The sequence below is a fragment of the Vulpes lagopus genome, chromosome 15 (genome assembly GCF_018345385.1).
Source record: "Vulpes lagopus strain Blue_001 chromosome 15, ASM1834538v1, whole genome shotgun sequence".
NCBI classification, from domain to species: Eukaryota; Metazoa; Chordata; class Mammalia; order Carnivora; family Canidae; genus Vulpes; species Vulpes lagopus.
In genome coordinates this window covers 22102359-22174447 of record NC_054838.1, presented here as the reverse complement: position 1 = coordinate 22174447, position 72089 = coordinate 22102359, and the positions used below count along the sequence as shown (strand labels likewise).

The window sequence follows — 72089 nt, the reverse complement described above, 5'->3', positions numbered from 1 at the left end:
TCCTACAATAACTGTCAAGTAGATGAAGCAGAAGGGAATAGAGATCCAGCCGTGGAGATCTTCCAGACCTTGGAAGCCCGTTAGGAAGAAAGTGGCTTTTTGGAGGCTGCTATTATAAGAGATGGTCATGGCTTTACAATCTTGTATTCACCAACCTGCAATATAAAATGGGATTCCTTGAGAGTGACAGAACTGAATTCTCACTTACCTAAGTGTCCTGAGAACAGTGAGAGAGGAAGGGTCTGCAGATGAAATGAGAAAGAACTGGGGGACTTAACCTATTAGCCTTTCCTGGAGAGTTCTAGGATGGGGACTTTTACAGGAGATTTCTGTAGTCTATGGATGCCATATGATTTAGTCTTATAGTGGTGTGTCTGCCAGTGTTGGGCTCTCTGCAGTTTAATGAGGTCACCTCAGATGGCACCTTTTTCTCATACTCCTTTCTGAGAAAAATTTCCAATTGAATCACTAAACACTCAGAATCTGTATCACATATATACCATTTTGCATAATTGTGTACTAGGATCAAGTGCATATCATATGTATTAAAATGTATGTTTAATATGGCTGGGGATTGTGCTTTATTCCACAATGCCTAGCCTGCAGGGGAATGCAGAGGAAACCTTGAGTAAATGTCTGTTGAACTCAACTTGAACTTGTAACTTGTGACTGGAGTGATGCCTTTCTTGAATCTACATAAAAACCTTTGGTGACTGAGGATGCAAATTGTGTTGTGCAAATATGAAGTGTAGAACTGAGAAATATCTGAGAAGAAGCAGGATCTTAGAAAACAAATAATTCTAGGAAAGGGCACACAGGGGCTTAGTTCTGAGAGATATCAGAAGAGATGTGAGTTTCTAACATCAGGGTAGTTAAGCTGGGACTAGATGTAGAGATGAGGATGCAGAGGAAGTATGCACCAGATCTGAAACAGAAATAACAAAGAGGAGAAACCTAAAATGGTCAGGAAAATCCTCTAATCTTGAGCTTACAATGAGGAACTAAATCTTAAGTCTCTCAGCATAAGCTATGCCTTTGGGGTTTGGATCAATATAACACACAGGTATAGTCTGTGTCTATAATACTTGAACTGGGCTCTGTTTAACTTCTGCCTTTCAAACTTTTATTCAGTTACATTTATTGCAAGACATACTATAATGGGGTCTATGTATATTAATATAGTGTGACTAATATGTTGTTTATCACATGCATTAAAAGCTTAAAATAGCTAAAAGAGACCAAGAATGGGGAATCAGAGAAACAGGATGAAATTAATAGTGTATTATATCACCAAAGTCATGTTACCACTGTGACTACAAAAAAGGATAGTAGGTTGAGGGTTTCTAAAAAGGCATTGTGCTTATGATGATGAGGGCATCGTCAATTGTGTAGAGAATATTTCAATAGATTGGAGAAAGATTAAGGGCTTAAATTATCAGTAGGTGAGAAGGAATAAGTAAAAAGTGTATATTGTTTGTAGTTTCCTTCTAAGAGAAAATCTTAGATGAGTGAAGAGACCAGGATATTTTAAGAAGGAAAGATGGGGAGTTCAGGGTACTTTTTCAAAAGGCTGCTTTTTTTTCTCAGGAAGGTAGAGGGACATTAAAGAGTAAGGATAAAGACAAAACAAATTCAATATCTAAGTTTTGGCCATGCATATGTTAATCAAAACGAGTAATAAGATAATAGTGCAATAATTAATGTAATAATAAAACCCCTCTTATTTTGTGATTCCAAAGTTAGTTCAGGGAAGGAATGAGAATGAAGGAGAGAAGTAGAGACCAGAAGGAGACAAGCTATGAAAGAAAAGGAACTATCACAGCATTTGCAGAGGAAGCTGTGGGCAGCACAGGCAAAAAATGTATTTTGGCTCTGACGTCGAGACAGACAATGGCAAAAGAATTTTTAAAAAGGAATGATAAGAAGGGAAATTTCCCATCAGTTAAGGGGAGAAGCAAATGGGTTTAAATATATGTGTAGCTTTTCAGCCTGGAAGACTCACAGTGAAGCTGGTTTCCATCCATCTTATGTTGAGCCGTTTCAGAGTTCATGAAAGAGAAGAAATGTTTGGAGATGATCTGTGTCACTCCTGTATTTCCAGACAGGGAAGGATCATTCTGCTGCTTAGTGAGAAGTTGTATCCATCGTATCTCTCTGCTATTATTTTGTCTTCCAATTACTTGCATATTATATTTTGGGGATGAGTAAGAGGCAGGGGTGCCATATATGGGAGGGAAAGCGATCAAAGCAAACCATAACTAGTGGTGGAGAGATGAAATTGCTGTATAACTGACTAGACACTGCAACTCTGGTACAAATTTGGAACTTAATAAAGTTTACTCAATAAATGCATAAGTGAACAAGTGGTTGGAAAAAATATGAGATGCATATTAGGGATTAAACAGAATAATTTTTACTGCAGTAACTACATTTTCTTCTCCAAGGCACTCATTTCCAGATTAATGGATCAGAGAAGTGTTGGCAGATTCCTCCACTAGAATATATCATACATCCTTAATCCTCCCTTCAATTCTAAGTTATTGGGGTTCCAAGGATGTCGTCCTAAGGTCTATGGCAGAAAAGAGGAGAGATGGGTTAAGCAGTGGTTTCAGTAACACTGTGACCTACTCTGACTCATTCCTCATATAATTGCAAACAAAAGGGTTCAAGATTATCAGCATGTGTGTTGGTGAGCATCTGCAGATTCTTCTTGCAATTCACACAAGAATGTACCAACAGCTGGAGAGACAAGTCAGAACTCAGGATGAGAGCTAGCACAGTTACAAGAGTAGTCTCTAAAATACAGGGTCTTTTTGAAGAGGCCATCAGCTGCTCCCTTGGGACCTGAGACTGAGAATTCCCTGAAGAGTTCTTAAGGTGCTTAGCTGAGGATGGAGCCCATGAGAGGCTGAGAAACCCCAATCCTGTATGTGAGCAAGGGATATTTTCAAGATGTTAGGATGCTTTTAGTTCTAGATTTCATTTTCTGAAACTAGATAAGAAAGATCTAGCTAGGCTTGGAGTGCAGAATTACAAGAGAGAGGGCATTTTGATTCAGATTCAGATAAAAGATAAGGATGATTCCAGCCTAATCTCTGATAGTTTCTAAACACATGACCATGCCACCTGGGAAAAATTAATCTTCCAGAAAAAATATTTCCTTCCCTTCCCTTTTTTTTTTTCAGACTCTGGTACTATCAAGTATGTTTTAGAGTCATTTGCTACTGTAATTTGGTTGAGTTTAGGGCGAAGAAAGGTCCACGTTGACCTTCAGTCATAAACTAGAGTTTCTTAATTACTACTGACCATTGCTTGTGTATTCTGTCCAGTACATTTGTAGTTTGTGTCATAATTCAGAAACCTGTGCTCCAAATACCAGTTTAATACCTTAAATAGTTCATCAACCTATTTTAACTACCAATATATATATTGAGAGGTCTTCCAGAATTGATTTTAACAATTGGAGGAAATGATTCCTGTTTCAGTTTTAGTAGGTTATATCTTTCTAGGAATGTATCCATTTCTTCTAGGTTTTCCAGTTTGTTTAATACATTTTGGATTCATTTGCTAGTATTTTTATCACGTGAGGGTTTTTATTATTCTATGAAGCCAGCATTACCTTGATAGCAAAACCAGATAAAGACACCACAAAAAAAGAGAAGTACAGGCCAATATCTCTCATGAACATAGATGCAAAAAATCCTAACAAAATACTTTCTGTTTAGAAACCCCTACAAAAACGTGGCAAACCAAGTCCAACAATACATTTAAAAATTCATTCACCACAATCAAGGGGGATTTATTCCTGGGTTCTCAGTATTCACAATCAATGAACATGGTACATTTCATCAGTAAGAGAAAGGTTAAGAAACATATGATCATTTTAAGAGATGGAGAAAATGCATTTGACAAAGTACAACATCCATTCATGACAAAAGCCCTCAACATAGTAGGTTTAGAGGGAACATACCTCATTATAAAGGCATAAATGAAAAACAATAGCAAGCATCCAAAGCAGGAAGAAACAGAAAATTTAAATAGACTGATTACCAACAATGAATGTACATCAATAATAATAATTTAAAAAAAAAAACTCCCAACAAACTAAAGTCCAGGACCAGATGGCTTCACTGACAAATTCTACCAAGTATTTAAAGGAGAGTTAATATCTAGTCTTCTCAAACTATTCCAAAAAGTTGAAGAAAAAGGAAAACTTCCAAATTCAATCTATGAAGTCAGCATTACCTTGATACCAAAACCAGATAAACACACCACACACACAAAAAAAGAGAACTACAGGCCAATATCTTTTTTTTTTAATTAATTTTTATTGGTGTTCAATTTACCAACATACAGAAAAACACCAGGTGCTCATCCCGTCCAGCAATTGCACTGTTGGGGATTTACCCCAAAGATTCAGATGCAATGAAACGTCGGGACACCTGCACCCCGATGTTTCTATCAGCAATGGCCACAATAGCCAAACTGTGGAAGGAGCCTCGGTGTCCATCGAAAGATGAATGGATAAAGAAGATGTGGTTTATGTATACAGGCCAATATCTTTGATGAACATGGATGCAAAAATCCTCAACAAAATCCTACCAAACAGAATCCAAAATACATTTAAAAAAAAATCATTCACTAGGATCAAGTGGGATTTATTTCTAGGTTGCAAGAATGATTAAATATTCACAAATCAATGTGATACATCACAGTAAGAGAAAAGGTAAAAGCCATGTGATCATTTCAATAGATGTAGAAAAAGCATTTGACAAAGTACAACATTCATTCATTATAAAAACCCTCAATAAAGAAGTTTATATAGAACATAGCTCATCGTAATAAAGGCTGTATGTGAAAAACCCACAGCTAACATCATACTCAATAGGGAAAAACTGAGATCTTTTCCCCTACGATCAGGAACAAGACGAGGATGTCCACTCTTACCATTTTTATTCAACATAGTACTGGAAGTCCTAGCCACAGCAGCTAGATAGCCAAAAACAAACAAACAAACAAACAAACAAACAAATAAATAAATAAATAAAATAAAGGCATCTGAATCAGTAAGGAAGAAGTAAAACTTTCACTCTTTGCAGATCATATGATACTCTATACAGGACTTAGTCCATTTAATTTCAAAGTAATTATTAGTAGATATGTATTTATTGACATTTTATTACTTGTTTTATGGCTGTTTCTGAAGTTTTTTCTGACCCTTTCTTGTGTTTCTCTATCATTTTCTGGTTTTCTACAGTGATATATTTTGATTTCTCTTTATTCTTTGCATATCTATTAGCGGTTTTCAGTTTGTGGCTTCCAATATATTTGTATATATAACCTCTTCTGCATACAGCAGTCTATACAAGTTGATCATTTAATTTTGAACCCATTCTTTCCTGCCCTCCTCCCCATGTTTTACATATATGGTGTCATATTTTACATCCTTTCATTTTGAAGGTACTTAACTAACTTTTTACAAAATATCTACTTTCATACTTTCACTTTTAGTTTTTCCTTTCCTCTGAAATAATCCCCACTAATGTTTCTTGCAGGGTTGGTTTATTGGTCATGAATTCTTTTAGTTTTTGTTAATCTTGGAAACCTATTTCTCTTCCTATTCCAAATGATAGAATTGCTGAATAGAATATTCTTAGCCGCAGATTTTTCCCATTTATAACTTTGATTATATCATGCCACTCTCTTCTTGCTTGCAAGGTTTCTGTTGAGAGATCCACTGATAGCCTTATGATGTTTCTCTTGGATGTAACTGTCTTTTTTTGTCTTGCTGCCTTATTTTTTTTTTCTTATCACTATAGTTTGCCATTTTAATTACAATTTTAAATATGTCTTGGTGTGGATCAGCTTTTTTTTAAGATTTTATTTATTTATTCATGAGAGATACAGAGAGAGAGAGATGCAGAGACATAGGCAGAGAGAGAAGCAGTCTCCATGCAGGAAGCCCAATGTGGGACTTGATTCTAGGACTCCAGGATCACACCTTGGGATGAAGTCAGGTGCTCAACCTCTGAGCCACCCAGGCATCCCTGGGTCTGCTTTTGTTGAATTTGTTGGGGGTTCTCTGTTCCTCCTGGATATCCATTTCCTCTCTAAGATTAAGGAAGTTTTTTAAAAAAATGTAAAGACTTAATCAAGATAAAAAACTTCTGCACAGCAAAATAAACAGTCAACAAATCTAATAGACAGCCTACAGAATGGGAGAAGATATTTGCAAATGACCTTTCAGATAAAGGGCTACTATCGAAGATCTATAAAGAACTTATTAAACTCAACAGCAAAGAAGCAAACAATCCAATCATGAAATGGGCAAAAGACATGAACAGAAATTTCACCAAGGAGACATACACCTGGCCAACAAACACATGAGAAAATGCTCCATATCACTAGACGTCAGGAAAAAACAAATCAAAGCCACAATGAGATACCACCTCACACCAGTGAGAATGGGGAAAATTAACAAGACAGGAAACAACAAATGTTGGAGAGGATGTGGAGAAAGGGGAACCCTCTTGCACTGTTGGTGGGATTGTGAACTGGTACAGCCATTCTGGAAAACTATGTGGAGGTTCCTCAAAGAGTTAAAAATAGAGCTACCCTACGACCCAGTAATTGCACTGCTGGGGATTTGCCCCAAAGATACAGATGCAGTGAAAGACTGAGACACCTGCACCCCAATGTTATAGCAACAATGTCCACAGTAGCCCAACTGTGGAAGGAGCCTCGGTGTCCATAGAAAGATGAATGGATAAAGAAGATGTGGTCTATGTATACAATGGAATATGACTCAGCCATTAGAAACGACAAATACCCACCATTTGCTTCGATGTGGATGGAACTGAAGAGTATTACGCTGAGTGAAGTAAGTCAATTGGAGTAAGACAATCATTATATGGTTTCACTCATACAGGGAATATAAAAAATAGTGAAAGGGATTATAGGGAAAAGGAGAGAAAATGAGTGGGAAAAATCAGAGAGGGTGACAAAACATGAGAGACTCCTAACTCTGGGAAATGAACAAGGGGTAGTGGAAGGAGAGGTGAGTGGGGGATGGGGTCACTGGGTGATGGGCATGAGGGGGAGCACTGGACGGGATGAGCACTGGGTGTTATACTATATGTTAGCAAATCAAACTCCAATAAAAATATACATAAAAATATTTTATTTATTTATTTATTGGAAAGATTGAGAGAGAGAGAGAGAGAGAGAGAGAGAGATTGAGAGACATAGGCAGAGAGAGAAGCAGGCTCACTGTAGAAGCCTGATGCAGGACTTGATCCCAGGACCCTGGGTTCATGACCTGAGCCAAAGACAGATGTTCAACCACTGAGCCACCCAGGCTCCAAGATTAAGGAAGTTTTTAGCTATTATTTTTTTCAAATAAAATTTTCTGCCACTTTTTTTCTCTCTTCTGAGATCCTTATAATATGAATGTCATTATGTTTGATGTAGTCATTGAATCCCCTACATCTATTGTCATTTTGTGTAACTTTTTTTTCCTCTTTTGATCAGCTTGATTACTTTCTATTATTCTGTTTCTTAAGTCATTAATCCATTCCTCTACTTCTTCCAATCTGTGTTCATTACTTTAAGTATGTTTCTCATTTTGTTTATAGAACCTTTTATCTCTGCTATGTAATTCTTTATTTCTGTGTTAAGAGTCTCACGCATGTGTTCCACTCTTTACTCAAGTCCGGTGAGTATCTTCATGATTATTACTTTAAATCTCTATTAGGCATGTTATTTATATCTGTTTCACTTGGCTCTCTGGCCATAGCCTTTTTCTGTTCTTTCATTTGGGACAAATTTCTCTGTCTTCTCATTTTGTCTAATTTCTTTGTTCCTGTTTTTGTGTTTCTGTGTTAGGAAAGTCAGATACATCTCCTACTCTTGAGAGTAATGACTTTCTTTCTTTTTTTTGAGAGAGAGAGAGTGTGCTTGTGTTACAAGTAGAGGGAGCAGGGGACAAGGAGAGAGAGAGAAGAGAGAGAGAATCTTAAGCAGGTTCCATGCTCAGCACAGAGCCCTATGTGGGGCTTGATCTCACAACCCTGAGACCATGACCTAAGCTGATATCAAGAGTCAGATACTTAATGGACTGAGTCACCCAGGTTCCCCTTGAGGGTAATGACCTTATGGAGAAAAGGTGCTGTAGTGCTCTGCAGTGTATTGTCCCCTGTTTCCCAGGTCCTGGTACTTGAAACGTATTAGAGAACATTTTCTTATCACATCAACCATTTTTGCATAAGCATGTAGTAAAGTGACTGAAACAAAGTAGGTATTTAACCAACAGCTTTTGAATAAGATAATGGCACATAATTAAATATGTGTGCCTTTACTGAGTATTCTAAGATGCAGTTATAATGAGAATCCTGCACTATTTCTTTGATGAAAAACTTTTCAAATGGCTAGAAATGGCAAAAGGGAAACAGAACATCTCAACTGAAATTGAAGAATTTCAGGGAAAAAACCCAACTGGTTGATGAATTGTTGTGCACAAATAGAGTGTTTATAAGAGAGGTGAAAAGATAGAAAAAGAGAACACTGCAAAGAAACTAAATATGTACAAGAAATTGAGCCATTTATTTCTGAGTCTCCTGCCATTGATGAATTTAATATTTACAGAACCCACATAATTCTGGAAATGTCCTTAGACAAAATTGCCAGGAATAACTTATTTAAATAATACTATATTTTATGTATTCTAAGATGATATTCTTCACATTTTAAGATCTCTGAAATTGCAATGCCATTTACAATCAGTAAATGTCTGTGATTTGATGCAACTGGGCACTTGCTTCTGCATATCAGAATTGAAGTCTAGAAAGAAGTAAGCTTCCAAGTTACTGGAGGTCTTAATTTATAAGGTCATCTTTGTGGAAAACATGCTAAAAATAGGGTCCTAATAATACTAAGATGTTTAGGCTATACAGGCAAGTAGTCATCTATTTTGAAAATTACACTAATATGCTCATGTAACTCCAATAACACAGATGCCTGATTCTCAGTCATCATACATCTAGGAAATAATAGGCTCTTTTTTGCTCTTTTAAATTTATACAGTGTACCATCCCTTGCAATGTTTTCCCCAAATCTCTCATAATTGGCCAATATCCAACAGAAAAAACAAAAACAACAAAAAATAAAACATCATAATTTTTTAAAATCTTTAAACTATTGTCCCCTGGTAAGGTTCATATGCATTCCATGTCTTTGCAGTCTCTTATTGTAAAGGAAGAGTATTTTTAGCATCTTAAAAGTGAATTCTTTTACTTTTTCCAGAAGTTTTCTCAGTTTTCCACTGAGTGGAAAAGTGCCTTTCTGAAGCACTTCCCTGACAGCAGATTATCCCCAAATGCCTTGGGTAACCATAGGGTTAACCATTTCTTGTTTGACAGTTACATTTAGACAAGGGTTTCTAATCTTTGACACTATGATATTTGGGCTGGATAGTTATTTTTGGTAGGCAACTGAATCGTGCATTGTAGAGTGCATCTGTAGAATGGGTTGGTAGCATCCTTAATCTTTACCCAGGAGATGTTGATAACACACCTCATCTCCCAGGCTGCAACAACCAAAAATGTTTCCAGATATTGCTAAACATCTCCTGGTGGACAAGTTGTTCCTAGTTGAGAGCCATTGTTTTAGAAGGCCCAGAGTTAGGCTTTCCTTCCTCCAGGAACATATGGAAATAATCATGGTGACCATAAAGTCCTCCCACCATCACTGTATATTTTTGTAGCTTCACCTTGCTTCTGTCTTATTATATTAAGGAGGTCAGAAACAACATGAAACAGATTCTCTTTGAGAGTGCTGAGTATGACATGACTATATAATAAATTATGAGTATTTAATAGCTTCAAATCTATTTTATTATCCCTCCTCTTATTAACAGACACTGTCAAAGGCTTCACTTTGTGCCTATCTTCACACTGGGAAGCTATGAGCTTCCATTTCTTAACAATTAATAAAGTATGTCAACACGTGCTTTGTTGTGCTATAGACTTTAATGCCCATGGTTACATCTGTGAGGTTATGAAAGTTATGTACCTCAGACACAGAAGCACTTAGTTATCTGATCTGATGATAGAATTGTGGAAACAGGCAATGCTGAATATGAAAGCTAAAATGTAGCCAAATAGTACTATCCTGGGGTATAAAAGATAAGGTGTGAATTTCAGCTTTTGATGTCCTGTGTGCATGGAATTCAGTAAGACAATCTCTCAGAGCCTCAATCTCTTCAACTGAAAAAATAGGAAGAATGATCTATAAAATTGGGTATTGTGAGAATCAAAATAGAAATATGCCTGAAAATGCTTAGAAGTATAGGTTGCATATATTAACATTTCAAATGCAATACTTTTTTTGAAAGTTTTCCATTAATTGTGAGACACTATCACCTTACCGGCTGATTATTTTTAAGCTTTGTCACTGCTGGAAGTTATCTCATGATTTACTTGAGGATAAAAGTGCAGGAGATTAAAACTGATGTGGTTAGTGGAGAGGACCTGGGTCAATGAATAGGGATAAAAAAATGTAAGAAACTTATTCTAGATCCACAAAGTTTTTAGGTCACATTAGGAGGAGATTTGGACTCTTAGTCACCCATCAAACCCAAGACAAATAATTCCTCACTAATCCCATATTATTTTTTCCTACTTTCAAAATCTTTGAGTAGTTATGCCTACTTTTGAAATAAACAACTTAAGAAAGTCATATCCCATCTAAATGGAGTATTTTTGAACTCTTCAACAAACAGTTCCATTTATAAAACATGGCCTCATTTCCACATGCACTTGTGAACAGTTATTTATTGGAGATCTATTCTGTGCCAAAATTATCCTAAATATTAGGCACAGAGACACAAATAAAATAGATATGGTCTCTATCCCATTGATGGCACACTCGGTTTAGAAAATAGAAATGGAAAAAAAAAACTTAAGCTTTATTTACATAGTTTATATAATTGAAAATCATAATAATAAGTATCCTGAGAATAAATAAGCAATAAAATGTGTTTTTTTTTAAGAAAGTCATACTTTGAACTGAGATTTCAGGTAATCAATTATGAAATTATGTTGAAACTTTAAAAGGTGAATAGTAAAGACTTAAATGAAATTGAGGACAAGAACATCTAAGAATAAAGATCAAATGTAAAAACTTAAAAAAAAAAAGAACTATTTGTAAATTCAAGAATTGTTCAGAAGGACACTGTGGCTGTCATTTATCTGCGAATGTTGGAGAGATAGAGAGGGCCAAGGACATGTGTAGATTTTTAGTATGTATTTATAACATTAATTCTAATCCCAAAGAAGTTAGAGTACATTTTTAAAAGAAACAGTACAAAAAAAAATAAAAAAAAATAAAAGAAACAGTACATCGTTCAATTTTCCTTTTAAAAAGAGAACTTTCATTTATATAGAACATCAGTGAGAAAGCAGCAAAAGTAAACATTTGGAAACACAGAGTTATTGCAATGATTCACTAAAGAAACATTGGTGACATACCAGGGGATTAAATAGGAGATAAAATGAGGAGATGAATTATAATATAATTTGGATCTAGAATAAAATAATTTAGTGTAGATAGATTGAATATGATGATGAGAAATAAATTTCTGGTAGAAAGTAGATTACCATATCACTATCTTGATTAGAATGCATTGCTTTTATCACAGATGACATCATAAGGCATCTATTTTCTTTCTTTCTTTTTTTTTTTTTTTTTACTGGGATGGAGACCTCAGAAAATATACTTCTTGTTTCTTGTTTGATGTTCTTGTTAAGTATCCAGTTTAAATCTTATGATAGTAACAAGAAATTGTATTATTTATTTGTGGCAAATACTAGGTTTTCTCAACTCACCTTTAAACTCTTATCAAAGACATTCCCCAAATATGTTTTCTACAATATATGACTATTACATCTGCTTCTGGCATAATTTTGCTAAAACTCTCACTCTTATTTGCCTGGTTTTCACACAGTACACAATGGGATTCATCATTGGAGGCACAAGTAAAAGAACATTTGCCATGAGAACATTGAAGAGAGGTGAGACATGTCTGACAAAGCGGTGGACAATGGCAAGGTTGATGATGGGCAGGTAGAAGATGATCACTGCACAGATGTGTGAAGCACAAGTATTGAGGGCTTTGAACTGCTCATTTAGGGATGCAATTCCCAGCACAGTCTTGAGGATCAGGATGTAAGATATAGCAATGAGCATAAAGTCTACCATAAGACAAAGTGCTCCAAAAAAGCCATAGATGACATCAATTCGGTTGTCAGAGCAGGCCAACTTCATGACATCCTGGTGAAGACAGTAGGAATGGGATAATTGGCTCTTACTGCAATATTTCAAACTTCTCAAAGTGAAGGGGAAGGGCAGCACTAGAAGGACACTCTTAAGGGATAATACTATTCCTATTTTGGCAACTCTGACAGGAGTCAGAATGGAGCTGTATCTCAGAGGGCTGTGGATGGCTAGGAAGTGGTCGAATGACATGATCAGAAGCACTGAGGATTCCACTGCTGTGAATCCATGGATGAAGAATTCCTGGGCAAAGCAGGCATTGGCAGAAATTTCAGGGGCATTGAATAAGAAGATCCTTCCCATAGTGGGTAGAGAAGAGAGAGACAAGCCCATGTCAGACATTGCCAACATGGAAAGGAAGTAGTACATGGGTTCATGCAAGGAGGGCTTGTCTTGATGACAAAAAGAATGGTGCAGTTTCCCAAAATAGCAAAAAGATACATGCTGCAGATGGGGATAGAGATCCAAATGTGTGCATATTCCAGCCCTGGCATCCCAACCAAGAAGAAGGTGGTGATTTCAACATTTGATGTATTAATAATAGACATGATGCATTTAGAGGGCTCTACACAATGAAACAGATATTCTTGAGTTGATAAATATGGATATCTGGAAATCTGGTAGAAAAAAATGCAGTTGTTGAAATTTTGGCTCTTTGTTAGCTCTTTTTCAGCAGAACAAAGTATTTACATGGCTATCATATAGTGAGAAGTGGATGTCAATTTAGACTAAAATCTACTTACATAATAAATACAAAACATTTCCTTGGCCATGTTTTTCCTATAGAGAAACTAGAAATATATTTTGCATTCATGTTTGAATATAATTTCATTTTCTCTGTGAAATATTAATGGAATTCTCTAGTATTTTTTGCTTTAATATCCTAGATAAGATGTTGGGTAGAATATATGACTTCTAGAATGACACTACGAAGGAAGGCAAAGGAGTCTCAGAACTCAATTTCTTCCTACCTCTTCAAATTCCCACAGGTGTATGATTTTGCAAACTACCCTTAGTTCTATGCCCTGCCAAATGAAAAGTGTTGGTTATTTAAATATCCTTTAAAAAATTCCCATTATTTTCAAATCCTGTCAATATTTGTAAGGACAGTCACCGCAGAGATGAAGTCTCATGCTCTCCTGGCCTGGAATTTGTGACCACTTGTGTGGTGTTGAGACTAATAATAATGAAGTAATCAGTATCACAATTTAGGATAATCTGAATTCTGTTGAAGACTGAGTCCCTAAAAGGTAAATAATCCATTTGCAAGTCTCTGAAAGGAAAAGTTTTCCTAGAGATGTGGCCTTTGAAGGCTTCTGCCCACCCAAATGAAGTTGTATGTGGTTGATTGCCAAGGAAGAGAATGAGAGCTATGTGGACACTCACCATAGAGTGGACATTTTGGAGAGTACTTCTGAGAGTACTTGAAGGATCCCAGAAGTGAATGACAAGTATGTCACCAAAGGTGCCTCCTTATATACAAAGGCTTGTCTCAATATCCCAAGGGGGCATTGAACCCTGGGGGTGGGGGAAGTGCAGCCAGGATTAATCTGTTCTGAGAATAAAAATAAACATGTGCAGATGCAGTAAATCCACAGAAATGGTTAATACCAAAGAAATAAAATAGGTATCTAGGCTTTGAATTAAGGACCATTTTGGTTGGAGAGAGTTCCTTAATAACCAGAGGTGGTAAAGACATGGTAAAACCTGTGCTAAGTCTCTGACACTTCTGTTGGGTATTTGGCTCAGATATTACTCCTCTGCTCTGTCAAAACAGAGTCAAAACAGAAATGCTGTGAGTTGAATCTGTGCATTCAAGGAGACAATGAAGGGCAAACACCCTATGATACACATTTTTAGCTTAGGCTTAACTCCTGAAGCCTGGATCCATCCTTCCAGGTACTTACTCCTAGACATCAGGAGCCCTTAACTGATTTGATTGATTAAAATTAATTTGTTCCAATAGACTTCATTTTCTCCTTTCCAATTCTGACCTCTTCTTAGGGACCATCTCCATACTAAGCCTTTATATGTAATATTTTATAAACCCCAAATCTGGTCCCTTTAGTCTCTTCACGCTCACATCTTGCATAGTAATAGCCAACACTTATTGAGAATTTAAATTGTTTCACCTATGGACTTTCCTCTATTAATGGATAGTGATTTTGAGTCTTAAATCTTTTGAATAGTGACAAGTACACTTGTTATCTTCATTTTACTGATGAAGAAAATGTTTCTCAAGGAGATCAGATTGTGTCTCCAAGATCATAATAGTGGTTGTGCAAGAGAGGTAAGGTAGGAACTCAGGTCTGTTGGATGCCTGATAACTGAACATATTTCATGCAATGAGGATGGTCAGTCAATATTTATGGAGTTGTGGATTGAATGGGTGGTAGAATTCTATAGTTTTTTCTTCATTCTAAACTGCCTGTAATTCTAGGGAATTATATGGAATATGTAGCCTCACATTCATTGACCTTTGCAACAAAGAAAAGAAAATACTTATTAAGGATTTCAGAGGAAATGGTCTTGAGACATATATATATATCCATTAATACATGGTCTTGAGTGGGAGCTAATATTGAGTTGATCAAAAAGAGAAAGTATAACAAATATTACCGTAACCCTCTGTAATAATCTCTCCTTAAATTTATGGTAGTTTCTTTGTTTGACACGTGTCCTATTGTGTTCATCCTCCTTGGAAATAAGTTCCCTTAGCTATGTTGTCAGAAATTCTCTACCATCAAGTCTTGCTTTATCTCTGTGCTTTCCAATTCCTCCTCATAAAAGAGATGGCAGGATATATCTGGGTTTTTTATTATTATTGTGTGTGTATGTCACAATTGTGATAGTAGTGTTTGTTATGTATTTGTTGGCTTATTGCCCAACTTTGGAGACTGATTCCACTTGTGCTATGACAATATCAATAAGCTACAACAGGCCAATTATCATATCTATTATTATTATTTTGGTATGTTCAGTCTCTAGCACATTGAATGGCATGTGGTAGGTTAGAAATGTTTGTTGAACGAAGAATGAATGAATGAATTGCATTGTAAAAAATGGCATCTTAAATCCTATAGTATTTTTAACTTTGTTATCTTTAGTTCTTTCCTATTTGGGTATGCTTGCTATGGAGTAAAAGGACAGATTTTGATAAATGTAACATCTATTCATATGAATTTTTACCGTGCAACCTGGCATTATTTTATTTCTGTATGTGTCATTTATATCATTTTGAAAGTTTTATTTGCATGTAGAGAATATTTAAATATTTCAAATATAGAATATTATGACACAATTGGGTGAATTATACATATATATGATAATTATTAACATTTGATCATATAGATTTGAAGCATTATATTATATTATATTGAATTATATTGAAATTCCTTTTGGCCCTGTGTACCAAATGTTAATAAAAATATGCATGTCAAATAGACGGACAGCAGGTTAAGCTATCCCTCAATGGAAACATATGGGTAAATTCATTTATTAGGAAAGAAGAGTTGAAAACAAAGGTATAACTTCCATTATATTCAGGAAGAGGGATTTCATGGGTCATGTATATGTGCAATCAGTTACAATAACTTACACCTGGATGCTTGTCTCTATTCTTAAGTACAACACTCCAAAGATGACTTTATTTTTCCGTAATGATTCACAATTATTAGTAAGCACATTGGTTTGTAATCACTAGTATAATGATGCTTGTATTTTCTGTGAACTACCCTACATTCCCTACAGCTCATTATGTGAATTGATTTTTTATGTATCCATTATCATTTTTCTTAAGTAATGGTCCTGACATAATTATTTTCCACTGATGTCATTCTGCCGTCTTTGGCAATTCTAGTAGACAAGTAGGTTTGTTTGGTTTATTTTCATTTATTCCTTTTTGTTTGTTTATTCCAGTCAATTTCAGCAATTTTCTGAGAAAGAGAACTCCTTACTTTACATATTGCAGTCATAATGTTTGAGGTAGGGGCATAGGAATTTGCCATGACTAAATTTGTCATTGATATTAAACTCATCTCTTATTGGTGCTTTTGTTTACTTTGGGTAAATACCCAGCAGTGGAATTACTGGGTCATATGGTAGTTTACTTTTAATTTTTGGAGAACCTCTGTACTGGTTTCCACAGTGACTGCATCAATTTGCATTCCCACTAATAGTGCATGAAGGTTCCTTTTTCTCCACATCCTCATGAAAACTTGTCATTACTTGTCTTTTTTATTTTAGCTATTCTGGTGGATGTAAGATGACATCTGGTGGTGGTTTTGATTTGTATTTCCCTGATGATTAGTAATGTTGAGCATCTTTTTGCATATCTGCTGGTCATTTGTACACCTTTGGAAAAATATCTCTTCAGGTCCTTGGCCATTTTAATGTCTTATTTGTTTTCTAGGTGTTGTGTTGTATAGGTTCTTTTTTTTAAGATTTTATTTATTTATTCATGAGAGACACAGAAAGCGAGAGGCAGGGACACAGGGAGAGGGAGAAGCAGACTCCAGCAGGGAGTCCAATGTGGGACTGGATCCCAGGACCCCAGGATCACTCCCTGGGGCAAAGACAGACGTTAAATCACCGAGCTACCCAGGTTTCCCTGTATAAGTTCTTTATAGAATTTGTCTATTCAGCCCTTATAATATATATCATTTACAAATATCTTCTCTCATTCAGTACATTTTCCATTTTGTTTTATTGATATTTTCTTTTACTGTGCAAAAAGCTTTTTGTTTTGGAACAAGTTCTAGTAGTTTAATTTTGCTTTTGTTTCTCTTGCAAGAAGACATATGAAGAAAAATGTTTCTACAACTGATGTCAAAGAAATTATGGCCCATGTTTTCTTCTAGGAGTTTTTTTTGTTTCACATCTTACATTTAGATCCTTAATGCACTTTGAGTTCATTTTTGTGTCTGATGTAAGAAAGTGACCCAATTTTATGCATGTCACTCCTCAGTTTTCCCAGCATCCATTTGTGGGAGAGACTTTCTTTTTTTCATTGTATATTCTTGCCTGCTTTATGGTATTAACTGATAAGCATGGGTTTATTTCTTTTTCCATTCCACTAATCTGTATGTCTGTTTTTGTGCCAGTACCATACAGTTTTGATTACTATAGCTTTGTAGAACATCTTGAAATCCAAGATGGTGATACCCAGATTACTCCATATTTTAAATCATTTCCAAATGTATTTATATTGCTCTTATTTTCTTTTCTGTACCAGTTAATTAATTTGTAGAATAACTGACCCCTCAGAAGTGGGGATCTCCAGACACACTTTAATTGATTCTTTGGCTTTACTCTCAAACACTCATATCTTCAAAGCTGATTAAAATCAAGAATAGTTGTTATATATTTAAAGTTTATTAAAAATAGTTTGCAGATGTATACCACATCTTCTTTATCCATCAGTGGACATCTGGGTTCCTTCCATAGTTTGGCTATTGTGGATATTGCTGCTATAAACATTGACTTGCATGTGCCCCTTCAAATCACTATTTTTGTATTTTTTGGATAAATACCAAATAGTGCAATCTCTGGGTCATAGGGTATTTCTGTTTTTAACCTTTTTTTTTTTTTTTAAGATTTTATTTATTTATTCATGAGAAACACAGAGAAACACAGAGGCTTCCTTTCAGGGAGCCTGATGTGGGACTCGATCCTGGGTCTCCAAGGATCAGGCCCTGCACTGAAGGTGGCACTAAACCACTGAGCCACCTGGGCTGCCCTATTTTTAACCTTTTGAGGAAACTCCATGCTACTTTCCACAGTGACCATACCAGTTTTCATTCTTGCTAACATGTAAGATGTTCCCCCTTTTTCCACATCCTCACCTGCATGTTTTGTCTCCTGAATTGTTAATTTTAGTCATTGACTGGTGTGAGGTGGTATCTTTGTGGTTTTGATTTGTATTTCCCTGATGCTGAGTAATGTTGAGCATTTTTTCATGTGCTGTTAGATGTGGTATATTTATATATATACACATACACACATATATATGTGTGTGTATATATATGTATATGTGTGTGTTGTGTGAATATTACTCAGCCATCAAAAAGAATGAAATTTTGCCATTTACAATGACATGGGCAGAACTTGAGTCTATTATGCTAAGTGAAATAAGTCAGTTAGTGAAACACAGATATCATATGATTTCACTCATATGTGGAACTTAAGAAATAAAACTGATGAACATTGAGGAAGTGAAGGAAAGTAAAATGTGATAAAAACAGAGAGGGAGACAAACCATAAGAGTTTCTTAACTATACAGAACAAACTAAGGGTTGCTGGAGGGAACAGTGGATGGGAGGATAAAGTAACCAGGTGATGGGCATTAAGGAGGGTGGATGATGTAATGAGCATGAGTATTATACACAACTGATGAATCACTAAATTCTATCCCCAAATTAATACTACATAATATGTTGACTAACTTGAATTTAAATAAAATCAAACAAAATAGGTTGTGAATAAAATATAATAGAAATGGAAAAGTACAGCAGTGTCGATGTTTTTTTCCCCAGGAAAGCACAGTTATGAAATGCACATATTCACATGTAACCTAATCATATTACACTTGTTTTTGTTTTACAACCACACATGCAAATATCCCTGTATGTAAATACTTACATGTATTTGTGTGTATGTATGTGAATTTGTTTTTCTGTATATTAACAGAATAGTAATTGATCTGTATCTGTTTCATTAAGGAAAGTGTGGATTTAGTCCCTGTAAGGCTCAGTATTCTCGAGATATCAGGGAGCAGCATGCTCTTCCTAGAACCTCTAAAACAAGCATGCACATCCTACATAAACACTTAGAACCATTTTACTGTCTTAAATGGTAAAAGTACACTTCCAAATAAGACCACTGATAGACATAAAAAACATCTACACTCGCGTTTTAATGATTTATCATGCAGCTCTTATTAGTTATTTCTAAGGCTAAAAATAGCTCCGTCTTTTGTTGGAAAATGTGTGCATTTTTCTAACATATATATTTGTACGAGAACAATCCAGGACAAAAAAATCATTGAAATCCCATAGTAGGGTTTTGTGAAATAGAAAATATGATCATAATAATGAAAACTTGAATAAACACATAAAGTTCCAATTACTTTGCTAGGTACTGACAAATAGAAAAGTGAAATTTTGCTTCTTAAGTCATTGCACATTGCTTCAGGATAATAAAAAAAATACTGTTTCTTAGGATCAGAGCGGTAGTAAATAGAAAATGTTATACAGATTTGGATGAAGATAACTAACCCAATATACATTTAAAGGAGGTAGTATATGGAGTCTATTGCAAACAATTGAAAATATAAATAAATGAAATATTTGCATATCTATTTTTTACATTTAATTTAAAACATTTTATGTATGTGAATCTTGTATCTCCAAATATATCTCATAGACCTATAGGACAGGGGAATCTTTATTTTTTTTATTTTTTTATAATAAATTTATTTTTTATTGGTGTTCAATTTACCAACATACAGAATAACACCCAGTGCTCATTCCGTCAAGTGCCCCCCTCAGTGCCCGTCACCCATTCACCCCATCATCTGCCCTCCTCCCCTTCCACCATCCCTAGTTCGTTTTCCAGAGTTGGGGGCTTTATGTTCTGTCTCCCTTTCTGATATTTCTCACACATTTCTTCTTCCTTCCCTTATATTCCCTTTCACTATTATTTATATTCCCCAAATGAATGAGAACATACACTGTCCTTCTCAGATTGACTTAATTCACTCAGCATAATACCCTCCAGTTCCATCCACGTTGAAGCAAATGGTGGGTATTTGTCGTTTCATGTGCATGTTGGCCATATCTATGTCTTCCCCTGTGAGATTCTCTTCATGTCATTTGCCCATTTCATGATTGGGATTGTTGTTGTTTACTCTTTGAGGAACCTCCACACAATTTTCCAGAGTGGCTGCACCAGTTCACATTCCCACCAACAGTGCAAGAGGGTTCCCTTTTCTCCACATCCTCTCCAACATTCGTGGTTTCCTGCCTTGTTAATTTCCCCATTCTCACTGGTATGAGGTGGTATCTCCTTGTGGTTTTGATTTGCATTTCCTGATGGCAAGTGATGCAGAGCATTTTCTCATGTGCATGTTGGCCATGTCTATGTCTTCCTCTGTGAGATTCTCTTCATGTCTTTTGCCCATTTCATGATTGGATTGTTTGTTTCTTTGGTGTTGAGTTTAATAAGTTCTTTATAGATCTTGGAAACTAGCCCTTTATCTGAAAGGTCATTTGCAAATATCTTCTCCTATTCTGTAGGTTCTTTGAGTTTTGTTGACTGTATCCTTTGCTGTGCAAAAGCTTCTTATCTTGATGAAGTCCCAATAGTTCATTTTTGCTTTTGTTTCTTTTGCCTTCATGGATGTATCTTGCAAGAAGTTACTGTGGCCGAGTTCAAAAAGGGTGTTGCCTGTGTTCTCCTCTAGGATTTTGATGGAATCTTGTCTCACATTTAGATCTTTCATCCATTTTGAGTTTATCTTTGTGTATGGTGAAAGAGAGTGGTCTAGTTTCATTCTTCTGCATGTAGATGTCCAATTTCTCCAGCACCATTTATTGAGGAGACTGTCTTTCTTCCAATGAATAGTCTTTCTTCCTTTATCGAATATTAGTTGACCATAAAGTTCAGGGTCCACTTCTGGGTTCTCTATTCTGTTCCATTGATCTATGTGTCTGTTTTTGTGCCAGTACCACACTGTCTTGATGACCACAGCTTTGTAGTACAACCTGAAATCTGGCATTGTGATGCCCCCAGCTATGTTTTTTTTTTTTTTAATTCCCCTGGCTATTCAGGATCTTTTCTGATTTCACACAAATCTTAAAATAATTTTTTTTCTAACTCTCTGAAGAAAGTCCATGGTATTTTGATAGGGATTGCATTAAACATGTAAATTGCCCTGGGTAACATTGAATTTTTCACAATATTAATTCTTCTAATCCATGAGCATGGAATATTTTTCCATCTCTTTGTGTCTTCCTCAATTTCTTTCAGAAGTGTTCTATAGTTTTTAGGGTATAGATCCTTTACCTCTTTGGTTAGGTTTATTCCGAGGTATCTTATGCTTTTGGGTGCAATTGTAAATGGGATTGACTCCTTAAATTCTCTTTCTTCAGCCTCATTGTTAGTGTATAGAAACTCCACTGACTTCTGGGCATTGATTTTGTATCCTGTCACACTGCCAAATTGCTGTATGAGTTCTAGTAATCTTGGGGTGGAGACTTTTGGGTTTTCTATGTGGAGTATCATGTCATCGGCGAAGAGGGAGAGTTTGACTTCTTCTTAGCAAATTTGAATGCCTTTAATGTCTTTTTTGTTGTCTGATTTCTGAGGCTAGGACATCCAGTACTATGTTGAATAGCAGTGGTTAGAGTCAACATCCCTGTCTTCTTCCTGATCTTAGGGGAAAGGCTCCCAGTGCTTCCCCATTGAGAATTATATTTGCTGTGGGCTTTTCGTAGATGGCTTTTAAGATGTTGAGGAATGTTCCCTCTATCCCTACACTCTGAAGAGTTTTGATCAGGAATGGATGCTGTATTTTGTCAAATGCTTTCTCTGCATCTTGGTTTTTCTCTTGTTGATATGATGAATCACATTGATTGTTTTACGAGTGTTGAACCAGCCTTGTGTCCCGGAGAAAAATCCTACTTGGTCATGTAGAATAATTTTCTTAATGTACTGTTGGATCCTATTGGCTAGTATCTTGTTGAGAATTTTTGCAACTCGTTCATCAGGGATATTGGTCTGTAATTCTCCTTTCTGCTGGGGTCTTTCTCTGGTTTCGGAATTAAGGTGATGCTGGCCTCATAGAACGAATTTGGAAGTACTCCATCTCTTTCTATCTTTCCAAACAGCTTTAGTAGAATAGGTATGGTTTCTTCTTTACATGTTTGATAGAATTCCCCTGGGAAGCCATCTGGCCCTGGACTTTTGTATCTTGGGAGGTTTTTTATGACTGCTTCAATTTCCTCCCTGGTTATTGGCCTGTTCAGTTTTTCTATTTCTTCCTGTTCCAGTTTTGGTAGTTTGTGGCTTTCCAGGGATGCATCCATTTCTTCTAGATTGCCTAATTTATCGGCGTAGAGCTGTTCATAATATGTTTTTAAAATCGTTCGTATTTCCTTGGTGTTGGTAATGATCTCTCCTTTCTCATTCATGATTTTATTAACTTGAGTCTTCTCTCTCTTCTTTTTAATAAGGCTGGCTAATTGTTTATCTATCTTATTAATTCTTTCAAAAAACAAACTCCTGGTTTTGTTGATCTGTTCCACAGTTCTTCTGGTCTCGATTTCATTGAGTTCTGCTCAAATCTTTATTAACTCTCTTCTTCTGCCTGTTGTAGGATCTATTTGCTGTTTTTTCTCTAGTTCCTTTAGGTGTAAGGTTAGCTTTTGTATTTGAGTTCTTTCCAGTTTTTGAATGGATGCTTGTATTGCGATGTATTTCCCCCTAAGGACTGCTTTTGCTGCATCCTAAAGATTTTGAACGGTTGTATCTTCATTCTCACTAGTTTCCATGAATCTTTTTAATTCTTCCTTAATTCCCTGGTTGACCCTTTCATCTTTTAGCAGGATGGTCCTTAACCTCCACGTGTTTGAGGTCCTTCCAAACTTCTTGTTGTGATTTAGTTCTAATTTCAAGGCCTTATGGTCTGAGAATATGCAAGGGACAGTCCCACTCTTTTGGTATTGGTTCAGACCCAATTTGTGACCCAGTATGTGGTCTATTCTGGAGAAAGTTCCATGTGCATTTGAGAAGAATGTGTATTCAGTTGAACTTGGATGTAAAGTTCTGTTGATATCTGTGAAATCCATCTGGTCCAGTGTATCATTTAAAGCTCTTGTTTCTTTGGAGATGTTGTGCTTAGAAGACCTATCTAGTGTAGAAAGAGCTAGATTGAAGTCACCAAGTATAAGTGTATTATTATCTAAGTACTTCTTCACTTTGGTTATTAGTTGATTTAATATTTGGGAGCTCCCACATTTGGGGCATATATATTGAGGATTGTTAAGTCCTCTTGTTGGATAAATCCTTTAAGTATGATATAGTGTCCCTTTTCATCTCTCACTACAGTCTTCAGGGTAAATTTTAGTTTATCTGATATAAGGATGGCTACCCCTGCTTTCTTTTGAGACTATTTGAATGGTAAATGGTTCTCCAACCTTTTATTTTCAGGTTGTAGGTGTCCTTTTGTCTAAAATGAGTCTCGTGTAGACAGCAAATAGATATGTCCTGCTTTTTTATCCAGTCTGAAACCCTGCACCTTTTGATGGGGTCATTAAGTCCGTTCATGTTCAGAGTTACTATTGAAAGATATGAGTTTAGTGTCATCATGATATCTATTCAGTCCTTGTTTTTGTTATTGTTCCACTGAACTCCTTCTTAAAGGGGAATTTTAAGAGTCCCCCTTAAAATTTCTCGCAGAGCTGGTTTGGAGGTCACATATTCTTTCAGTTCCTGCCTGTCTTGGAAGCTCTTTATCTCTCCTTCTATTCTGAATGAGAGCCTTGCTGGATAAAGTATTCTTGGCTGCATGTTCTTCTCATTTAGGACCCTGAATATATCCTACCAGCCCTTTCTGGCCTGCCAGGTCTCTGTGGAGAGGTCTGCTGTTACCCTGATATTCCTCCCCATAGAAGTCAGGGATTTCTTGTCTCTTGCTGCCTGAGCCCCTCCGAGCTGCTCCCGGGTCTAGCCGTGCGGGCTGCAGAACTTTAGGGAGCTCGGCGCTCTCTCCCCAGGGCGCAGGTGTCTGTTAGTGTCCCAGGGAGCCTGAGGGCATCCCCGCCCTCCTGGGGTCCTGCTCCAACTCCCTGCGGGCACCTTTCCTCCCGGGAAGATTGGTGTAGGTTTTTGTTCCTCAGGCTGTTGTTTATTTCCCTTAATCTGTCTTCATGGTCTTTTAATTGTTTGTCTCTTTTTTCCTCAGTTTCCCTCTTTGCCATCAATTTGCATTCTATGTCACTCACTCATTCTTCCACCTCGTTAAGCCTCGTCGTTAGGACTTCTAGTTTGGATTGCATCTCATTCAATTGATTTTTAATTTCTGCCTGATTAGATCTAAATTCTGCAGTCATGATGCCTCTTGAGTCCTTTATGCTTTTTTCTAGAGCCACCAGTAGCTGTAAAATAGTGCTTCTGAATTGGCTTTCTGACATTGAATTGTAATCCAGATTTTGTAACTCTGTGGGGGAGAGGACTGTTTGATTCTTTCTTTTGAGGTGAGTTTTTCCTTCTAGTCATTTTGCTCAGTGCAGAGTGGCCCAAAACAAGTTGTATTGGGAAAAGGAGAAAAAGAGAGGAGAGAAAGAAGGAAAGAAAAGAGAAAAAGAAAAAAGGAAGAAAAAAAGGAAAAAAGAGAAGAAAAGAGAAAGAAAAAGAAAGAAAGAAAAAAAGGGTGGGGGAAGCAAACAGAAACCAAAAAGCAAAAAAAAAAAAAAAAAAACACACACACACACACAAAACAAACAAACAAAAATATGGGGATGTATCTTCTGATTCTGTATACTTTAAGTACCTTGACTTCCCCCTGGAACTTGTCTGTCTAGGTGGTCTTCTGGGGGAGGGGCCTGTTGTGCTGATTTTCAGGTGTTAGCACTTGGGGGAGCTGCTCTGCCCCCCTGCCTGGTGCAGGACTCAGTGGGGGTTGTTTACCCCGTGAGGCCCCGGGAGGAACAACTGCAGTGGCGGGGCCAGCTCTGGAGCCCTGGATTCAGCCCCCGCCGTAACTCCAGGGCTCTCCGTCTGCAGGGCTTGGAGGCTCCGGGGTGGGGCCGCTGATCTGCTCAGATGGGGCAGGAGCGTCCTTGCTGTCCTGGGCCCTCCCGGCCTCTGCCTGTCCCGGGGGGAGGCCGGATCCTGGGCTGCGTCCCCTACGCCCTGTGCTCCGGGGCCTGTGCTGTTGGATTCGCTCTCCCCTGGGCGCAGCCACCTCTCCGCGGAGCCGCCGCCCGAGCCCCTCCGAGCTGCTCCGGGTCCCACCGTGCGCGCTGCAGCCCTTAGGGAGCTCGGTGCACTCTCCAGGGCGCAGGTGCCTGTTAGTGTCCCAGGGAGCCTGAGGGCATCCCCGCCCTCCTGGGGTCCTGCTCCAACTCCCTGCCCTGGCCTTTCCGCCCGGGAAGATTGGTGAAGCTCCTGCTTCTCCAGGACGGGGCTCTCCTGTCCTGGGGACACTCGCCCCGGCCTCAGCCCGGCTCCTTACGGGGCCCCTCCCCCTGTGGGACCCAGGAAATTGAACAAAATCCCCTACCCCTGGACAAGCAGAGCAGGACTGACTCTATTTTGGGCTGCACCCGCCTTGCGCTGAGCTGCTTATTACTTAGGGCACTGCCCCGCCCTACTCAAAGACCAGGACACACTGTAATCGGAAATCCGGCTCAGCGGACCAGCATGACTGTGCAACTTTCTGCGTATCCCGTTGGCCACTGGCCCCTATAAAGTTGCTAAGCCTCTTAGTGTCGGGCTCCAAGTCCCTGCTCCGCTGGGTCGGGTATACATGGACCCAGACTCGAGCTTGTAATAAACCCTCGTGTGATTGCATCGGTGTCGGCTCCTTGGTGGTTTCTCGGATTCGCGATCTTGGGCACAACATTTGGGGGCTCCTCCGGGATCCAAGAAACCTCCAGGACCCCATCCGGAGGGTTTCACGCGTGGTGAGTGCACTCAACTTTTTCCACCTTTTGCGCGCATATTTTCTGAGAGCTCTAAACTGTAGTGTACCTGTAGGAATTCCAATCTGTATTGGGTCGGCATTGGCTTAGGTGGACGCGCTGGTGGGCCGTCCACCAGGGGTCTTGAGGAGAGGTCCCTTGCCCCTGCCTGGAGGATGGGGTCCTCATCTGTAAGGAGGGCCGGCTGCCAGCCCTTCAGGTTACTTTCTGTTTTGTCTCCTTGCCCACTCGGAAGTTTGTCTGTTACCGTGTTCTTGTTAACTGTTGGCACGTTTGTCTGTGTTACCATGTCCTTGCTAAGTGTGCATTTGTCTGTGTTGTTGTGTCCTTGTTAATTGTCTTTACTGCCTGTATCTTGGTGTGGATTGGGGACATAACGGGGGAGACAGAAGCCACTCCCCTATCTCTTATGTTCTCTCAATTCTCGGGTATTAGGAAAAGAGCTCGTATTCTGAGCATAGACATATGGAGAAAGAGGTTCCAAATTTATTGTATATCAGAATGGCCAACTTTTGATGTAGGATGGCCCCAGGAAGGAACTTTTCACCTACCTATTATCTTACAGGTTAAGACCGTGATCCTCACGGACAAACTGGACGGCCACTCTGACCAGGTTCCCTACATCCTGATCTGGCAGGACATGATGGAGAATCCTCCTCCTTGGCTAAAACCATTTTTACCCCCCAAAGCAGGACCCACGGAGAATCTAGCCCTGCAGAAAGCCAAAAAGGAGATGGACTCTATGCCCGAAGCACCCCTTCATCCGGTTTTCCAGGATTCCTCTCCGAAGGACCTGATTCTCCTGCCACCCTACTGGGCATCCCTCCCCGCTTCCGCCCCTCCATTGGAGTCAACCGGGGGCTGCAAAAGGGGCGCCACCCCTCCCTGACGAGGGAGTCCCTGTGCGTGGGCCAGCAGCGGGGACACGCAGTTGGACCCACCGGATGGCCCCACCTCCGAATATGGGGTGGCGGGCTCCACCACCCTTCCTCTCTGCACCATGGGGCCCCCCAATGAGACCAGCGAACAGCTAATGTTATATTGGCCATTCTCCACAAGTGATTTATATTATTGGAAAACCCAAAATGCAAAGTTCTCTGATAATCTGAGAGATCTAATCGGGCTTTTTACCCACCAGCCTACTTGGGATGACTGCCAACAGCTCTTGCAGGTTCTCTTCACCACCACCGAAGAAAGAGAACGAAATCAGGTGGAAGCCCGGAAGTCTGTCCTGGGAGAGGACAGACAGCGACTCAAAACCCAGACCTCATAAATGCTGCCTTCCCTTTATCCCGCCCCACCTGGGACTACAACTCAGCTGATCTACCGCCAGACTCTAATGGCAGGTCTCCAGGCTGCGGCGTGCAAGCCTACCAATCTGGCCAAGTCTATGATATGAGGCAGGGTAAGGATGAGAGTCCAGCAGCCTTCTTAGAGAGAGTCATAGAGGCTTTTAGACAGTACACCCCGATGAACCCAGAAGCCCGGGAAACAAAGGCCGCAATTATCATGGCTTTTGTTAACCAGGCCACTCCGGATATTAAAAAGAAATTACAAAGATTAGAGAGACTGAGAGAGAAGAGCTTGCAGGACTTAGTGATAGTGGCAGAACGAGTCTATAATAATAGAGACAGTCCGGAAGAACAACAAACCAAACTAAGTGACTGGCAGACCCGAAATCTGGCCAAGATCCTGCTGGCCACAACCATGGACGACCCACAGGAAAGACGAAGGCACCTCAAGAAGCTGGCTTCAGAGACAGGTAAGGAGGATGGCCCTGGTCCCCCTTGGGAGCACCCTAAGATGAACAAAAACCAATGTGCCTATTGCAAAGAGGAGGGCCATTGGGAGAAAAGCTGCCCTAACAAAAGATCTAAGGCCCCTGCCCCTTAGAAATGGAGGACCTGGACGATTAGGGGAGTCAGGGTTTGGCACCCCTCCCCGAGCCCAGGGTAACTCTTAAAGTGGAGGGGCAACCTGTTGAATTCCTAGTGGCCATTGGGGCACGACATTCAGTTTTATTACAACCCCATGGAAAATTGGCAAACAAAACTTCATGGGTACAAGGGGCCACGAGCACCAAACAATACTCATGGACAACCCCGAAGAACTGTGGATCTCCGCACAGGCCGGGTATCCCACTCCTTCATGGTCATCCCTGAGTGTCCCTACCCATTGTTAGGTTGGGATTTGCTCACCAAGATGGGGGCACAAATTTGATTCCACCTCGAAGGGGCAAAAGTCCTGAAACAAGAAGGGGCACCCGATTCAGGTGCTTGTTCTGAGTTTAGAAGACGAGTATCGTCTCCACCAAATGCCCTCAACGCCAATGACTGACATTGACCGTTGGCTGTGGGAATTTCTCCAAGTGTGGGCAGAAACTGGGGGAATTGGGCTGGCCCAGCATCGACCGGCCATATACATAAAACTAAGGAACATCCAGTATGATTCTATGTAGAAATCTCCAGCACTGCAAACTTAAGAAGGCCTATTTGGTATGTTACCATTCTTTCTGCATCTGTGTAAATAGTGGGATAAAATCAAATGAAAGCCTTATTTTGTGATCAAGAATAATCTCACTTTGAAATTATACTTTATTTTAAATGGGGAGATTATAGCGCTTCAGTGGAAAGCTACATTGTCTAGAGCACTTTCTTATGGGTTATCTGATTCTGATTATGTGGACTTAGGTGTTTTCAATGCCTTTGAGCTATTTTCCAACTCTGCAAGTTGTAGATAAATACCAACAGCAACCAAAGTATTTCATGTAGGTAGACCCACAAATAAATACTGTCTGGTAGAAGATCAATAGACATGTGTCTCACAAAGTGGAAGAAACTATTTGTACTCATTTGCAAATTAATGTCAATATTCCTATCTATAAATGTAATTTTTATATGGGGGACTGTTTGAACTGGTTGTATCATTTGCCTGGTACTTTCATTAAAAGAGAATTAAATCTGGGGTACCTGGGTGAGTCATTCAGTTGAGAATCTGACTTCTGATCTTAGTTCAGGTCTTGATCTCAGGATCATGAGTTCAAGCCTTACTTTGGGCTCCACGCTGGGTGTGGAGCCTACAAAAAAAAAAAAAGAATTAAATTAAATTTTTAATGGATATTCATTTATGTCTTTACAAGAGCTATAATTTTATCTTTTTTAAAAAAATTAGTCTTTTTTCTTTTTAAAGATGTTATTTATTTATTCATGACAGACACAGAGAGAGAGGCAGAGACACAGGCAGAGGGAGAAGCAGGCTCCATGCGGGGAGCCCGATGTGGGACTCAATCCTGGAACTCCAGGATCACACCCTGAGCCTAAGGCAGGTGCTCAATCCCTGAGCCACCCAGGCATCAATGAAAATTAGTCTTTTTTTAAAAAATTGTATTTATTTATTCACAGGAGACACAGAGAAATTAGAGCATAAGCATATTTCATAAAGTGGAAATTATGAGTTAAAGAGGGCTATTTTAAATGAAGAGGCAATCCTCTGTCACTTCTGATCACTATGCATATAAATGTATCCTGTTAATTCTGAAATGAATGTATCGAGTATTAGTTTAAGTATAATGTTAATGGCAAGCATATGCTGTGCTCATAAGGCTGGTTAAAGCAAGCTGGGTGAAAATGGAAACTTAGAATAGATGTATGTTTACATATGAGCCCTAATCCTAAATCCTAAACCAACATATTTGCAAGGCTGATTCTTTAATCTTAATAAACGTGTTGAAAGATGATATTGTAAAGCAATTAATATATGGTCTGATTCCTTAATGATTTGTTCTTCTTGCTCTGTCATTTGCTGACTGGGTTTTCAATGTGATTAAACATTCCTGTTAGCTGTGTTTCTGACACAGCTTCCTTAAAACCGTACTTTTTATCTGTTGGCTTTTCACACAGTATACAATGGGGTTCATCAATGGAGGTACCAACAGGAAAACATCAGCCATGAGGATCTTGATGACTGGGGAACTGTGTTTGGCAAACCAGTAGATAACAGCTAGAGAGAATATGGGCACATAGAAGATGAGCACAGCACAGATGTGAGAAACACAGGTGTCGAGGACTTTGAGCCTTTGCTTCTGTGTTGCTGTGCTCAATCCTACTTTCAGTATCATAATGTAGGACACGAAAATAAATGTTAAGTCTAGGATGCCTGTGACAGCCACAAATAAGCCATAGATGACATTGAACTTGTTGTCAGAGCAGGCCAACTTTATGATGCCCTGATGGAGGCAATAGGAATGGGAAAGGAGGTCCTTCTTAGAGTGTCTTAGATGTTTTAGAGTGAAAGGGAAAGGGAGAATCAACAAAGCATTTTTGAAAGAAAAAGCAATGCTGTGACTCTGGCACTGGTCAGAGGTGTATCTCAGAGGGTGGCAGATGGCAATAAAGCAATTGAAGGGCATGATGAGAAGAATTGATTACTCCATAGCTGAGAGTCTGTGAATACTTGGGCAAAGCAAGCATCAGAAGAAATTCTTGGGAGCATTGAACAAGATTATCCTTAGGATGGTAGCAAGAGAAGAGAGGGACAGTCCTAGGTCAGAGAGAGCCAACATAGAAAGAAAGTAATTCATGGATGCATGCAGAGATGACTGATTTTATGAAAAACAGAATGGTACAGTTCCCCAGGATGGCAACGAGGTACATGAAGCAAATGATGATGGAGACCCAAATGTTGGCATGCTCCACCCCTGGGATCCGAAACAAGAAGAAGGTAGAGATTTTAATTTCAGGGGTGTTGAAGGTGGACATGCCAGGTAAATGAGAGAATCAAGATGGAAGAGGCTGGGGAGAGGCTTCCTGCAGTGCTGCAAATATACTAGTTCAGACACCTGACTCTGCCTATTGCAATCATTGAGATCTTGTGAGTCTAAGTGATATGCACGTAATTCTTAGATATAAACCTTAATGGAGAAAGATAGGAAGAGTAGTCATCAATATCCAACTGAAAACAAAAACTGAGAGAAAAGGAAAACAAATTTATATCAAAATTGAATCTTACTAAGAGATATTAGGTTATAACAGGTATAAGTTCTATACAAGGACTGATTGATAAATTAAGATAATTTTATAGCTGCTTCTTTTCCCATTTGAGAATTTGATACTTTCACTTTTAAATATAAACATTATAACTTAAATACTGTTAACATTTTAATTACTTTACATAAAATTCAGAGACAAAGTAATATGTCTTTACACAATGTCTTCTAATGTAGACATGGATTTTTTTTTCCTTTCTTCAAGTCTTCTCTTATGTCTCTCAGACATATTTGGTCATTTTCTCCAGAAAGATTTTACATCTTTTGTAAAAAAAAAAAAAAAATTAGAATCCTTATGCAATTGTTGCAATTATTTATAGGATCATTTATTCTCTCTTATTTTTCTATTTTTTTGTGATGATTACTGGTCATGTAGAATACTGCAGATTTTTGTTGTGGAAGCCTGTGATAAGCCTGTCTCTGCTGGTCATTCTATTTTTTTATCTTCCCTTCCTACCATATATGTCTGAGTGCCTCCTCATCTTCTTTTGCCCCCTAACTGTGTATACACTTCTGTAAAGAAATCCCTCAGCAAACACTCCTCAGTTGACTTCCTCATGTGCTTCTGTTTCTTGCTGGCACATGATCTTTCATTTCTTTTATTTAGGAATTTCATCTCTTCTAGTCTTTTTTCTTCACTTGAGAGACAGAGAAAGAGAGAGAATGAGTGTGTGGGGAGGATTCAGGGAGAAGTAGATGCAGCACTGAGCATGAAGCCCAAGGAAGGGCTCAATCCCAGGACTTGAGCTGAAGGCAGATGCTTAACCAACTGTACCACTCATGTGCCCTTCCTCCTCTAGTCTTTAGGCTGTTCTTTTTGTCACTGATGTTCTGCAGTGCAACATGCAGTACACAGGTGGAGATTTACAATTAACTTATTTTGCTAGTAATTTAGTATTTTCAACCTAAAAAGTCATGTATTTTTTCAATTTTGTATACCTTCTGCCATTATAACTTTCAACATTGATATATTGCTTATATATAAGCAATGTTGATCTTATATATGATCTTATATCTTTGTTGATATATAAACAATATATATCATTGCAATATATATCAAGCAATATATATCATTGCATATTGAACCTTCTCAATCTAACTTCCTAGTTAGATTGCTTCGTATCTTCAAACTCTTCATTTGTTTTTGTTGCATTTTGATGCATCTTTAATACTACTTTCTTACTTACTAATTCTATTTTCTTTGGTGTCTGGCCTCAAATGTATTCCAACTAGAGTTTTGTTTCAATTACTTTATTTTTCTTTTACAATTTATGTTTTTGTTTTCAATTTATATCTACCTTACCCCCATAATTTTTCATTGATTTTATTTTCTTATGTTGCCTTCAAGTTTTGAGGATCTTAAGCATACCTGCTTCAAAACTCCTCTTAAAGTGCTTTAGTTTTTCTTTTTTCATCAATGAGTGTTGTTATTGAGATCATACAGTTTCTTTATCAGAACACTGATAAAGAAGATTTATGTCTTCACATAGGTTTTAGAATTTTACTTGTAATCTCACCTTGAGTGAAAATTTCCTTGTTGGTTTGATGATTTATTTTGTTCATGCCCATGATTAGATGTAGCAATTGACACTTACTTCCTGAAGTTTGTCAGCTGTACTGTCTTTTTTTTTTTTTTTCAATATGGTTAAAGGGTATTGTTTCAAATAAGAGCTGAGTATAGTTTGCCATTCCCATTCCCTATCCCCCAACTATCTCAAGACATGGCTTGTTATGGGGAGTAGACTTGGGCTGTGACAAAACACCTATTTTCACTCTCCATGTGGATTAATAATTTCATCTCCCAAGTGTGGTATCTTAGATTGGCCCCTTGTTAAGTATGGAGCACTATTATGTTGAATCCCGTGCAGTGCTGAGTTGCCAACCCCCAATATGCCTCTAAACCAGGATCCACATGGGCTTGTGGTTTCAACTTCAGCAAATTTTTTTATGTGATATCTTATATCTATCTAACATCTATCTATCTATCTATCTATCTATCTATCTATCTATCTATCTATCATCTATCTACCTATCTACCATCATCTATCATCTATCTATTATCTATCATCTATCTATCTATTTATCTATCTATCTATCTATCTATCTATCTATCTATCATCTATCATCATCATCTATCATGTATTTTCTATCTATTTGGCTATCTAAGGAACATGGCACTATCTTTTTATTATCTTTATATTTTATTTATTAGTACATGTTTGGCAATAGAGTAGAAATTGACATACCTGATTCAGCTCACCACACCATGTTGAATAAAATTCTCCATCAAAACCTCAATACAATTTTAAAAATATAACCTGTTAGAGCTTATGTTCAGGAAAAATTGATTTTTTTGAAAACTGATCATCTGCCTTTTGTAAAATGAGTTAATGTACTAATTTATTCAGTAATACACTAGAGTTAATTGCAGACCTCTTCATCAATCTTTGTCATGGGAAATTTGGTAATGTCCCTTAGATCTGGACTATTTAGGCCATTTCTTAGTACCTTCATTCTTATCTTTATATACATCTTCAATTAGTTTGTCACAATAATTCTGTTGCCGTGGTGAAGAATTTTTAAAAGCTCATGTTTCCTTTTTTCTTAACTATTTATTTTCTACAATTCATGTCTCCTACAATTTCAAACTCAGGTCACTATAATCCACCCTCAGTTTTTTCCAGGCTGCTGTTACTTCTTGAACTTTCATTGCCTTCAGAATGGAGTTACTGGACTGAACCCCACATCCAACTTCTTATATTTTGTCCAAACTACTTCCATCTCTGGGTTGTCTGTAAACATTTTAATGACATTTATTCCCCTTAAAAAGAGGTGTTTAGGAGACAATTAGAAAGAAATGCCTAGGAAGTTTTGAATTATATAATAAATTATATATATATATATATATTTTTTTTTTTTTTTTTCTTAAAGGAAAATTCCTGCCAAGTGTTTGGATATTGTTCACTTTAGAGTTTGGCAAGCTCTCATACAAGTTGACAGTAAGGCAATGAATAGAATGCAGTTTTGGTGACTAATACTATTGTGATATCCATCTGCCTAAATATTCATCTAGGTTGTATTGACACAACTGGAGGGCTACTGAAATGTTGCTACTAGTGGAGGGCTATGCCTTAGACTTAGTGTCTTCAAGTTCCCCAAACTTGCTTCTAACACTAATCTGATGCAATGAAATGCCAGGACACCTGCACCTGATATTTATAGCAGCAATGTCCACAATAGCCAAACTGTGGAAGGAGCCTCGGTGTCCATCGAAAGATGAATGGATAAAGAAGATGTGGTCTATGTATACAATGAAATATTACTCAGCCATTAGAAACGACAAATACCCACCATTTGCTTCGACATGGATGGAACTGGAGAGTATTACGCTGAGTGAATTAAGTCAATCAGAGTAGGACAATCATTATATGGTTTCACTCATACAGGGAATATAAAAATAGTGAAAAGGATTATAGGGGAAAGGAGAGAAAATGAGGGGGAAAAATCAGAGAGGGTGACAAAACATGAGAGACTCCTAACTCTGGGAAATGAACAAGGGGTAGTGGAAGGAGAGGTGGGTGGGGGATGGGGTGACTAGGTGATGGGCACTGAGGGGGGCACTTGACTGGATGAGCACTGGGTGTTATACTATATGTTGGCAAATTGAACACCAATAAAAAATAAATTTATATATAAAAAAACCACTAATCTGAAAGGAGTAAGACAAATATTTAATGAAAAGCTGAAGTTTTAGTCCAATAGGGATTGTGCAAAATTTTCTTGTTTGGTCTGTGCAACCACACAGTTAAATGCAGTTATTAAATTATTCCCTCTAGGACAGATGGCATCAAAGCATATTTACTGTCAAATTTGCTGAGCTAAATGGGATGTTTGAGAAATGTTGCTTTGCTGCTGCCTGGAGCCCCTCTTCTGCTTGTCTTGTCTTTTAACTCACCCACTTCTGTTTTTACTTCATCAGCCTTACTTATCAATGTCTCCATCTCATTCCAAGCACTTCTTCCTTGATTGTAGGGAGATTTACTCCTCTTTCAGGTTCCTCCTGGATAGTATCCAGCAGTTTCTAGGCTGTTGTTGCTTCTTAAACTTTCATTGCTTTCTAAATGGATTTTCTGACTAAATCCCACCTCCAACTTCCTATATTTATTTTCCTCTGCCCAAACTACTGCCATCTCTGGATTGTCCGTAAACATTTTAGTGACATTTATTCCTCTTAAAAATGAGATGTTTAGGAGACAGAAAGAAATGCCTAGGAAGTTTGGATTATATAATAGATTATATTGTGTTTCTCCCAAACTTCATAGGTTGTCAATAACTTGGCATTATTTTTGACATATAGTTCTCATAATGTAATAAAAAAAAAACTTGTTTACTGATAAATCAAGAGAAATGGAGTATGAAAGTTTTTAACAAGCACGTTATTTATTCTTCACTATCAACCTCTACTTCTCCAAAACTAATATATACATACATACATATATATCTTTAGAAAATTATATATATATACACATATATTTTATATATGTATAAAGATATAACATATCTTTATGCTATACCTCTCTGGAAGGGCTATTTTATTTGCTTTTTTATTTATTCATTCATGAGAGACACAGAGAGAGGGACAGAGACATTGGCAGAGGGAGAAGCAGGCTCCTCCCAGGGAGCATGATGTGGGGCTCAATCCCAGATCCCGGGATCATGCCCAGAGCCAAAGGCAGACACAACCACTGAGCCACCCAGGCGTCCCTATTTTATTTGCTTTAAAGTGTTACACTTTTAGAGTCTACAGGAGAGTAAAACACTGTACGAAAAAGCTTCCAGTATGTTGTTTCCAACCCAATTCTGTACTTTGCAAAAACATTAAAAAATGCAGTTTAAGTAATAGACACAGAATGTCCTTAAATGATGTAGTTGAAGTAAAGTTTACTATTTATATGGAAGTTGTTTAAATATGGTTGTTTATCATATTCTTTAAGTTAAAGGTAGAGTGATTTTTAATGTAGTCAGGATGGTGTCATCGGGAATGCTTCAGGTGTTGAGCATAGGCAGAGACTGAAGCAGGCATTAAGCAACAAAGTCATGATAGCTTTACCAGGCGAAAAGGTACACATCTTAATGTTATTGACTGATAAGATCATGAAGGTTATCAGGTATTTACCAAGGTGTTGGCCATTGCATTTATACTGTGGAGGCTGAGAAAAATCAAGGCCATTCCACCTCAAGTTTAGCATTAGCACAAGTACAGCCATCTTAGGCCCCTGTGAATAAGAGCTGAACTTTATAGGAAAAACAGCAGAATGTCCTCAATGTCCTCGGCAGGGAATCCCATATCAGAAAGACAACAGAGCCCACACCTGTGGTAGAAAGTCCCATATTAGAATGAGAACAGAGCTCAATGCCCTTGAAAGCCCCATATCAAAATGTAAACAGAACTTGAGAAATTCTTCCATCCCTTCTGAAAATCCCCTAGACCAGCCTATAAAAAACCCAGCTGTAACCCACTTCGGGGTCCAAGTCCCTGCTCCATTGTGTCCGGTATACTTGGACCCAAGCTCGAGCTTGCTAATAAACCCTCATGCACTTGCATCGGTGTCAGCTCCTTGGTGGTTTCTCGGATTCGCAATCTTGGGCACAACAATATTTTTAGTTTAAAAAGGAGACGAATGCAGGATGAAGCCACCCCAATCCAGTTGTTAAGGTTGATCATGTAGTAAGGGTTGATCATGACAGTAGGATTCTAGGCCTTCTTCCCGGATATCTTTAGCATAACAAAAGCCTCTGGGGATGAGAACTCAAATTATCCAGAAGGACTAAAAAGACCCACAAGTAAGTCCTTAAATGAATGAATTCAAGGAATGTTTAGCTAAATTCCCATTATGCATATGAATTAACCATTTATGTTCAATGCCCAAGGAGACCTTCCCTAGGCAGCTTCACCCATTGCATCAAGTAGAATTGATTCCTTTGTCACCTGAAATTTTGGAGTGTGTATGTGGTTCCTCTGGAGGAGTGCCACATTTTGTTTTCCAAGGCCATTATGTTTTTCCCTATAATTGGTTTCTCATATTCAGTTTTGCTACTGCTGACAAATACAATTTTTACCTTAACAAATGATGTTAGTCTTCTTTTCTTATTCAAGAGCATTTGATTTTATTTTTAGAGGCCAGTCTAGCATACTCTTTTAAAAATTTTTCATTAGTTTCTGAGAATGCTTTTTATATTAAAGAATATAGCCTTCTACTGTGATGTGTGTGCAAATAATTTTTCATCTTATGTCACTTGTATTTGTCTTTGTTAGTGATAGTATCACAAGGTAGGTTCTTTCTGAATCACTGAGGTGAATATTTGTGTGCAGAGTTTATTTGGAGAGTGCTCTCAGATTAAAGACCTGTAGGGAAAGAATGAAAGAGAACTAATGGACAGAAAAGTTGAGCTCCATGCAATTTTAACAAAGACTACACCATCTTTGGGAATCACTACTTCTAATCCTGAAGAGTCCAAAGTTGTGAGGACAAAGGCAAAAAATCCCCTGTGTCCATCCCACATATTCTTTTTTGGGAGGAGGTTGTCAAAGGCTTTGGTTTCAAGGTGTATATTGAATATATTAGAACATCTCCAGCAAAAACAAAACATGAGTATGGAAAACATAAAAAAGAAAAGAAAAAACAGAAAGAAAAAAAAACTTAATCCAGGAGGTCATATATTATCAGTTTAATGGGAGGTTTTTGATTAAGCGTTCTCAGGATTATGAATTTAAAAAAATTAAGCTATTGCTGTGAAAGTTTAAAATATTAGTAATGATAAAGATAGAATAAGTGATTTTAAAGAAAGATGTATGAACATCTTAAATTTGACTGCAGAGCAAATAAAATTAGATGTGGGTAAAAAATTGCAATAGCTTGACAGGATTTAGAAGACAAAGGAACTGATGTTTTCTAAGTACTTAGGTGTAATTAATTTAACCTAAGACCTTACTTGAGGATGGTTTCCAATAAACAAACCAAAGGAATTAATAGGGGAAGAATACAGGAGCCCTATTAAACAGTGCAAAACCATAAGGTAATTAAAGTAAGTCCCAGGAGTTCACTTGTGCAGTAAGTTAGACGGTTTTAAGTCTAGTTTGGAAAAAGACTGGGGAGAGCTCTAATAGGGCAATATTTAGAGGAATAGGTGGAAGCCTAGGAATTGTACTATGCTTGCAAATTTAGAATAATGTAAGAAGGTGAATAAGGCAAAATAATTCAAACATTAAAATTAATTAAAAAACTGAAGAATATTTAAGTCACCATGCAAATGGGTATGCAATAATTACATACTATCTATATTCCTATAGTCATAAAATTAAAACTATTTGTACATCTTCAACTTTTAAGGATAAAGTATGAAAGGTTTTCCTGTGGTGACAAAACAAAATAAACAATTTGGAAGTAAAAATATAGTCAGTGGAAGGAATCTTTGTGGATACAAATATCCTCATTTTTATTAGGCCAGAAGTCAAGATGTATGCTTATATTTCTTTGAATAACAAAACAACCATAAGCATATCATTTAACTGTTTAGCATAGTCAATAAAGAATTCAAAATAATGATACAAACATATGAAGAAGAATAGGAACTTCTGGTTTCTGGCTCCACAGGTAGGAAGCTTGGAAATTGCTTTTCCTTCCTAAAGTGACTGAAAAATCAACAACTCTTGTAGAAGAACTAAGAGGTGAGAACAAACCCCTGCACCCAAGATTGCAGAGATGGAAAAATGAATACGGGGAGTCACGGTTTACTGGAATAGAGATTCATTAGCAGAAACCACTTTGGGAACTATTGCTGGGTTAGTAAAACCTGAAGTACTAAAGACTAGACTTGAGATAAGTGAAATGGAAAATAGAAAAATAATTTTATTTATTTATTTTTATTTTTAAAAAGATTTTATTTATTTATTCATTCATGAGAGAGAGAGAGAGAGGCAGAGACACAGGCAGAGGGAGAAGCAGGCTCCTTGCAGGGAGCCTGATGTGGGACTCGATCTGGGTCTCTGAAGGAGATGCTAAACCGCTGAGTCACCGGGGCTGCCCAAAAAATAACTTTATAATTAACAAAGAATTGCTTTTAAAAAAATATAAACAAAATTGATAAACCCTTGGCTAGACTAAGAAAAAAGAGAGAAGCCTAAAATCAAATCAATGTCAGACACTAAGCCACAGACTGAAGAAGCTCAGAGTACATCTAGCAGGATAAATATTTTTTAAAAAATACACTTAGGCTTATCATTTTCAAATTACAGGAAATTAAAGATTTTTTAAAAATTGTAAAAGAATTCAAAGGGACAAAACATCCTACCTATATGGGAACAGAGATAAGAATTATATCTGACTCAGAAACTATCTGCTAACTTGCTAACTTTGGGCTTTGTTTGTTTGTTTTTTGTTTGTTTGTTTTTTTGTTTTGCTTTGTTATCGTTTGCTTGTTTTTCTGGTTCCTTGGGTTGTAAAGTTAGGTTATTTATTTGACAGCTTTCTTCTTTTTTAATATAGGTGTTTATTTCTACAAACTTACTGCTTAGCACTTCTTTTATTGAATTCCATATGTTATGGTATGTTATATATGTTTTTGTTTCCATTTGTCTGGAGATATTTTGTAACTCTTTAAATTTATTCTTTTACCTAATAATTGTCCTTAACCTCCATGTATTTGTGAATTTTTCTGTTCTTTCTGTTATTGATTTCTAGTTTCACTGTGTTTAGAAAAGACTTGGAATGATTTTTATCTTCTTAAATTTGTTAAGATTTTTTTATGACTTAGCATGTGATCTCTTGAGGAATGTGACGTGCACATGAGAAGAAAGAGTTGGGTGGAATGCTCTGTATTTACCTATTAAGTCCATTTTTTCTATTAGTCATTTACTTCTCCTGTTTCTTTATTGACTTTTTGTCCATTGCAGTGGGTAAGGTATTGAAGCCTCCTTTTATTCCTGTATTACTGTCAATTTTTTCCCTTCAAATCTATCAATATTTGTTTTATATATTTGGGTGATTTATGGTGCCTTATATTTATGTAATTGTTATATCTTCCTGTTGAACTGAATCTTTTATTATTATATGATAACCTTTTATGTTTTCTGTGATAATCTGGAAGTAAAAATCTATTTTGTCCGATGTAAGTATAGCCCTCTTTTAGTTAGCATTCACAAGAAGTATCTTTCAACACTACTTCATATTCTGTGGAGGCTGAGAAAAATTAAGGCCATCCCACCTAAATTTTAGCATTAGCACAAGTACAGCCATCTTAGGCCCTTGTGAATAAGAGCTGAACTTTATGGGAAAAACTGTAGAATGTCCTCAATGTCCTCGGCAGGTAATCCCATATCAGAAAGACAACAGAGCTCAGAATTGCCCTCAGGCAGAGAATCACATATCAGAAAGACAACAGAGCCCACACCTGTGGTAGAAAGTCCCATATTAGAATCATTACAGAGCTCAATGCCCTTGAAAGCCCCATATCAAAACCTAAACAGAACTTGAGAAATTCCTCCATCCCTTCTGAAAATCCCGTAGACCAGCCTATAAAAAACCCAGCTGTAACCCACTTTTGGGTCCAAGTCCCTGCTCCACTGTGTTGGGCATACTTGAACCCAAGCTCGAGCTTGCTAATAAACCCTCGTGCACTTGCATCGGTGTCGGCTCCTTGGTGGTTTCTCGGATTCGCAATCCTGGGCACAACAATTCATCATATATGTGTCCTTAAATCTAAAGTGTGTCTCTTATAGATAGCATACAGTTGGATATTGCTTATCGATTCAACCACTTTGTAGCATTTGGTTGAGGAATTTAGTCCACTTATATTTAGTAAGGTAAGGATTTACTATTTCCATTTTTAATTGTTTTCTGTCAGTTTAATATTTTTAAATTTCTCTTTATTTTTTGTGTATCTACTGTATGGTGTGTGTGTTGGGGGGGTGCACGTGTGTGTATTTATCATTGGGCTTACAGCTAGCAGGCATAGATACAGCAGTCTGTTTTAAGCTGATAACTATTTAATTAACTATAATCATATTTCTATAACCTACATTTACTTTTCCCTGTGTATTTTATGTAATTGATGCCAATTTTTTATTCTTTCTACGTTAGCTCTCCATTAGCAAATTTCTGTGGCTATCATTATTCCTACTATTTTTGTCTTTAAATTTATATACTAGTGTGAAAAGTGATTTGACCTTGTCATTACAATATTCTATTTCTCCTTATCTTAAGCAGTGAGATTTTTATTTTCATATACAAGATTAGTGAGATTTTTTACTTTTTACTTTGTTTAATGTCTTTTTTTCAAATTGCAGAACTTCTTTAAGTTCTTCTACTTGAACTTCAACTTGAAAAACTTGTTTTTCAAGCTTAAGTTCTTCAACCTGAACAACTTGAAATGATTCTTATAAGGCAGGTCTAGGTGACAAATACCCTCAGTTCTTGTTGGGAAAGTATCTCTCATTCTTAAAAGACAGATTGCTGGACAAAGTATTCTAGCTTGCAGCTTTGCTTTGTCTCTCTCAGTACTTAGAATATAACCTCCTATTCTCTCCTACTGCAAGGTGAGAAATCTGCTGATAGATTTACAGGGGCTCTCTTGTATAATAATTCACTGTTTTCCTGCTGTTTTAAAATTTTCTTTGTATTTGACTTTTGACAATTTAATTATAATATATCTCAGTATAAACTTCTTTGGGTTTAACATACTTCTGTTTCCTTGGGATTCATGAATGTCAGTAACCTTTTTAGATTTGAGAAGTTCAGCCATTATACCTTTAAATAAGTTTTCTGCCCCTTTCTTTCCTTCTAGGACTTCTATAATATGTATATTAGTTCTCTTCATGGTATTTTATAACTCTTTCAGAACTTCTTCACCATTTTCATCTTCCTTTTCCTCATTAGTCTAATTGCATAATTTCAAATAATCTTTCTTTGAGTTTCCTCAACTTTCTTTTGTTTATCAAGTTTGCTGTTGAAATTCTTTATTGAATTTTCAGCTCGGTAATTGTATTCTTCAGCCACAGGATTTCTTTTTGGTTCTTTTCTTATGGTTTCTATTTCTTTAGTGAATTTCTTTTTGTTCTGGTATTGTTTTCCTGGTTTTGTTTAGTTGTCTGTGTTCTATCATTGCTCATTGAGTTTCTTTAAGATGATTATTTTTTAATTTCTTATCAAGCAATTCATGGGTCTCCATTTCTTTATGGTTGGTTACTGGTGTTAGTTTCTGATGTTGATGTTATGGTTGGTTACTGGTGTTTTATTAGTTTCTGATGTTGATGACGTTTTCTTGATTCTTCATGATCCTTATAGCCTTGCATTGGTGTCTGTATTTTAAGGGGCTGTCACCTCCTCCAGTCCTTATAGACTAGTTTGGGCAGGTAAAGGCCTTCTCCTGCCAGGCCCTGGACATAGAGGACTGCCTCTGGGCTTTGGGTTGTGTGGGGCTGGAGGCAGGTCACAGGCTGCTTCTGAGTCCAGTCATGCTTAGGGTGGTGGGCCTTTTACTAGTGGTGTGGATAGGCATAATTCCTCCTAGATCCCCACCCAGTCAGGGCTGCCTGAGACTACAGTTGAACGAGGTTGGAGCCAGGCCACAGAGCTGCCTCAGGATCAGTGGTCAGTTGGTTTGGTGAAGCATGTACAATTTTTATAACACATACATATGTGTGTGATATAGGTAAAAATTGCAGGTTTTGCCAATTAAAGCTCTCTAACTCTGAATAAATTGCTTAACTGTCTTGAGTTTGAATTTCCTAATCTATAAAATAGGATTAAATGAGATAATTCATATAAATAGCTTGTGATACTTAACAATCAGTACAAGCTAGCTGCTCTTATTATTGTGGGTTTTTTAAACAATTATTATTATACTTATTTGAATAAACACTGATAATTTAAATGTATATTTATAAAATGTAAATAGTATAAATATTTTACATGACTTTTAAAGCCCTGTATAATGTTTCCTATTTCTCTCTTTATTCTTATATCCATGAAAGAGGTTTGATCAGTTTAAATCTACACTCCAACCAAAAGGATTTGACATAATACCCTGAGTTTCTATACTTTTTATTTTTAATTTAATTATTTAATTTAATTTATTTTTTTTTCCTACAATACTTTTTAAATACAAGACCTAAGATATTCCTCTATTCCTTCTGACCAACCCAGGTTATAACCCAGGACATTTCATTCCAATTAGTCCCTAGTCTAACTTGTGTATATTTATTACAAGGCTTAGCACTGTCTCACAATTATCTGTTTAACTGATAGAACATTCTAAGAGATGGCAAACTAATTTGAGGCAGTTTCTGTATCTTAATAACCTTTCCATCACAAATGACATGGTATTCACAGACAGAAGAGATAAATGTGAATGCAAAATAGTTTTGGGATAGAAAACATACATTGATAATAATTAAATAACATGATGATAAACATTTTTGTTGCTCTATTTTGCCATAGGGATACTGATAACTCTTTAGAGCTTGTACAATCCCCTTGTTCCCATCTCTGATTGTCCCCTATGTTCTCTAACTAGTAATTCTTTTCTCAGTCTAAGTCCAAATTCTAGTTCTGTTGTGGAAACATTTCTTCTACATCAAGATGAATAAGATACTGAGTTGCTCTTTCCCAAAAGAGTTGCCAGGTCATAACAAAGGCAACAATTTCCCAGCTCTGAAAATGCCCTCTATCCCCCTACCCTACCTCATTCCCTTAATCACAGAAATGGAAGTCATGAATTCCCATACTTTCAAAATGCTTTTACTCCTCACACTAAGATGGTGTACCCAGAAGGAGTTGGAAAACAATCCGTACTTTTCTGAGAAAAGTTTTGGGCATAAGCCAGATTTTTCAGCTCCAGGCATCAGATGCTATTGGAATGATGAATAATAGGATGAAAGTATGGGTAGGAAGGGGAGGAGAAATGGGTTTCTGTTTCTCATAGCTTCTAGTTTTAAAAATAAAATGTAAAATCTACCATTCATTCTCAAAGCTTTCTGATTGAATTCACAGGTTCTACACTCCTTATATTTTCAAAATCTCTTACCTTCTAACTAGTCAAAAAGTATGATCCTTAGATAGGCACCATTGGCATTAGCTAAGAGCTTATTAAAATTAAAAATATTAGGACCTCATTGATTGATAAATGGATAAAGAAGGTGGAGTTTATGTGTATGCACACACACACACACACACACACACACACACTGGACTATTACTCAGCCATGAAAATAAAGAATGAAATCTTGCCATTTGCAACAACATGGATGGAGCTAGAGAGAATAATCCTAAGTGAAATAAGTCAGTCAGAGAAAGACAAATATCATATGATTTCATTCATACATGGAATTTAAGAAACACAACAAATGAGCAAAGGGAGAAAGAGAGAGAGGCAAACCAAGAAACAGACACTTAACTATAGAGAACAAACTGTTGGTTACCAGAAGGGAGGTTGGGGGGAGGATGGATTAAATAGGTGATGGGGATTAAGGAGTGCACTTGTTGTGATGAAGACCAGGTGATGTATGGAATTGTTGACTCACTATATTATATCCTTGAAACTATTATAAAACTGTAAACTAATTGGAATTAAAATAAAAACTTACAAACATATTAGGACCATCTAAGACCTAGTTAATCAGAATCTTTATCTTTAACAACATTTTCAAATGGTCCATATTTTGTCACATTTTGAGAAACACTGCTATACTTCCTTGTCTTTGGCTGAATTGTTAATAAGTCACTCATTTACTTTCTTAGGTAAGTGAGGCCTCAGCATCCAGCACTCATTTACTTGAGTACTGGGTCAGTCTTACAGATGGCTACTCATCTGAGTCTGCCCTGTCAGATTGTATGTTACACACTGGGCATGCCAGAAACAGCATTGCAATGACGTGTAGCACAAGTGATGGAATGATCTCTCCAAAACTGGCATTCCACTTCAGTGATTAACTGTTCTGCCTTCAGAGTAAGGCTCTCTGTCTCTCTCTCTGTCTCTCTCTCTGTCTCTCTCTCTCTCTCTCTCTCTCCTCTTTTTATAACTTCCATACATCACTTTGAGTATTATGACTGCTCAAATGATGGTCAAATGATGAGAAGGCCTTACTTCCTTAACTCTAAGAAGAAAGTAATAAAACTCCTACTTCAAAAGTGGTTGCATCAATGAAGCAAGATAGTACATGCTTGACATAGCATATGTGCTCAATAAATTATTGTAATTTTTATCTGCCCTAGGTCAAGAAACTTGAGTTATATGCTCCCATTTACTGCTAGCAAAACAGATACAACTTACTTCTAATCTCATTAGTAGCTATGAGTTTCTTTCACTGAACACATTTATTCATCTAAGAAACAGTAAGTTCCTTCTAGGTTCCAAAGATTGTGCTACATACATCAATGCAAGTTGGGAAAGTCCGTCCTTAATGAATCTATGGTGTAGTTTATGGATCTAAACACAGGAGGATTCCATTTATTAAGAATTCTGCACCAGAATTTTAAGAACAAGTCAGAGTAACTGAAGAACTACCTTTTATGGGGGACTCTAATCATGTCCTATCAAGGGTTGGAGAGGACTTGACTTCTCACTTCTTGGAAATACCTACCCTAGATGGAGAAGCCAAACTCTGGGGGATGGGAAAGTAATGAAAAATGAGGGCTGAAGAACATATAAGGAATATATGGAGGAGCATTTTGGGAATTGATGAGTGGGAGGGATTAAAAAAGAGGTATTTCAGAGAACTGAGGAGACATTAGAGATTCAAAAAGTTTTGTGCTTCTTTTTTCAGTGTTGCAATGCATTTTGGAAAACTAGTAATTTTTGACAGTTAGGCATTATTTCCATCATTGTTACTCCCCTGAGCTTTGGCCCCAGGGTCTGTGAATTTATTCTGGTTGAAGAAACAAGTCTGTGTTGATTGTATAATGATGGATATCTGCCAGTAAAGAAAAGCTGCATGTCCATTCGATAGAATTTGCTTTAGAGTTAACCAAATAGAGATGCAAACCTTATGAATTTTACTATTTCTATGGAGAGGTTTGTATTATTTCCTAAACTATAGTTTATTCATCTTGGAAATGAAGATTAAGACTTATGTCACTGGAAGCTTTCAGTGAACAGTCATATTGTACAAATTTGAAAGAAGCCATAAGAAATAATCTGTCTTTACTTTATACCTACCTAACAATAAACACCTCTGGTCCATAGACAGTCTTAACTCCACCTTGCCTTTTCCAGATTTAGAGTATTCTCTTCTCCAAATTTACCACAAATATCTTCAATCTCATTAATTCTTATATTGGATTATTCATTATTTATTTTTACCCATATCTTTAGAATATAGCTTCCTTTTTTTTAGAATGTAAACTAGCTTTAACATTTCCACATTAAAAAAATCAACATAATTATATATGTCCTCATATAACCACAGATATTGCCATTTATAATATAGTCCTGTATCATTCATTTCTCTTATTTATTTAAAAAATTAATTATTTTTTAAGATTTTACTTATTTATTTGAGAGATGGAGAGAGAGAGAGAGAACAAGCAGAGGGAAGGACAGAGGGAGAAGCAGAATCCCTGCTGAGCAGAGAGCCCCAGGCAGGACTCCATCCCAGGACCCTGAGATCAACCTGAGCCAAAGGCAGACACTTAGCCAACTGAGCTAAGGCACCCCAGGCACCTCAATAATACTTATTTTTAGGGAGGTATAATTAGCATATGCACAGATAACTAAATATAGTTTAGCAAGTTTGAAAAGTGAGTCCACCTGTATTACCCAGATTCTAGTTAAGAAATAGGTGTCATCACTTGAGAAAGTTCCCTTGTATGTGTTTTACCATCAATCCTCCCTCCCTTCCACAAAAGAAATCTCTGCTCAGCTTTCCCTCCATAAATTAGTTTTGCCTTTTCTTGAACTTCATAAATGTAGCTATAAGCACACATCTTTAGCTCAAGATAATATTTTTGATGTTGCCTGTTTTGTTACATGTGTCAGTAATTGGTTTCCTGTTGTTCCTGGGTAGTGGTCTGCTATCATCTATGTATCCAACTATTATCTATCTATCTATCTATCTATCTATCTATCTATCTATCATCTATTGATTTATTATCTATCATCTATTATCTATGTACCTATCTTCTATCTACCTATTATCTATCAATCAATTGATTATCTGTCATCTATATATAATTTTGTTCACCCTTGTTGATGGAACATTTCAGTGTTGAATTTGAAACTAACTTTATTCCTTAACTGCATGATATTAGTATGTTATCTCTTATTTTCAAGTCCATCTTTTACCTATAAAATTGTAGTAATCCTCATCAAAAGCATAAAATATAGACTTATTTTGTAATAGATACTCAATAATTGTTTTATAAGTTCTTATATGATTCTCAACTTCCATCCTTAAAACCCGTTATTTGATTTTTGTTTTAACTGTAGGCCCAAGGCCCAGAACTCTGGCTTCTATCACATCTTGCCATCAGGTTAACATTTAATGAAATTGTGGACCTGGTCTTATGCCAAGATCACGGTTGGCACAGTCCTCACACTTCTCTCTCTCACCACTCCTCAGTGCCAAATATTTCCAAGGCAGAGAAACATAATCAAATATGGTATCTTTCCCAGCCATGAAGAAGATAGGGATGGGGATATGGAGCAGAAGGCTATAATCCTACAAAAGAGCATCAATGGAAGTTTTATTACCCTAGAAGGGCATGTTTTCAGGCCACGGGAGAAGGCAAACCAATTTGATTTATTGAGCCTGTGTTTGCAGGGACAATGACTGGATAATATCATGTTTAGGGAGTAGGCACTCCCCATAAGAAGAAAGAAATTTGATTAAAATCAGTTGTCTGAAGGAATTGATGTAGAGGTAGGGATCTAGAGTTTTGGAGGTGAACACCTCTACTTGCCCAATCCATTCTCTATCCTATTTGCAGAACCATTTTATCCCTTTGGTTAATCTGGGGAAACTGTCAGGAATAGGAGGGAGAGAGGTGCAATCCTTGGAGGAGGAAATATAGCAGGAGTTCCTGTGATTGTCAAAGGATGAGCTCCTGAGGCCAAGAAATGGAAACGCATCCATTCACTTTGTCTTCCTCATTGGAAGCAGTTTCAGGTCTGGGCACTCAGAAGGTGCTCCATAGAGCGTGGTATTTGAATCATTCTCTCCGTGTCTCGAGGCCTTTGTTTCTGCTTCAATTTTTTTTTGTGTGTGTGTGTGAATGTAAAAATAATTATAAAACAGCTTTTATCAATTGTGGTTTACTGTTACCAAGCTCAGTGCTAAGTTTCTGTAATATTATTAGTTTCCTTAATTTACAGAAAAAAAGACAGGAGCTTCACAGTATTAAATAACTTGTTAAAGCAGATCAGCTTGTAGGTAGAAGAGTTAATATTCATACTCATATTTGTGGATTTCAAAGGCTATCAATAGAAATGTTTTGCTGTTTGTAAATCTCTGTTGGTCTCAATTTATTATTAATTGAATTATCTTCTTAAACATATTTTTAGCAACTTTATCATTCTGTGTGTTCCTATAACTCTTCTATATCGGTCTCAGAGATTTTTCATATTCTGATCTAGATTTTCACTACAGGGGACACTACCATCTTCCACAATTTCACAATCCTCTCTCCCTTCAGCTTCTGGAGCAAGGTAATATTTGTCTGTGACTAGTAAAGAAATTATTCTATGTGTAAAGCTGTAATAAATTGTTCTTTTGTTTCCTGTTTCTTGGAGGTTTTTTTCCTTCCTTTTAAATGACAATGTCCCCTATAACCTGATATATGTCAGTATTTCCTCTGCCAGGGATGTGACCAGGTATCCCGAGGCCCATCAAGCATGAAATGAATGGGAAAATAAATCCTATGGCTGCTGTCGTCATGCTGACCACTATGCCTTCAGTTCAGAAAGGACAATGACAACACTAACCAGTGCAAAGAAAGGGCAGACTAGCATCATGAGTCACTGGATGTGGCTGGCATGGCTATAAAGGCTCCATGATCAATGTTAGGTACATGAATTCAGGCAGGGGGAGAAATGAGCATTCGCCATGCAGGCTGCCATCTTAAAGGTTACTGTTTTCCTGCCTTGGTGCCTGGCCTTCCCAGTGCCCCCTGCTACAGACCTTAAAGGACTGGACTTTGTTAAGGTAGGTGTGTTAACTAGACCATCTTATCACATTATTACTGTTATGGGCTCTTCCTCCATTATGTGTTATATCTAAACAGTTACCACTTGGTAGAAACTCATACATTAAAATTACATATTAAACCATTTTTCATTTTCTTCGATCTATAAGTGTTCTTTCTTCTGATTTTAGAAATAATGAAATCATTTTTAGGCCCCTAAAGTACTGTGCTTATGGTGCCTAGTAGATAGTTTAACTGCAGTGCTCTCCTCCCTGACTCTTAGCCTTCTGGAATGGCATAGAATGAACACCCAGGGTCTGTATCTCTGAGTCTGGCAGGTGGTGAACAACCAGGAAGAGTGATTTAAATGGACTAATAAATTTGTCCTTCCTATGGACTGAGAAACTTCCCAAAATGTCTATTACACACTTTCAAATTCCTCAAGAAACCATGAATATGTTTCAGACCTTTTCAGCATCCAAAATAACTGAAACTGCCATTAGTTGTGTGTTTCATAATTACTCAGGAACTGAGTAAAATTTACTGCTCATACTTAGCCCAGAAAAATGTGCTACATCATGTGCCTCTGAGTGCCCAGCCAATTCCACAATAAAATAAAGGCATAAAAATGCAATTTCTTACAAAAATGCAAAAATTAATCATGAGTTCATATCAAGCACCAGCATAAGAACTGTGGTGTAGGTCAGGTAAAAGCAGACATAAATACTGCTCTGAAAATACTGGAGTTCAAACATAGATACGTATATAGCCTGACTAGAATATAAGGTCCCTTTTTCACCAGAAGTTGAAATTCAGTACCAGATGGTAAGAAAGTCAATAGAACTTGAATGAGTCAATGAGCCACAGGGAGTGGCTAATGAATGAGCTTTAAAAGAATAGTTTAATGGAATGGAATGCATAAATGCAAATAAATGGGGTATATAGAAACAGATGTTCTATCTTGGGAATCATTCATTCTGTCCTGACTGAAGACACCTCAATGGGTCAGAAAGACCAGATGTGGGCAGCCCCGGTGGCACAGGGGTTTAGGGCCGCCTGAAGCCCAGGGTGTGATCCTGGAGACCTGGGATCGAGTCCCACGTAGGGCTCCCTGCATACAGCCTGCTTCTCCCTCTGCTGTGTGTGTCTCTGTCTCTGTCTCTCTCTGTGTGTGTGTGTGTCTCTCTCTCTCTCATTAATAAATAAAATCTTAAAAAAAAAAAAAAAAAGACCAGATGTCATCTTCCCTGGGCAAGTCTCACCTAATATCTTATGACCATTCTTGGGCCTCTCTATCCTGACACTGGATGCTTTGTTTCTGAAGAATTTTTAACAGGCTCTCTAGGTTTTCTTTTATTGTCTCCCCATGACAGGAGAATCAGGGATACTTGCCATCATTCAACTGACCACAAGAGGTTGAGAAAGGCCAGAGACACAAAGCTCCATCTTTCCCAGAACCTCAAATAAGGCTCTGCCCCGGGTGCAAGTCTGTCCTTATCCTTAGTACACATCACTTCCCTGTCTCTCACCCAGAACTATTTCCATCAGCTTTTCCTGACCAAGAGGGAGTTGCCACTCTTCACCCAAGAGGACAAGATACAGCACCTGAAGCAGTTCCATCCGAACGAGACAGGCCTACAGGATGAGCAGATGCTGGTTGTGTCACGTCAGCCCCACTGTGGAGGAAATGATGGGGCTAAGGACTCCACTTTCCCAGGAAGTTCTACGTGGGATAAGCACACTCTGACCTACAGGTGTTTGTTGTTAGGGCTTGGAGCAATGAGTGCTTCCTGGAGGCACTTCTACTGACTTCTGCCTAGTTAAATACTTTTTTTGGAAATGTGTGTTTGTGGAGGGGACGGTGTTTATAGCACAGGATTTTTTAATATATTTTTGCTCCTTCTCTCAGTTACTTCTTTTATGGGGGATCTGAAGTGTATTAGAGACATCCAAAGCCAAGCAATACTAACCTATGTAGAATGCTGTACATTTTTCAATTGAATCCACATTGACTCTTTTTTCATAATTACTTTGTAAGGCTGTGGTTCTCACATTTCAATTTACATAAGAATGTGGGAAATTTGATAAAATTCTCAGAAATCTAACAAATATCTAAATTATTAGGAACCTATATTGTGCAGATTTAACTCTTTGGGAATTTACTCCATCTTACAGATGAGCAAAATGAGACCCCAAAATATTAAGTGTCTTGCTCTAAAGCAGAGTTATTCTTTTTTAGATGTAGGATAATTCCCATAACTCTGAACTATTCCACTTAAAGATTTCTTCTTTCAGGATTATCAATTACCCAAGAGATATAAACCCATCCACAGTGAAAAATATCATGAGAAATGCAGTTTCCATCTGGAGTAATGTGACCCCTCTGATTTTCCAGCAAGTGAAAAGTCAAGATGCAGATATCAAGATTTCTTTTTGGGACTTAGGTAAAAAACAACCTAAGAGGGGGGGTGTGGTGTCCCATGTAAAGGGAAAATGGTCTCAATCCATAAACAAAAATCTAGTCCATCTAGTCTAGCTTTTGAAAAAAAAAATCAGGCAAACCTAATGGAAATAAATAAGTATGATACAGAGAAGACATCTTTTAGTACAATGCAGCAGGAGGTAGGAGAGGAGATACACCATGGTGTGAACAGAGTAAAAAAGTGTGACTATATATTTGTCTGTCAAAGGTGGTTGTGTAGCCCTCAAATCTGTTTAAATCCTGTTCAGCCTGTTGATAAAACACTGCAGAGTCTAAGTTTCCTTCTCTGTTTTCCTTCCATTTTGAGAAGAAGTTTTTGTGTCACAAATAACCTTCACTCAATCTCTGCCTCTTCTCTTCTTTTACCACAGAAGATAGAGAGTGGCTAGATTTTTGCTGTCACACTATTGTCCTGCACAGATGGTGCCTTAGGCCTCTCATATCTCTAGCAGTATCCAGTTGCACGGTACTCTAAGGCACTAAGGCTTACCAAAACCACTCCCACCCTTTCCCTGATCTCTCATTGTGACAATAGCTTCTGTCATTATCCACAGCCCATGGAGATTGTTGGCCCTTTGATGGACCAGGTGGTGTCTTAGGTCATGCCTTTTTACCAAATTCTAGAGCTCCAGGAGTTATCCACTTTGACAGAGCAGAACATTGGTCAACTTCATACAGAGGTAAAGAAAGACCTTACCTGGTAGGAATGCTAGAACTCTCTGGGAGCACAGGTTTTGGTAATGATGGTTTTCCTTTAGGCTTAGAATGTAGTACAGAGAATAAAGGAAAGAACTCGGCATGGCCAGGGGAGGTGGGAAGATTTGGCTGAGGAATTGATTCTCCTATTTGAGTGGGAGAAAGTGGGATCATTTCTGAACAAAGATGCTCCTATCATAAACACATTGTCACATTTGCTTTTCTCTCTTTATATCTTTGCTTCCATTCATCAGTGTCTCAATTTTCTGCATGCTTCTTGCTCACTTCCAGTTTATCTGGCCATCTATTTTGCCATTCTATTTCCCATCTAGATTCCTTCCCTGTCTGCTTGCCTTTTCTTGCTCTCTAACATTTGTTATTTCCTCCTTTTCTGTTCTCTCTTTTTTTTCTTCCCTCTTTTTTCTGCCTTATTTATTTATAGTTAATATTTATACTTTTGTCTGTACCTTTTCAGGGTTTAATCTGTTCCTGGTTGCCATTCATGAGCTAGGTCATTCTCTGGGCCTGCTGCACTCCAAGAGTCTGAACTCCATAATGTACCCTAGATATGTGAATCGGGACCCTAGAACCTTCCATCTTGATGGTGATGATATCAAAAGGATCCAGCAACTCTACGGTCTGTGCCTGCTGGAAGGGAGGGTATCTGGGCAGGAAATTCTACTTGGAGTTTACTGTTTTCTTCTGTCCTCATAAGGAGAAAGATGTTCATCTGAAATGCCCCAGTGCTGGCACAGAAGAATCATTCAACCTGGGTTTCAGTGGCTTCACTGGAAGACAAAGAACTCAAAGCCTTAACACATCCTTGGAGACTGCTTGAACAGACCCCTAAAGAATGGAACCTCATCAAGGCAGCTGAGTCAAAGTTCAGAACATTCTGGGTCCCAATAAAGATGGTTTTTAGGGTTAAAAATTTGTTCTTACAATTTGGTATGTCTCAGCATTTCCTATATTAACTCACTGTGATCAAGATGAGAGAGAAGAGTATAATAGAATGAAGAACTTTAGCAGAGAACTTTGGCATGGAACTCTCAAATTAGCTGAAAAGATAAGAAAAAATAAGATTAGGAATAAACCTTCTATATGTTATTACAAGGGTAGTGTTTGAGGAATGCAATTTATGCTGTATTGAAGATTGCAGCTATAGAAACCAAGTGTTAGGATGGTGACCTATCCACTTATTAGCTCTGAGACTTTCAGCAAATTATTTAATTTCCTTATAACTCAGTTTTGCATTTGTTAAATCATTGTAATTATTTATGGTCATAAGTCTAAGTGCTGTAATGAATGTAAACCATTTTAGTGCTTGGCAGCACAGTTTTCAGGTATTATTGAGGAAGGACAATTTTTCTCAACCATTTAAACTTCTTCCATCTGGGGGCACCTGGGTGTTTCAGTGGTTGAGTATCTGCCTTTGGCTCAAGTTGTGATCTCAGGGTCCTGGGACCAAATTCCACATCAGGCTCCCTGCAGGAGAGCTTCCCTCCTGCCTGTGTCTCTGCCACTCTCTGTGTGTCTCTCAAGAATAAATAAAATCTTTTAAAAAAATAAATTTCTTCCATCTGGTCTAAGAATGAAATTGACATGAAACAGATTAACAGGAGACAGAAAACAAAGATTAAATACATGTACATGGAGGCACAATGATAAAATTGAAACCCAAAGAAATGCCCAAGCAGGTAGCTTTTACACTTTCTATACAAAATAAATAAATAAATAAATAAATCTGTGAGGAATTGACAAGACAAAGAAAACTTTTATGTTTGGGAGCTTCAAATTAGTGAAGAACTCTAAACAGAATTTGAGCTGAGACAGTACATTAGTAAAAAGTAACAAGGATAGTTTATACATGTTTCTCAGCTCTAAATTCCTGGTTTCTGGTGATAAAGATGTCTCTTAACTTGGTATAGGAAAGGCACCCTTCACAAAGGAGAAGGGTATACTTCCTGCTTTCTAGGGACACAGGTAGAGGGTATTCAGAGAGCTCTTTCTGTACTGGTTGTTCCTTAAGTAACTTTTATTTAAAATAATTCATATGCTGGGGCACCTGAATGACTCAGTTGGTTGAGCATCCAGCTCTTGGTGTTGGCTCAGGTCATGATCTCAGGATTGTAAGACTGAGCCACATGTGGGGTTTTGAGATCAGTGTAGAGTCTGCTTGTCCTTCTCTCTCTGCACCTACCCCATTCATGCTCTCTCTCAAATATAAATAAATAAATAAATAAATAAATTCTTTAAAAAATAAAATAATCAATATGCCAAAGTGGCACATTTTGGGGTGACCTTGCCTTAATGCCTACACTTTACATTTTACATCCCAAATATAATTTCTTAATATGTAAAAAAATAAATTTATTTAAATTCAATTTGCCAACATATAGTATAACACCCAGTGCTCACACATCAAGTGTATTCCTTAGTGTCCTTCACCCAGTCACACCATCCCCCCACCCTCTTCCCCTTCTGCAATTCTTTGTTTCCCAGAGTTAGGAGTCTCTCATGGTTTATTTCCCCTCTAATTTTTCCCCCGCTCAGTTTCCCTCCTTTCCCTTTTAATCCCTTTCACTATTCTCTTAATATATGCTTTTGGAAAGGATGCCTGAGTGGTTCAGTGGTTGAGCATCTGCCTTTGGCTCAGGTGGTGATCCCGGGGTCCTGGGATCAAGTTCTGCATCAAGCTCCCCACAGGAAGACTGCTTCTCCCTCTGCCTATTGTCTCTGCCTCTTCCTCTGTGTCTCTCATGCATAAACAACAACAACAAAAATCTTTTAAAAAATATTACTTTTGGAGAACTTAACCTCTGACAATTGACTTTTTTAAAGATCAATGAAATTATTTATCTGCTATATGGACTGGCAAGTATAAAAGAGAGAATGCACATAAAACCAACATCAGTAATGAGAAAAGACAATATGTGGATGCTCCTGAAGACACTGAAATATCATAAAGATGCATAATGAATAACTTTTAGTTAATAGATATAAAAATATACACCTAAAACATACATTCTTAGTTAACCATAGCTTATGAAAATAGGCAAAGGGAGAAATAGAAAATCTAGGTAGCCCTGTAAATGTTTAAAAATATAACCTAAAATTATATTTCTTCACAAGGAGCTCCAAAACTGACAAAGAAAATCTGAACCTTCTTTTAACTGTTATCTATCAAAACTATATGTAAAATCTACCCCTGGATAGCCATTTAATAAAGACATCATGCCAACCATATGCAAAATCTCCCAATTGGAAAAAAAAATGACTTTCCTAGCTTATTCTCAAGCTCTGCATAATCTTATTGCAAAATATGACAAAAGCATTGTAAGTAAGAAAAATTTCAGGGCATGCTTACTGATGAACATAGATGTAAAAATCCTAAACAGAACATTAACAATTTAAACCTTGCAATAAATTAGGGAAGGTAAAGTAACATGTCCAATTTGGGTTTATTCTAGAAATGTGAAGTTGATATTTAAAAATCAATCAATATAATTAATCACTTTAATAGGATAATAAAAGAAAATAATATGAATCATATAAATCATATTTTAAAAGTATAAAACAATATTGAGAAAAAAATGACTACCTTAATGAAGTCTGTGTTCTTGAATTGGAAGACCTGGTAACCTAAAAATTTTAATTCTCCCAAAATTCACAATGAAAATCCCAATATATAGCTTAGTGGAAATTGATAAGCTGTAGACAACATTTATAAGTAAATGCAAAAAGGTGGATAGCCAAGTAATAAGCTAAAAAAAGGGGTGCCTGGTTGGCTCAGTGGTCAAGCGTCTGCCTTTGATGCAGGGCATGATCCTGGGGTCCTGAGATCAAGTCCCACATCGGGGTCCCTTTGGGGAGCCTGCTTCTTCCTCTGCCTATGTCTCTGCCTCTCTCTGTTTCTCTCATGAATAAATAAATAAAATCTTAAAAAAAAAAAAAAAGAATGTAATAGGAAGCCATGCTCTATATTAAGCACAGTGGAAGTAGTGATGAATGGTTTTTGCCTTTACAGAACTTAGTATGAGGACTTGAATCCTATTGTTTAATAAATGAATATTAAGGGATCCCTGGGTGGCGCAGCGGTTTGGCGCCTGCCTTTGGCCCAGGGGGCGATCCTGGAGACCCGGGATCGAATCCCATACCGGGCTCCCTGCATGGAGCCTGCTTCTCCCTCTGCCTATGTCTCTGCCTCTCTCTCTCTCTCTCTCTCTCTCTCTCTCTCTCTCTCTATCATAAATAAAAATAAATAAATAAATAATAAATAAATAAGTGATTATTAAGTACACAACCGATGAACATCCTATTTGGTGAGAAGTTGTAAATACCTTATAACAGAGGGGCCTCTCTGCACTTAATTACCACAGTTCTATATGGATGCCCCTAATGAAACTGAAGTTTCAGTATCCTTCTGGGTTGGAGTAGTTGTGCATATGCTCATTCAAGAAGAGAAAACTGTAACATTTGAAAGAGAGGACTGGGAGTGGTAGAGAGAACGAGGGATCCATTTATACAATTTTCAGGATCATAATCATATGTTCTTGGCACAGCTGTGATTAGGGTTGTTTATTTCATCTCTGGGGACCTATCGGATTCTGACATCACTCCCACTTTCTATCCTAGGAGAAACCAGGAGTATTTATAGAGAGGTAGAATATTCAAGCCTCACTATTCATGGAATCAAAGGTTTTCAGGACCTGAGGTTCCTGAAGAATCAAAACAGTAGCATCTGTTAGTTATCAGTACAGGAGTGACCTTCAGAAAGAGTAGGGAGTTCTTCTTAGGTGAGAGATAAACCAAAAACAGAACTAAAAGCAGATAAATGAGAAGCAATAAAAGGACTGGAAAAAGATCTAGTTACAGCTTTTTGTGAAACAACATAAATTTAGATGAAGCAAAATAGAAGAAACTGGCAGCAGGGGGAAGATTAGAAAGGATAAAGATGCTTAGAAAGTAAATTAAATGGCAGAGAGAGAGAAAGCCCCAGAGATAGAAACAGAAAGAGAATATGCTTTTACCTCCAGCAGAGGAAAGTCTAGGCAGAGAAAAAACACAATGAAACTCGATCCTTTGGGAAACTGGCTCCTGATTGCATGATTAGACGTTTATATTGATGTGATTACCTTATGTGTAAATTTCAGGTAAGTGTAATTTTTTTTTTTTTGGTAAGTGTAATTTTTAAATTACCAATAAACAATAGGTAGATTTTGGCACAGTGTGTGTTAACATACAAAGCCTGAAGAGAGTAAAATCATTAGGAAAATGCACAATTTATGTAGGAGGGGAAAGTGAGTGTCATTTTCTTTAGAGGTAGACAATTTGAAATGTATGACATATCATAATATCTTCTTTCAATGATTTTAAGATAGGCTGGTCAGTGAGGAGAAGACAGTTTTGAAGACCCCAAGCAAGACCCCAGAGAGGCTGGGTTCTCACCCTCAGTGCCTCTCCCTTTATTACTTGGAATAGGTGAGTGTGTAATGCAAGTCTTCATGCTTTGCCCTTGAAATGTCTTGATATCAGTCTCACACTCTTATGACTATTTCTTTTTCAATTTACTGTGACTAAATTGTGTTCAAATAAGTCAAGAACCCCAAAGAATCATTGTTAATAACAGAAATAGAGTCATAAGAAAATGAACAGAGAAAGGACAACCATAAAGGGACTGAAAAAAAAAAAAGTGAAAGCCATGGCATGCTCAATGAGATAGGACGAGAAAGAGCACAAATAGGGATACTCCCACCTGTTCCAGCTTTAAATACATGCACAGGCCTGCAACTGAAGTTTTCTAAACCTTGCAACCTGAGTTTAGAGGGCTCAGATCACAGAGAAAGGCATATCAAAATACCAGTGATCCACTTTATTTTCTGCAACTTCTCTAAGAATTAAAAAAATAAAGTGAAGAGAAAACATAGGATGATTTCCTGACATAGAGTAAAGTAAACTACTTTTCTTTTGTGGCCACAATACAGTTTCTTTTTGTGTGTATGGGAGTGAATGTGTGCGTGTGTGCACATGCCCATGTGTGCTATACACTTCAGTGCTAATGCCTAGAATGTTTTCATGAGCTGAGATTTAGAACAGAAATGTAAAAAAAAAGTTTTATGAGTGAAAAGAGGAAAAAGAAAGTCAGTTATGGACTTCAGTAGACTAGAGAAAAAAATGTTGCTTGGAGGTAAAGAAAGAGAAATGCATGGAACTGGTAGTCTACCTGGTAGATGCAGCCTGCTTTCTCTAAGACAAGGGACCCAGTGAAAGCTCGGTTTGGACCACTTGGGGCTTATGAAGAGGACCAGGGAGGTGTCTCCCTCCTAGACAATGGGATGCCTGGATTTGGGGGAAAAAGGAGAAAATGGCAAGTCTGTCCTACTGCAGGAAGAGGATGGCTTGGTATTTCCTTTTGTTCCCCAGCTTGTAGATGCCAAGCCAAAGTTTTCTTTGGAATTATAAATTGTTCAGGCTGAGGACTTTCAGTGTTTACACTATAAAATGCAGATAAAAATCCATCAAAAGGTGAAAATTTGAGGACTAAAAAGAATTTTTAAAAAATTAAATAGAGGCAATAAAAGGTTAGTGCTGGACAAATGGAGCCAATGGACCAATCTGGGGCTACATTTAGAAAGATCTTCACTTCAGGCCGGACCTGAAATCTGTATAGAATTTTAAGAGTCCAGAGAATAAGAGTCTACAAGGAAGGATGAGGGAGATCCTGAGATGTTGCAGCAGAGATATCTGTCTTTAAGGGATGGGGTAAGTAAGGGCACTCAGGTGACTCAGGTGTTTAAGCCTATGACTCTTGATTTCGGCTCTGGTCATGATCTCAGAGTCATGAGACTGAGCCCCAAGTCAGGTTCAGCACTGGGCAAGGAGCCTGCTTAGGATTTTCTCTCTCCCTCTCTCCCTCTCCCTCTGTTCCTCCCCTAGCTTCTCAAGTATGTTCTCTCTCCTTCTCTCTCTCTTTCTCTTTATAAAGAGAGAGAGGAAAAAAAGGATGGAGTACATGAAGAATTTTCTCAAGGACAGTCAATGGCATTAGACAAGGCTAAAATAAGTAAGCAGAGAACTGACGGGGCAGAGAACCCCATAGGGCTTAGCTGCTGTACCCAATGCCATCAGCCCCAGGAATAGCAAGGCCAGCATCAGTGGAGGCTAACACAGTGAAGATTGCTCAGGGAAAGTAAAACCAGATATTAGAATTTTATTTTGCAAAGGGACAAAGAACTTGGTTGTTTCTAAGAGGCATTGATGGTGGATGCTAAAGATTACATCTCCAGTATTGCTATGGATTCATGGATGTGCAAATGGATCATAAAATTGGGAAAACATTTAATATTTAGTTTGAGTGTTTTAAAAAATGAGATTATAAACATAATTTTGAGAAGAAAAAAATGCAAGAAAAGATCAACAGAAATGAAGTAGGTATTACTCATTATTACCAACAAATATCTGATTTAAATATATTGTTTTATTTTGTGGGAAGGCATATAGAAAGAGTTTAATAGTTACATTGTGGTCTTTCAATATATTTATCATAATATGTATTTTCTTCCTACTGTGAGGAATCTGAATTAAGGAAGAACTGCTATATTAAAAAGCTAAAAAATATGCAAGTGTGCCAGGATTATGGACTTTACTCTTTTACATGTCCCCTTTTAATATAACGTGGTATTTTTTTTATTATTATTAAAATATTAAATAGTCTCAATTTTAAAACATGGTAAAGTGTTGTATAAAAGCAAATATGAAGGGAAATTATGTTGAGTCCTTGGCAATAGCCCAATTATGAATTAAGAGATAGCCCAGAAGCCACAAATGATGAACTCAAGAGCATCACTAACAGGAAACTTATGCAAATCCATAGACATTTATTCTGACTTTTCTCTGTTTTAATTTGTATAAGGTTTGGTAAATATTTCTTTATTTACTCTTCTGTTCCTTCAATTTTTAGTGTCCTCAGTGCAAATTCATCAGCATTCTTGTCAGAGATGACCAGATTTGTGTGGTACACACTTTTTGTTCTGGAAGTTAGTGCTCTTTGCTACTGAGAACTGTTTTTCATATAAGAACCGTAAGAGGTACCTCCTTCCTTTCTCTGTGAGGTTGGAGGAAAGATATACTGTGTCCTGATTGCACTGCTTATGTTCACAAGGGATAACTTTGAGGAATAAAAAGGGAAAACAGAAAACATTCTTCACTATATGCCAAGGGTCACCATGGTGGTCTGGAATAACAATAACACTCTGGAGCCCATATTTATTCTGAAGGGATTTCCTGGGTTGGAGTGTGTTCATTCTTGGTTCTCAATCCCTTTCTGTCTTGCATACTTGGTAGCATTTATTGGTAATGTCACCATCCTCTCTGTCATCTGGATAGAGTCCTCACTCCACCAGCCCATGTATTACTTTCTTTCCATCTTGGCACTGACTGACCTAGGCATGTCCATGTCCACACTTCCCACCATGCTTGCTGTGTTATGGCTGGATGCTAGAGAGATCCAGGCAAGTGCTTGCTATGCTCAGCTCTTCTTCATCCACACATTCACATTCCTGGAGTCTTCGGTGCTATTGGCCATGGCCTTCGATCGTTTTGTTGCTATCTGCCGTCCACTACACTACACCACCATCCTTAACAACAGTGTAATAGGCAAGATTGGCTTGGCCTGCTTGCTAAGAAGCATGGGAGTTGTACTTCCTACACCTTTGCTACTGAGACGTTATCACTACTGCCACGTCAATGCCCTTTCCCATGCCTTCTGTTTGCACCAAGACGTTCTCAAATTGTCCTGTTCAGATGCCAGGATCAGCAGTGTCTATGGACTGTGTGTAGTCATCACCACACTGGGCATGGATTCAGTCTTCATACTTCTTTCTTATGTCCTGATTTTGAATGCTGTGCTGGGCATAGCATCTCATGAAGAGCGGCTAAAGGCACTCAACACATGTGTGTCCCATATCTGCGTGGTGCTCATTTTCTTTGTGCCAGTTATTGGGGTGTCAATGGTCCATCGCTTTGGGAAACATCTGTCTCCCATAGTTCACATCATCATGGCTGATATTTACTTGCTTTTCCCCCCAGTACTTAACCCTATTGTCTATAGTGTCAGGACAAAGCAGATTCGTATAAGAATTTTCCACAAGTTAAGACTAGGGAGGAGGCTTTAAATAACCTCTTTCCTCAGGTTTTCCCACTGAAAAATCTCGAGGCAGCTGTCTGAGTAGATGAGAAGTAAAATATTTGGGACTTGATCATCTGCTTAAATTTATAATTCTTTTACTTCCTACATATGTGATCTCAGTTCATTAACAACTCTTAGGAGATTCACGTTTTTCATAGCCAAATTGTGGTAAGTATGTTCTTTTCTATCCCCAAAATAATTATGAGACTTATAAAAGGCAATGTATGTCAAAAAATATTACTTTTGAGCAGCCCGGGTGGCTCAGTGGTTTAGCGCCGCCTTTGGCCCAGGGTGTGATCCTGGAGACCCAGGATTGAGTCCCACATCAGGCTCCCTGCATGGAGCCCGCTTCTCCCTCTCTCTGTGTCTCTCATGAATAAATAAATAAAATCTTTAAAAAAATTACTTTGGATGTTATTTGTTGATGTTATTATGTTATTAATATGAATTCCAATAATAGCAATAACTTTCTTCATAAAATACAACTGTTTATATAATTTCTCACATTGATCATCCAGAAATCAATCTGTCTCTCATTTGCTCATATTGTGTCTCTCATGACAAAAGGTCATATTTTTATGAAGAGATTTCTGAGGATGCCAGGGTGGCTCAGTAGTTGAGCGTTTGCATTCAGCTCGGGGCGTGATCTTAGAGTCTCAGGATCGAGTCCTGCATACACCTTCCTGCATGGAGCCTGTTTCTCCCTCTGCCTATGTCTCTCTCTCTCTCTCTCTCTCTCTCTCTGTGTGTCTCTCATAAATAAATAAATAAATAAATAAATAAATAAATAAATAAATAAAATAATAAATAAAATCTTTTTTTTTTTTAAAAGAAAAGATTTCTGACTTCTTGGGGCAGGTTTGGAGTTTGAGTTCTTTTTTTTTTAAGATTGTATTTATTTATTATTTGACACACACACACACACACACACACACACACACACAGAAAGCGAACATGAGAGAGTGCACAAGCAAGCAGAGCAGCAGGCAGAGGGAGAGGAAGAAGCAGACTCCCCATTGAGCAGGGAACCCACGGTGGGGCTCAATCCCAAGACTCAGGAATCATGACCTGAGCTGAAGGCAGGCTGCTTAACCAGCTGAGCCACTCAGATGTCCTAGAATTTGAGTTCTTTTTTTTTTTTTTTTTTTTAAGATTTTATTTATTTATTCACGATAGTCACAGAGAGAGAGAGAGAGGCAGAGACACAGGCAGAGGGAGAAGCAGGCTCCATGCAGGGAGCCCGACGTGGGATTTGATCCTGGGTCTCCCTGGGCCAAAGGCAGGCACTAAACCACTGTGCCACCAAGGGGTCCCCTAGAATTTGAGCTCTTTACAAGACTTTGAACTTCTACTGTGACTGTTGGCTATCGACTGTTTTAACTTCACCATTGCACAATGGTGTGTCTTTTCTCCCCTAGCCACCTTAGATCTATCAGCTTCTTCAATTTATAACCAATACTGAGGCAGACATATGGGAGTTGCTCTAGAAAGCCTGACAGTCTAAATACCTAGGCAAATGTGTAGATTCCCTATTCAACAGCACAGAATTTCATGTCTTCATCAGTGACTGGGTTGGGAACTGTGCAAAATAACTATCCTTATCTTTTAATAAAATGTTCTCTTATTCTACATATCTGTCTAGATCTTCAATTTCATCTTTATCAATTTCTTTATTGCCAATAACCTGTTATTTTTCTTCTTCACTAAGATGATTTACACATATGCTTTCATTGGTGATATTTTATTATTTAATATATATTCACTTTCTTCTTAGGTGTACTGAAAAGCTTTTGAGCATGAGGTCATGACAGCTACACTAATACAGCACTCTGGGTGGGGCTGGCCTTGTCCAAACATCATAAGTACTCATAAAATAGTTGTAAGTATAAATGATATGGCCTATTCACTCATCCAAGAAAAATATACAAAGAAACATGAAATACCTCTTGTGGCACTTACTGCTTTCAACACTGTAGATATATAAAATACAGAATGAATAGTCTTAATGTTAAATAATTAATTCTTAATAGTAGAGACACATATAAATGGATTAGTAAAGTTAACAGATGCTATCATTGAAATAAGTAAATAGTACAATATTGTTATTTAAGATTGGGATTGAAATAATTACACTTTGGCTGTGCCTTGTGGGTCAAATTCATTCCTGCCAGCTAGACTAAGTATGAAAGAAAGTGGCTTATGAATGCCAATTGTGCAATATCTTGTTCCAAATCTATGTTCTATAAAACACTGGTAGTTTGAGATTGGTCATAATGGGAATATTTACACAACAGAAATAAGCAAACACTACATACCAGGGCTTTAAACTTTTTTCCTAGAGAGTTGATTGTTAAGCATTTAGCAGCACACCACTGGGCAAGGTATTCTAGGAGGAGGAGGTGGCATGAAGAAAGAGAAAGACTATAGAAAGAGCATGTGCTAGGAATATACCTCCATCTCCAGGAGAAACTTGAGACTTGCCCAAACGTTACCTCAAAAGAGACATGGTTCTGAAATGAGTTGTAATGACATGAGCATGCCCAGATCTCACTTCAGTATAGGATTTGTAGCCTCAGCTGCTGGAAGTGTGTCAGTAGAGAGCCTTTGACTTTCAGCCCCTTCAAGGATTCCCTCAGCTGCAGACAACAGCCTCACCCAAGGTCATGACCTAACCAATCACTGAGCTAGAAGGCATAAAGGGCTTTATTATTATTATTATTATTATTATTATTATTATTATTATTATTTGGCTTTTGGCTCAATCTAATGTAAAACAATTCATTTGGACAATTTTAACTGGAGAACTTTCTGTGGTATTCACCAAAACTGGCATCAGACCTGAATCACAGCTCAGTTTGTCCTTCTGGCAATCTGACTTTATCCCTTTTCATTTTAGAATGCTTACCCCACGGACTCTCCACCTGAAGTATATTGCATAATAAATTTTACCTTGAAGTCTGCTTTCTTAGAGAACCCTGAGATGAGAAGTTCCAGAAAACCTTTGACAAAGATGAAAGATGAAATGAGATTCTCACAAAAACGTCCTTTTGCAGGAAGATGGAACAATATAGAGAAGAGAGCCATGATTTCTTATTCTAAGTTTTAAAAAAGGCCAAAGTCTGTGTATGAGCCTAGAAGAAGGATAATAATTCTTATTCCTATACTTACTAGTATTGTGTGTAAGCAAAGACAGAAAAGGGTTGTGGAGGCTCTCATGTGGCTAGGTTGAGAATAGGAATTTCATATATACAGGGGACGAAATTCTTGCTGCTTATTAAGCTTATTTGTGTCAAAGATTTAAATGGCATTAGGTCAAATTACCTTATTCAAATTATAATTTCTTAAAAAGTCAGCCTCTACTGTTTTTCCTAGCCTCTGTTATTTGGGTTACAAAAATCATGAGGTTTGACCTGTGGATTTTGGAATACCTAATCTACTCTGCCAGAAGAGGTGAGGTGTATTCTATGTAAATATTGAACCAGAAGACTTCTGGACTCATAGACATCAAAAGAAGTCACAAAAGCAGAGAAATAATGTTTTCTTTTTCTGTATTATAGATTTTATTTAATTGTTACCTTTCTATATTAACTTTTCCAAATATTAGTTTCCTATATTATTAATTTTAACTTTTTTATTATTAATTTTCTATATAGCTGATTTATTTTAAATGCTGAATTGTCACTTGTCTGGATTTACCATAGAATATTTGTCTGTTTTTGTGCCAGTACCATACTGTCTTGATGACCACAGCTTTGTAGTACAACCTGAAATCTGGCATTATGATGCCCCCAGCTATGGTTTTCTTTTTTAATATTCCCCTGGCTATTCGGGATCTTTTCTGATTCCACACAAACCTTAAGATGATTTGTTCCAACTCTCTGATGAAAGTCCATGGTATTTTGATAGGGATTGCATTAAACGTGTAAATTGCCCTGGGTAGCATTGGCATTTTCACAATATTAATTCTTCCAATCCATGAGCATGGGTTATTTTTCCATCTCTTTGTGTCCTCCTCAATTTCTTTCAGAAGTGTTCTATAGTTTTTAGGGTATAGATCCTTTACCTCTTTGGTTAGGTTTATTCCTAGGTATCTTATGCTTTTGGGTGCAATTGTAAATGGGATAGACTCCTTAATTTCTCTTTCTTCAGTCTCATTGTTAGTGTATAGAAATGCCACTGACTTCTGGGCATTGGTTTTGTATCCTGCCACACTGCCGAACTGCTGTATAAGTTCTAGCAATCTTGGGGTGGAGTCTTTTGGGTTTTCTATGTACAGTATCATGTCATCTGCAAAGAGGGAGAGTTTGACTTCTTCTTTGCCAATTTACACATTTAATGCAATCCCTATCAAAATACCATGTACTTTCTTCAGACAGTTGGAACAAATCATCTTAAGATTTGTATGGAATCAGAAAAGACCCCGAATAGCCAGGGAATATTAAAAAAGAAAACCATAGCTGGAGGCATCACAATGCCAGATTTCAGGTTGTACTACAAAGCTGTGGTCATCAAGACAATGTGTTACTGGCACAAAAACAGACACATAGATCAATGGAACAGAAAAGAGAATCCAGAAGTGGACCCTCAACTTTATGGTTAATTAATATTCGACAAAGCAGGAAAGACTATCCACTGGAAAAAAGATAGTCTCTCCAATAAATGGTGCTGAGAAAATTGGACATCCACATGGAAGAATGAAACTAGACCATTCTCTTACACCATACACAAAGATAAACTCAAACTAGATGAAAGATCTAAATGTGAGACAAGATTCCATCAAAATCCTAGAGGAGAACACAGACAACACCCTTTTTGAACTTGGCCACAGCAACTTCTTGCAAGATACCTCATGAAGGCAAGAGAAACAAAAGCAAAAATGAACTATTGGGACTTCAAGATAAGAAGCTTCTGCACAGCAAAAGAAACAGTCAACAAAACTAAAAGACAACCTACAGAATGGGAGAAGATATTTGCAAACGACATATCAGATAAAGGGCTAGTATCCAAGATCTATAAAGAACTTATTAAACTCAACACCAAAGAAAGAAACAATCCAATCATGAAATGAGCAAAAGACATGAACAGATCTCACAGAGGAAGACACAGACATGGCCAACAAGCACATGACACAATGTTCCACATCACTTGCCATCAGGGAAATACAAATCAAAACCACAATGATATACCCCCTCACACCAGTGCGAATGGGGAACATTAACAAGGCAGGAAACAACAAATGTTGGAGAGGATATGGAGAAAGGGGAATCCTCTTGCACTGTTGGTGGGAATGTGAACTGGTGCAGCCACTCTGGAAAACTGTGTGGAGCTTCCTCAAAGGGTTAAAAATAGATCTGCCCTACGACCCAGCAATTGCACTGCTGGGGATTTACCCCTAAAATACAGATGCAGTGAAACGCCAGGACACCTGCACCCCGATGTTTCTAGCAGCAATGTCCACAATAGCCAAACTGTGGAAGGAGCCTCGGTGTCCATCAAAAGATGAATGGATAAAGAAGCTGTGGTTTATGTATACAATGGGATATTACTCAGCCATTAGAAATGACAAATACCCACCATTTGCTTCGACGTGGGTGGAACTGGAGGGTATTATGCTGAGTGAAATAAGTGAATCAGAGAAGGACAAACATTATATGTTCTCATTCATTTGGGGAATATAAAAAATAGTGAAAAGGAATAAAGGGAAAGGAGAAAAAAATGAGTGGGAAATATCAGAAAGGGAGACAGACCATGAGAGACTCCTAACTCTGGGAAACGAACAAGTGGTGGTGGAAAGGGAGGTGGGTGGGAGGTGGGGGTGACTGAGTGACAGGCACTGAGGGGGGCACTTGATGGGATGAACACTGGGTGTTATGGTATATGTTGGCAAATTGAACTCCAATTTAAAAATATGTAAAAAAAGAAATAAAAAATTGAAGTGAAAAAAAAAAAGAATATTTGTTCACCTACTGAAGGACATCTTAGTTGGTTCCAAAGTTTTGGCAATTAATAAAGTTGCTGTAACATCTGTGTGCAGGTTTTGTATGGACATAATATTAAACTTGTTTGAGTAAATACCAAAGAGCATGATTGTTGGATTGTATGGTAAGAGAATATTTAGTTTTATAAGAAACTGCTAATGTCTTCCAAAGTGGCTATACCATTTTGCATTCTCAATGGCAGTGAACTATAGTTCTTATTGCTTCATATCCTTGGCAACATTTGCTGTTGTCAGCATTCCAGATTTTGGCCTTTCTTATAGATGTGTAGTGGTATCTAATTGTTATTTTAATTTTAATTTCCCTGATAACATGATGTAGAGCATGTCACATATACTTATTTGCCATCTGCATATCTTACTTGATGAGCTGTCTATCGAGGTCTTTGCCTCATTTTCTAATTGGGTTGTTTGTTTTCTTATTGTTGCATTTTAAGAGTTTTTTATGTTTTGGATATCAGTTCTTTACCAGATGCATCTTTGCAAATATTCTCTCTGTCTGTGGCTTGTTTTCTCATTCTCTGGACACTATCTTTCATAAAGCAGAAAATTTCAATTTCAATAAAAGTCCAATTTGTCAATTATTTCTTTCATGGATTTTTAATTTTGATCTCATCTTTAAAAAGTCATCACCATAGCCGAGGTCTTGTACTTTTTCTCTTATATTATCTTCTACTAGTTTCGGCCATGTCTGGTGTACTAAGAAACACTTCAAGTCATCTATTTTCGTGTCACAGTGCTTTTGATCTCTAGCATATCCTTTTGGTTCTTTCTTAGTATTTCCATTTCTCTGCTTATCTTTCCCATCTGTTCTTGCATATTTTCTACTTTATCCATTAGAGCCTTTTTTACTAATTTTTTATTTATTTTTTTAAAAAAGATTTATTTATTCATGAGAGACACAGAGAGAGGCAGACACAGGCAGAGGGAGAAGCAGGCTCCAAGCAGGGAGCCAGATGTGGGATTAGATCCCGGAACTCCAGAATCATGCCCTGAGTCAAAGGCAGATGCTCAACTACTGAGCAATCCAGGTGTCCCTATCCATTAGCGCCTTTAGCATATTGATCATAGGGGTTTTAAGTTCCTGGTCTGATAATTCCACCATCCCTGTCATGCCTAATTCTGATGCTTGCTCAATCTCTTCAAATTGTATTTTCAGCCTTTTAGAATGTTCTTCTCCACTCCCACAGCTGGACATGATATCCCAGGTAAAAGGAACTGCTCTAAATGGGCCTTTATTAATATGTGGTAAGATATGGGGGAGGTGAAGTATCCTATAGTCCTATGATTAAATTTCAGTCTTTCTGTGAGCCTATTCCCTGGAATTTGAACTTCACAAGTGTTTCTCAGTTTTGTTTTATTTGTTTTAATTCTCCCCCCTCAGATGAAATAGGATGGCTAGGATGGACTGGAGTTGGGTGTTTTCTTCTCCCACATGGAAAGCTAGAGGGGGTTGGAGTTGGGTAGTCTTCTTTCCCAAGGTTGGTCAGGTGCTAAAAAATCCTAGCAGGTTAGGCTCTGGCTGACTAGTTTCCCTCAAGGCCTTGTTAAAAGGAACAGAGTGTCATTATATAGTTCAAAAGTGTTTCCTTTTCCCCTCTACCTGCTTGGAGCATGAAAATATTTTTCTCTGATGTTTCTGTGGGAGCTTTGAAAAGCTCTTGGAGGCAAATATCACAATTTTATCCCAAACTCCCTGCCATTGTTGGGTGCTCCTATGGTTTTTAACTCCCAGACTTGTCCACACTGAGCCTCCAGCAACCTTTTAATTTAGTTCTGATTTTTCTACCCTAGTTATGGTTTCTGAAGTCATCTTTCTTGTGAGCCTCTACTCTGTTAGAGTAAAGGAATTCCCTATATTCCCTGTCTCGCCATTCTTGGTGGGGGTAATTTGCTCTGTGTCCTCTCCTCTCTCATGGATTCAAGAAGAGATGTTGATTTTCAGTCTATTTTTTCCTAATTCTTAAGACAGAGTGGTGACTCCGGGCTTCTCACATGAGGAACCAGAAGAAACTGGACATCAAATTTATTGTTGTTTTTAAAATCAGATCGAGAAAGTTCTCATTGTTTTAGTTTAATATGTTTTATTAAGCATTATCAATATTAAATTTAGTCAAATATCTTTTCTTCATCAATCTAGATTTTCAAGTGATTTTCCCTTTTATTTAATATATTTCATGAATCTTATATTCATTAAATTATATATAACATATTCACTATGCTACATATATACTGTATTTATTTTCTATATATGCTATTTTCACTATATTACATATAGTGAATTACATTGGGTGATTTTTGCATATAAAACAACTTTGGGGGTACCTGGGTGGCTCAGTCAGTTAAGGGTCTGCTTCAGCTCAGGTCATGATCTCAGGGTCCTGGAATTGAACCCTGCATCGGGCACCCTGCTTCTCCCTCTACCTCTGCCTTTGCCTCCTTCCTTGTGCTCTCTCTATCTCTTTTTCTCTCATGTTCTCTCTCAAAAAAATTTTTTTTAAATCTTAAAAAAAAAACAACCTTGATGTTTGAATTAAACACAGAAAAAGGAGGAAATCATTTGTTTTTCCAGACTGATGAAGAAAAAAGTATTTGACTAAATTTAATATTTAGTATTATGTAAATATTTTAGTAAACTAAAATTATTTAGTATTATGTATTATCATAAAAATTCAAAAGAATCAGAGTGTGTGTATATGTGTACGTGTGTGTGTGCACGTTTGCATGCAATCACTGGATTAGATTTGCTAATATTTTCTTTTGGAAACCGCAGGTAAGGGGAGACTACTATAATTTTACCAACATTCAATAGCTAGATAACTGCTGTTTTTGGCTATTCAGAGCACAGTCTTCTATATAGTACATTATTCTGACTAAATCCACTGTTTTTCTCCATCAGATGATCCCAGGAACACTGTTCAGTTGCTTCAAATCTGGACTCTCAGTTTGGGGATTTCACATAATCATCTCTTTTCTCTGAGCAGGGTAAAATCTCCAGTGGCATTTATCCTCTCTGAGATTTACATAAACAACAACAACAAAAATGGTCCTGAGGGGTTGGTTAGTCAAGAGGAGGAATGGAATTTAGAGAAGTTAAAGCCAAGTGTAGTGTGGATAAAGTACCTAGCTGGATAGAGTCAAAGATGCTGAAAGCAAACATGTTATCTTGGCTCTGGAGTTGCTGAAGGAGAAATGAATGCCTCGCTCAGGACATCTATGCTTTCTTGAAGAGCTATCTGCCATTGTGATTTTTATTCTTCTCTTATGTCCATGTTCAGTGGCTTTCTCTACCTGTAACAGAGTCCCTAGGCCTGACAGGCTAGAACCCAGCGAATCTGTGGCAGGGTGAATGGCTGTCTATACCTGAGGACTCAGGTATGCTTAAGGAAGGCTTCTGAAGTGAGAAAAATAGGCAACAGATTAATATCTAATATATTTGAAGAATCCAGGAAGTAGAAGGATAAGTCAAGAGGTAAGACTGGCCATTGTTCATGTGAATTCACAGTTTGAAGATTAAGTTAGAGGTATAGAATGTCATTCCCCAAAAGTGAACCAGAGTATCATCTTCAAAGGCTGCTCAGAAGAGCTCTGGAATGGGATGCCATTGTAAATTTATCTCCAGATGTAGATAGTGCACATGATGGGAATCCATGTTCTGATATCTCTGTTCTCTGAAACATTATTATCTGATATTAACTAAAAATTATATCGTTAAAAATAATGATGATGATGATGATGATGATGTTCATGGTGATTTGAGTACCATCTCTGTTACACTCTCACATATATCCTACACATTTGGCAATATTATGAGCCGAAAAATGAATTAGGCAAGATAACTCTCAGGAGAAACCCTCAGGAGTAATATCTTTATAAGTGATAACTAATAATCTAGGTCACACCCACTTTAGGATTACTATTGTAATTGGCTGATATGCTTAAGATTGTAGATACTTCAGCATCTCCATTAACATTTTGCTTCACTTAAGCCCAAGATATTTCCCAAAGGTCTTAAGACTTTTTCTTCATTTAAGCCCCGAAGTCTCAGATTCTGTGCCAAGAACTTTAGATACATTTTCTTGAGCAATCTCTCTTTTTTTTTTTAATATTTTATTTATTCATTCATGTGAGATAGAGAGAGAGAGAGACAGGCAGAGGCAGGCCCCACGCAGGGAGCCCGACATGGGACTCAATCCCGGGTCTCCAGGATCACGCCCAGGGCTGAAGGCGGCGCTAAACCGCTGAGCCACCGGGGCTGCCCTCTTGAGTAATCTCTTAAGCAAGGTAATAAAGATCCCAGTTTTTTACTAAACTCAGAGTTTAGTAACCTGTCCAAAATGATAGAGGTAGTGAATGACAGTAGTCAACAGACTTCCTCTGGATCTAGAGGAGTAGCCACTGAGAACAGTGTGCTGTGTCTAAATAGATTCATTTATAGAAGATGGATTGTGAATATCCTAAGTCAGAGGAATCTTT

General features: G+C 37.6%; 4 protein-coding genes and 1 pseudogene across 4 annotated transcripts in view; 2 read left to right on the top strand and 3 right to left on the bottom strand.

Moving 5' to 3' along the window:
• The window catches only part of LOC121476164 (olfactory receptor 51G1), a 960-nt gene extending 831 nt beyond the window's left edge, over window positions 1-129 (bottom strand). Inside the window, exon 1 of the mRNA XM_041729897.1 lies at window positions 1-129. This exon is cut by the window's left edge and continues 831 nt beyond it. Within this exon, the coding sequence (XP_041585831.1) occupies window positions 1-129 (129 nt within the window).
• Window positions 130-11937: 11808 nt separating this feature from the next.
• On the bottom strand, window positions 11938-12878 carry LOC121476652 (olfactory receptor 51A4). Its single transcript, XM_041730778.1, is given in 2 exon segments — window positions 11938-12719; window positions 12722-12878. Coding segments are annotated over 2 exon segments (939 nt in total).
• A 16990-nt stretch (window positions 12879-29868) lies between these two features.
• LOC121476163 lies at window positions 29869-30790 on the bottom strand (annotated as a pseudogene).
• An 18384-nt stretch (window positions 30791-49174) lies between these two features.
• MMP26 (matrix metallopeptidase 26) lies at window positions 49175-53247 on the top strand. The gene is made up of 6 exons (XM_041729895.1): window positions 49175-49273; window positions 50787-51007; window positions 51549-51697; window positions 52290-52415; window positions 52907-53068; window positions 53147-53247. Exons 1-6 carry the CDS (start codon window positions 49175-49177, stop codon window positions 53245-53247), a joined length of 858 nt encoding a protein of 285 aa, XP_041585829.1.
• Window positions 53248-60656: 7409 nt separating this feature from the next.
• LOC121476161 (olfactory receptor 51L1) lies at window positions 60657-61604 on the top strand. Its single transcript, XM_041729894.1, has one exon. The coding sequence runs from the start codon at window positions 60657-60659 to the stop codon at window positions 61602-61604; it is 948 nt and encodes a 315-aa protein (XP_041585828.1).
• Window positions 61605-72089: the final 10485 nt, after the last annotated feature.

What these genes read in the sequence shown, in the direction of transcription:
- LOC121476161 (XM_041729894.1), top strand. Translation starts at nt 60,657, where the DNA reads ATGGTGGTCTGGAATAACAATAACACTCTGGAGCCCATATTTATTCTG.
- MMP26 (XM_041729895.1), top strand. Translation starts at nt 49,175, where the DNA reads ATGCAGGCTGCCATCTTAAAGGTTACTGTTTTCCTGCCTTGGTGCCTG. An exon ending in GATTTCTTTTTGGGACTTAG is followed by an intron (nt 51,698 to 52,289) that starts GTAAAAAACAAC and finishes CATTATCCACAG; the next exon opens with CCCATGGAGATTGTTGGCCC. An exon ending in TTGGTCAACTTCATACAGAG is followed by an intron (nt 52,416 to 52,906) that starts GTAAAGAAAGAC and finishes GTACCTTTTCAG; the next exon opens with GGTTTAATCTGTTCCTGGTT.